The sequence below is a fragment of the Carassius gibelio genome, chromosome B18, assembly GCF_023724105.1.
Source record: "Carassius gibelio isolate Cgi1373 ecotype wild population from Czech Republic chromosome B18, carGib1.2-hapl.c, whole genome shotgun sequence".
Taxonomy (NCBI): domain Eukaryota; kingdom Metazoa; phylum Chordata; class Actinopteri; order Cypriniformes; family Cyprinidae; genus Carassius; species Carassius gibelio.
Window position 1 is genome coordinate 11,247,706 of NC_068413.1, and position 72,089 is coordinate 11,319,794.

The 72,089-nt window shown below is 38.4% G+C and overlaps 1 long non-coding RNA gene across 2 annotated transcripts in view; it reads left to right on the forward strand.

Annotated features, from left to right (window-relative positions):
- Positions 1–70,977: 70,977 nt before the first annotated feature.
- The window catches only part of LOC127977877 (uncharacterized), a 15,986-nt gene continuing 14,874 nt past the window's right edge, over positions 70,978–72,089 (forward strand). For both annotated transcript variants that reach the window (XR_008158378.1, XR_008158377.1), the window contains exon 1: positions 70,978–71,264. This is a non-coding gene — a long non-coding RNA (uncharacterized LOC127977877). The remainder of the gene's footprint in view (positions 71,265–72,089) is intronic.

Sequence of the window (72,089 nt, forward strand, 5' to 3'; positions counted from 1 at the left end):
AGCCTACTGCAAAAGATATGAATTGTTCTAATTAGTGTTGGGCCTGCAGGGTTCAGGTTCCACCTAGAGAGGTATAAGCATGCAAAAGACAGAAGGTTAATGGGGTTAATGTGAAGCCCCGAGTCAGATGGACAGAGTACAAGCAGACTAAAAATAAAATCCAGAACATCTTTAAGTTTCTCTCAATACAGAGGCATTACTGATACTATACTTGCATTACTTTTTCATTTAGGTCCTTCTAGCTGATGTTTCATGACTCATTCATACATTCATCTGATCCATTCAAAATGCTGATTCATTCAGGAAAAACTCTAGAGTCTCTAGAGACTTTAGAGTTATTGAATCATTCACAGAATTGTAAAAAAAAAAAAAAAAATATTTATTTTTAATTTTTTTGTCCATAATATGTTGTTTTACATTGCAGTCTAAATAATCATAAAGTGACATATACAAAGCAAAATGCATTTCATAAATAAATACAATTTCATTGTCAAGGTAATAAATACAGGGCCAGTGTTAGTCAAAAAATAATTAAAAATGTTTTCACTCGTCTTCAAAAGTATCATATCCCTAGACACAGCGGCTCCATTTCTGACTGGAACAACTCTCTGTTCACTTTGTGAAAGCTTGGAAAAACCCATATCCTGCCCATTGTGCCGCTGGATGCGCTTACTTGTGGCATGCTTTAAGTGCATTACATTTGTGCTGAATGTACAGCTTTTTATATTGTGGCTTGAAGAGCTCAGTGAGAAGGCCTAGTGTGGTTAGCGGTCCATGGGAAGAGGATAATCTCTGAGACTGAGGTGGTACAGAGTGATAACTCACCAAAGCCGTATAAGCCCTATCTTATCACTAATGTCATAAAACATGACTTAAAAAATGTCCACATGGCCACAAAAACTACAACTTTTGCTGATGTGCCTTACTTTACCATGTCCATTTCAGATGTGCAAACCCTTTGATATCTACATCAGTTAATGTATTTTGAGTAGTGTATAGTAAGCTTCTGAAATGAGGAGACAAAGTCCCTTTTTTTGTCCACTATTCATATCTCACATGTTTACATAATTTTTTTGGATATATGATGCATATTTTTAATTACACTTGAGTCTACAAGCAACTAATGCTATTTGTCTGTGTATATTAAAATGCTATTTATTAAAGACAATTCACAAAATCAAATCAGTGTTAAGTAAATTGATCTCATCAATAAAATTTGATTCGAAAATGTTGCATTGAACTGTTGCTGTCGCATAGTGAAAATCTAGAGGAAAAAGTTATTATTAACTATTTGATACTATGCCATAATATATGCTTTAATTAATTTCTGTACTGTCAATGCTCTCAACACTATCATCCACATTTTTGAGTGGAGGCGCTACCTCCCTTGCCTCCCTGGAGAAAACCGCTCCTGCAAGGGTAATGTTTCTTTTACAACTGTGACAATTCCAATCTTATATCTTAATCCCAGCCTAACTTAATGCATCTGTCAACATCTTAATGAACTGTAAGTTTTCACACTATAAATGTGACACGAGGCTTGTATTGAGTCATTTGAGTGCGAGTAGACAGCTAGAGGACAACATCTGTGTGTGTTCACTTAACGTTCGTGTCTTTGGGGGTTCCTCGTTCCCAAGAGTCATCAGGCGAGGCTGCTGCCAGGCCGCGAGAGGCAGCCAGCAAGAGTTAACATTTACAACCCCCCGTCACACTTCACAAACCCCAGTGTCACTCAAGCACAGCCTGTGTGGCAGGCCCAACATTAATGGAGACATTGACATCTTCCGGCAGCGTGTTTATCTGATGCTAACGCTAAGCAACCGCAGCCAATAGCCTCCACATGGAGCCATCACATTCAAACAAGGGCGGTTGGCAACAAGTGAAAGCTTCACTTTTCTTCGGTTTTATTTACGATTTGCTGCTCTGGTTGCTAGCAGACCTCAGAAATCAGAAGGGTTGCGAGATTTATCTTTTGGACACAATCGCTATTACATGCTAGGTTGCATAACCGCTTTCCTGTAAAGAAAACAGGAATTGAGAAGTGTTATCAAACATTTCTGAAGAGACAATCTCCGTGGTTAAAGATGCAGGCGTATTTCACAGATGTTTAAATCAAAGTGGAGCATGATATTGACATACAGCGGGAAGCTTGAACACTCTGCTGGCAGTAGTCTTCTGCGGAGGGCCTCCGACAAAGGTTGTTTACATATTTCCTCCACAGTGTTTTGCTCAATAAACTGTCTGACATTTTTTCCCAGGATTCCAGAAACAGCACAAAGCCACGGGTTCCCTACTGTGATGAGAGGCACAAGCTTGTGCAGCATGAATAGAGAGCTGATTCTGACCACCGTTTGCCAATATTTTACTCATACTGTTATGTTTCACATGAATTGATATACTGTGTTATTTTATCAGACTACTTCACCAAATCTCCAAGCTATGAAGTAAACAAGATCTGGATTACAAGCATTGCTAAACCATTGCTACAGGCTTCTAAAAATTTGTGATTAATTCAGCTGTCAGTGTACAAAATACCTAATTTTACTGGAAACATGCCTTAAAGATTCACAATGTGGAGTTTTGTTACTGTCAGTTTTATTGCTGGGTAAACTGAAATAACTGAATCATTTTAGTGAATCACTTTGTTTGGGTAGCTCATGTACATAACCAGATTCGATACAATGATTCACCATCCATTTAATGTGTGGTATTTTAATTTGAATTTCCATTACTGCATATTTAAATGAATGCTGCTGTTCATTATTTCATTTAGCAACGTTTTGTCATATTTAGTGTAAATTTAAATGTTCATGTTGGATTAATTAAAATCTAATTGTTAATTTATTTAAAAAAAAAGAAAACTAAAAAAAGTAAGCTAAAATTTGGCTGATTAAATTATAAATGAAAGCATCATGTAGTTATTTTTTTTTTTATGTATTGCCACATTTGTGCAGCTAATTACATGTACAATTATAGAAGCTTGTAATTGCCTTTTCAGAATAATAGCTTGACTGTAGTAGACATTTTTGTTTTTATTTAGGAGGAGCTTTTAGTTTAATAAAAGCTACAGTCTCAAAAAACTTTTCCCAACATAGTTAAAACTACTTGTATATTCACACAAAGACCAACATATCACTGAAATCATGTTTGATAGTTTAAAACATGAACCCTTTTCAAAAATTCTCCTGTCTATTGAATGTGCATTGATTCCCTGCCGGATCCAGACACAATGTTTGTAGTATGAGAAGAGCTCACACAGGAGGGTAGTTAGAAATGGACAAACATGACCTTTCTACAATATCTGTAATCTTACGCACATTTGCTTTCGTGAATGCAAGTGTTCCTGCAGGATCCTCTATAGTGCACATGATGGAGCATGATGATGGGTTCATGAAGCAGATGAAGCTATCTTTAGAGGATTGATTTCCCATACTTCCATGCTGCTAGCTGCATTTATATTCCATGCCGGTGGCTTTGTGACCCTTGATTCTCCTTTGATGTGGCAAGCACAAGCCCAGAGCAGGCAGCAAGTCTTGGGGAAAAGGCAGAGCGGTAGCAAGAGGTCTACAAAAAGGGGAGGGAGCCAGTTTATGAAATGATAGAATGATGAAAACAGAGAAAAAAGAGAGACTGTGAGAGACTAGTGAGAGTTTGCGGAGAGAGATCAAGCCATCATCTGACAGATCTGTAGGTGTGTATATGTGTGTGTGGGGTAGGGAATGATGGGAGAAGGGCATGGCGGTGTCACGGGATGATAGAGACGTCAGCCTCGCTCTAGTAATCTCAGGATGCCTGGGCACAGCAAGGGGCCAATGTGAGAGCAGCGGTGTGACAGGGCAGACCACCCTACCCGCTCTAGAGGAGGGGGGTCTGGCGGGATGGACAAGAAGAAGTAAAAAAAAAAAAAATCCCCATGGAAATTAGCATGGCACAGTTTCTAATCTCCTGTTTTCACCGTAGACGATAAGGGTCAATGCATCAAATTGTCTATTTTTGCTTTGCTCATTTCTCATTCTCTCTTCCCTCCATATCTAATTTTATTATCCTCGATCTCTTTTCATGTACTTTATTTTGCATCCAGACCCTTTTCTTGAAAAGCCCCTCCCACTTAAACCTCTTTTTATCCATTACAATTAACCATTTAGCTTTCAAAGACAAAAGGAGAGTCCTGTACCCTCGGAGTGACACAAGATCAAGCTGTTGGTGCTTGGGATGATCTTTCAGAGATGTGTCCTCTGCAACCCTTCCCGCAGCAGCGCTAAGTCAATGGCGGTTGTTGTTGTGCTGCCTGTCTGTCAGCGGCGGGGGTGCTGCTGGTATGAAAAGCGTCAGCTTGGACCCCCAGGTGACAACAAGCTGCTCCTCACCAACAAGAGAATTAACACCGGCAGAATGGAAGATTAAGCCACTCCTGGTTTACGATTATACATCTTCATCGCTCATTTTGAGATGAATCCGTTTGCTTGGTTTTTGGACAATGAGTGGGAACACAGAGGCCTTTTATTATGACACATCTGCAATAACAGGACATTGACAAAACACTTGCAAACATTTTGATAAAAATCACATTGAATCATTATTTTGTTGTGGGTCATTTAAAGCTAGAATTCAAAAGAGTTAGCATTCTCCTCAACAGAGAGATTTCAGACATGTCAATGCCTAAAACTGCACAATTTATTCAGCGTCTTTGGTTTTAGAACATGAGATAATTGGGTCATTCTTCATAACTTATGAGTCTCAAGAAGCCATTTCACACTAAAGCATCGATGGCTGATGAGTAATCAGAGGCCAGGCATGTGAGCATTTTACTAGAGTACTTGATTGGAGCTTGACTGATGGGAGAAGTTTAAGTAACAGCTACAGTGAGATGAAGTGGGTCATCAGTTTCTTATGGGCAACTTGATGTCAACACGCGGGCATACAGCACCGTTTGGCATGGGGTTCGAGTTCAATCATGCAGTCAGGTCAATGGTGCCATTTTCTTTAACTGTTTTTAGTCTGGAACGAAGAGTCACTTATTGTCTTTGATTTAGGATTTTATTTCACCCCTATTGGACAGTTTGAGAGATCAAACTATTTTGTTTCCACTTTAAGCCAATCAGCTGATTAATGCAAATCTATAGTATTTACATGCAATTTAAATAGCAAATTTACTGGGATATTTACAGACCCTCAGTGAATTTAGAGGAAAAAAAGAAAGAAAAGGAAACCATCTCACTGAGAGCAGGTAGGATGATATTTACATTTCTTTGTCTTTTTTCTTTCTGTGTTTATGGCAAAACAATAAAGCGTTCTGTGTTCGAAGTTGTGCTGGAAGAACATTTTAGTAACAAGAAGTTGAAGTACAGTGCAACTTGGCCAAGGCTCGAGAGAGCCTTCAACTCCTGGGACTCTGTTCACTTGTCACATCAGAATGCTCTATTCCTTCAAGACACAAGCCGAGTGTGTCTGAACGCTGAAGCTACCCAGGTAGCGGTGCTTTGTAATGATGCCAAATTGCTCTGCCGTTTGTACTTCCCCTTTGGGTATAGGCTGATGGTTCCGTGCGGAGCAGACAGGCAAAACAAAGAATGCAATTTAAGAGCTACCTTGAAATGAATGGAAATAATGAACTACTTTTTTATCAGCCTCTTTTATTACTGCAGTTTTTAAAATCACACATGTTTAGTACGAACTAAAGCTTCTTGAAATGTAGTAAAAATTGATTGAGCTTTTTTATTTTTAACTGTTGATTTCCTAATTGACTTTGTTTTTGCAAAAAATTATTTGAAACAATATCTAAAACCACACTCACATGCGAGAATGCATGGCACTGCTACCAAAGTACATAAAAAATGTGTGTGTGTGTGTGTGTGTGTGTGTGTGTGTGTGTGTGTGTGTGTGTGTGTGTGTGTGTGTGTATATATATATATATATATATATATATATATATATATATATATATATATATATATATATATATATAAATTGTTTTGTCCATTTTCTTGAACTTGGTTCAAGGGGTTTTAAATAAATTATTAGAGAGGTAAGTGTTTTATAACCTGCTTTGGAAATATGGGTCTTGATCACAAAGCTGACAGCTTTTACAGCACAGCAAAAGAGCCAAAGGGTTCAGCATAGTGAACTTAGAACTTGAGTTTCCCAGCCAACGGATACGCTGTTGGGAGATGGGCAGAGGCATCTACGAGCCAGCAAATTCAATTCAGAAGAACCCAGAAGGGATCGTGGTCTTGGGAGCTGTACAACAGGCAAGCTCCAGAGAAATACACTAATTGGGTCAAAATAGGTTGCCTTTTAAGGACTGTTCACTGCACCCAAGCCCAGCTCGTTTTGATATACAATCAAATCCCTGTATATACTGTATCTATCTATCTATCTATCTATCTATCTATCTATCTATCTATCTATCTATCTATCTATCTATCTATCTATCTATCTATCTATATATATATATATATATATATATATATATATATACATACATTTTTACGACTTTTGCCTTTGTGCACAACTAGGGTATATTTTAAGGAGGGATTTTTAGGCTGAAATGCATGACCTAATTTAATGTGAAAAATATTTAGCCAACCAGAAAACAAAGTAAATATTTAAATAAACAAATATTTTACTCGAAATATCACTGGGTATGTTGTCCGTTGCGACAAAAGGACAAAAAAATAAATAAATACAAATAAAATAAAATACGTAATAAACAATACATAGATCCCCGTAAACATGTTTGTGTGGAGAGAAAAAAAAAAAAAACAGACAGAGAAAGGCCTGGAATTATTTCTACACAGATAGACGTATAGGGACGACAATAATACTATATCATTATGATAATGTTGCATGCTGATTCATATAAAGCCAAGGAGAGAGGAGAGTTAATTAGGGAAGCTTGCCGACTCTGCACATTGTACTGACAAGCGGCAGAAATATGTGTCAGATTCAGAAACCTCTCTAACCTTTCCTGAAACATTCTCCCACCTAGTCGAAGAGTTTGTAGCTGCTAATTAAGGCTGATACAGGTTTCATGACTAGTTTGCCAACTGCATCCTAAATAGTTCAAAACCATGTGACAGTCTTTTTTTTTACTCATTGAAAATATAATTTCCAATAATTTTCACAGTACAAACATCAACACTTGACTCAAAAATACTATTAGGCTACTTCTACTAATATTCTATCCTACAATTTATAATCAAACACACACACACACACACACACAAATAATTCGTTAAAAGCACCAACATTTTCTGTAGGTAAATCCATGTTCACAATAACTTGTGAAATATTAGGATTTTGTAAATGCATGCATAAATATTATGGTGTCCAAAAACAAAATTAAGAGAAAAGAAAAAATGAAAATATTTTGTTTCCCCTTCCAGTAGGCTATTGAACTGCGTCTTTATGCCGTGTGTACTGATAAAGCGTTTAGAAAAATCATGACACAATTATAAAATGGTACTCTAACACGTTTGAAAAATAATATACAAAAAAAGGAACTATATAAAACATACAAAGAAAGTAAAAGAAAAAACAAACAAACAAACAAATGGAGAACAGTGTTCAGAAAATGTTATATGAGGGATTTTACTCGCTTAAACTTCAGAATATAGCTATATATCACGGTGAATATAAATAAAAAAATGTTTAACTGTAAACACCAACCGATTTGCCAAAAATGTTTTTGCTCATTTTGTTTGGGATTTGTTTATATTACTGTAACTCGTCAGTTTATTTTAAGTAGCCTATTGACTTTAGATTTGATCGATCTGTATTAACCATAAATAAATGAGAAATGATATTTTAAATTATATACATAGTTCAACATCAAACAAATAACTAATAGCCCGAATTTACATGACACTCAGATTATTAATAGAATATAATATGTCTCAGTAAAAAAAATAAAAATAAAATAAAAATAAAAAATATTGTGAATCATTATTAAACATTACTAAAATTGGATAAAATACTGGACGTTATCGAAATGTTGGTGAACATATCCTACATATGTGCTTGACTGAAGACGGCAACTTCTGCTGCACTAAAAGCTACAGATAGATGGCGCTGCACCCCAGCTGTAGAGACAGACTCGTGCGCTTTCGTTTCGTTTCCCGTGTGATCTTACTCTTATTATCGGCTCCAAAATTAACCTGTCAATTTCTCAGTCACCACCATCTTGAATCTCTCCCTCCTGCTCCGCGCCCTGCGTCCAACCGACTTAACTTTATAGATAACTGTGGGCGCGTGTTTGTTAGTATTGTGAATGAGTGTATTATCGCTTAAATGACCGCTATGAATCACTATAACGCTGTCTGGATTGCGATAAGACTCTCTCTCGCGCCCCCCTCTCTCTCTCAGACAGAGCATGTTGTCTGTTTATTCTTTTATAGGCTGGGGAAAAGAACATCTCTGTAACATCGCCAGGATCCAGTGTTTGCTGTCTGGTCTACAATACAGTGTAATGACACTGTCACGGGTTTTTGTCATGTTAAGGCTGGAATTCTGCAATAGACAGTGAGCTATTATTTATGAATATAAAGTAACACGGCTTTTGTGTTTTACTGGTTTTAGTGGTACGTCATTGCGTTAAAAGTATTATAATATTACGATAAATTGTTGTTATTATTATAGGCTAATTATAATTATTAATTCAGCATTAAATTAAATCATTATTGTTGTTATTAATGTCGGTAACAAGCCATAACAAACGATTATCAAATATGCATTAAACGGAAGACTATAGGCAAAAAGTAATCAGTGTTTTTCTTTTTATTAATTCTTATCATAATTATTTCTTGTTTTCTTTGGCGATTAAGACCTGTATAAATTACTGTACTGTGATCACATTCATTTTAACACTTTTTTTTTAAAATTGGTGTTGATATTTTATAGTTTTAATTATTTTACACATGCCACTTCAGAAATGTTTAAATAGCACATCATGTAGATAGTCGTCAATTTTACTGTATCGTTTTACATAATACTTACTGTTTCAAAGCAGCCCTCAGTATAATATAAATGTGCTGCCATAATTCAATTAATTTGACCTTTTCCCCCCTTCTGATAATAATTAATATCACTTCCTAACAGAAAGAAGTTGAAACCCAATTATACATTTTATTAGGACCTATTACAAAACAAAGAACTTAGGCTTTATAAAATAAAAATGAAATCTAATATAATTCTATAATAATAATAAAATAATAATAATAATGAGAAGAATCTAACAATTATAGTATATGCCTGTTCAGATTTTGAATGAAGTTTCTTCTAAGGCTGTTCAGAAAAGTATAAAAGGATCGTGAATTTGTGATTGGGAAGACTAAAGTCAAAGGAACATCAGTGTTCCAAATAGTTGAGAAGAAATAAAAGAGGTGTTTGTAAGCTCAGTGGGCCTCTGTGGTGTAATAAGCACAGAGAGCTTTTTATGTCTCTTAATGGCTAATAATGTGATAAGCTAGACTAGGCCCTTAAAAATCCCTACCAAGTGTAAATGCGACAGGGGGACCCCAATTGCCCTGGTCCATTCTGTTTTCTTTTTTCCCCAGGTATTTTCCTTTTTCTCAGTTCAGGTTATTAGCCCCCACATGACTGCACCATATAAAAAAAAAAAAAAAAAAAAAAAAAGGGGGGGGGGGGGGGGGGGGGTGAAAAGCACAAGATAGGTCTCCTGAAATGTGGGACCTCTTTTCCTTTCTGACTCTCTAATTTCCTTTTTTTAAATTTTTTTTTTATTGTTGTTATTTGCAAATGGTTTTATTGTATAGAAGTGCAAGAGAAGGAGGGGGCGCTACCAAGGAAAGAATAGTGGCAGGTCTTTAAATGCACACACACATGCAAAAAAGGAGGAAAAAAAGGAACACAACATCTGGTAATTAGTTTCAGCAAGCTTAGCCTAATGATGTAAGCAGATTATTTTCCAGCAGAAAGAAGTGTGTGGGGAAACCATACACATATTCTTCATTTAAAGAAGTCTTTAACATTTACGGACGGAGGAGACTATTGCTTCAGGCCAAGAAGAACCGAATGCAGTTTGTTATTGGGTGAGAGGTGGTGCCCCGTCCTGTGTCTCCTAATCACAAAGAGCAATGCATGACAGAACACTAGTCAATAAACCAAAGTAGTCCAACTTTGCACCAGGCTACCACTCTGACATTTCTATTTATTGCAAGCTAGGCCGAAAAAGAGAGGCAATGACATTTGTGTACCCACCTAGGCTGTCGGTGGTAGGGGGCCGTGGCCCTTCAGAGATCCCTCCTCTTTGGTGCAGCTCGGAGCACCGGGGCAGGCCACCAGCACTCACAGAGTGTAAGGGGGCATGGATAAAACACTATATTAAGTGCAGTTTACTTACTGGCTCTTAATTTCAGCAGGACTGATCGATTCTGACAGGGAGGGCATCATACTGCCTGCCAGATCACTTAAGCCAGTGCCGCCCCCAACCTTGTTTTTTTCTTCTTTTCACCCTGATTAAAGTCATGTCATCGACTATTCAGGGGGCCACTGATTTCAGTATCAGGTACGTTTATTAAGCATTTTCACTCTCCGCTAATCAATCAGGATTTTGATTATGATGCTGTAATTCAGTAGGGTCATTATGTGTGTTTCCCCCCCTCTTTATTTGGCCAGTATCTAATCTGAAGTGAAAGCTATTGAGACTGGCCATCTTGCTGCTTTATTGATTTTTTGATTCCTGCTTTGAACCAGGAACAGAGAGAGGAGAGCTGGGGTGGCATGTGCAGGGCAGACACAGCTGAACACCTCACCCTGAAGCACTTGCTCTTCTGCAGTATTTCTCCAAAATTATTCTTTCTTTTTTAATTTTAGATAAATAAATATATACAGTTATATATAATGCATTTATTCATTTTCAATAAACAAATGTATTATTTATAAATTAATCATTTATACATAAATAATGCATTTAATCATTAATAATACATTGATGCAATTTATTACCAAATACATATTTTATTCAAATACAATTTATTTTATTATTATCATTTTAATAAATAATAATAATACATTTGTTCTAGTCCACCCCCTCCCCAAACATACAACTCTCTATAATACTCTCAAATAGCATATGCAATTTTCTTTCAACTTTAAGTCCATTTAATGTGTTTAAACCACAGAATGTGCCTGCAGTAACGGGAAAAAAACACATCATCCACCACAATCAATTTGAACTAACCCAGATAACTCTATAGGGTGACACTTTCCCCTTCCCTGGTCATCTTTACAGTTTCCCCACACATGCACTGACATTCTACAGCTCATGTATTGATTCAGTAGCATGTTTATTGAAGTCTGCCAGGTTAAGCGTCTCGTTGAAACATCTCACTCGGGAGTTTGAACCTGCCACCTTCTCGTCACCATTCCACCTCCCTGACCGCAACTCTAGTCTGCCCCTTTGGAAAGATGAGGACTCAGGAAGTGCACTGCCACTCGAATACACAGTTACACACACTCTGTTCTGATATCGTGTTACTCCGTGGCAGTGACTGATTCAACAGGCGCAGCAATTCAACCCGAATGCGGTGCCACGATATTAGATCTCTCTCTTGTAAGATCTGATTTTGATTAAGAAGGATCGCCCAAATCCTCTGACCTCCAGAAAACGCCAACCACATGGGAAACTGAATGAATTATTTGTACTTCACATGTGCACGTGTGATCTTGTGTATACTGTGAAAGCTTGGCTTATTTTGTCTATTAAAATTGAAAACTATTCAGTGAAAACTATCTGAATTATCTGATCTATGTCTCAGCTTACAGTCTGACAATTGTAAATGACAAGAAAAAATTACAGACAAGCATGAATCCTTTTTATCCAATTTTATGATCATATTTGTAGCCAAATATTTTCCTTTTTTTTTCTTCTTCTTTTTATGTCCCCCAGTTAAGATCAGGCCATTTACCATAAAAAAGGGGACGAACGTGCCTACCCAGCATGGCAATGCCTCTAATGGATTGCTTTCCATCAGGGGCCGTCTGTGCAACCAGCTGAGGTGTTAATGTAAATACAACAGATCATTTGTGAGCTAACGTGTTTTAAGCTTTAGTTCCCAAAAAGTGTGACTGGCAGGTGGGGAAATATGGACAGAATAATTAGATGGTGTTGTCACATGTTCTTGATTTCTACAGCACGGGAGAGCGAGGGAATTTCTTTTTTTTTTTTAGCCGAATGGTCTCTATTTCTCTCTCAGTTAAGTGTTTTTAGACTTATCACTTTGCTTAATGTCTGTTCTTTGCCTTTGCTAAAAGGAAAATACAGCACATGGACTTCGAGAAATCACATTTAATATTACTCAAAAGTGACTTTGAAAATTACTTTTGTGATATGAACCGTCACACTCAGAAAGGTCTGATTTAATGTAATCATTTGTACAGGGGATTTTTCATGGAAGAATCTCCTTAAAATATCAAACAATTATAATTACATTTGGTTCCTGCATTCCCTTTTTGGCACAGATAAACAGAGAAAGAGGGAGAAAAAAATCATATTAATCAAACTAAAAAAACAAATAAAAAAACAGTTTGTGATAACACATATTGGCTTCGATTCAGAATCAGTTGTGAGACAGATTTCCCATGAGCCTTTGCAAAGCTTAACCAGCAGCCCCTCCTTCATAAAACAGAGTTAGCACCTAGTTTCGCTGGTCTGCCTCAAGGCTGTCCAGAGAGTCAGCATGCCCCTCCGCTTCCCCCCTCTCCTAGCCCAAAAGCAAGGTCATTGGAGGGACCTGCTGCCGCAGGCAAATCCGAAAGCAAATGAACGAGGCAGATGGCTCAGGAACAGAAAAGACATATCTGAGAGGTACTGTATTGCACGTAGCTTCCATTACATTTCCCATTTCCTGCATATAAGAAACAGACATAATTATGTTTCAGGGGTGAGATGGATACACCTTTCATCAAAGCAATGCACTTTTCACTTCTACCCTCTGAATGAATTACACAACTTAGCGACAAAGAATTATTCGCATCTCACTGCTGGTATACAAGCCCCTTTTTTCGCAAGCGAGCCACATGGGTATTGTAGCGCAGCTCACCCCAATCACTCTCCCTGTATCGCTGCAATAAATAGCGAGCGTGTGATCAAGTTCACGGTCGTTTTTAAACGGGCGCGTATGCATGTCAAAACAAATCCTTTTTTCTGCGAACCGCTCCTCGAACACAACGCCGCACCTTTACGCAACCCTTGTCGCCTTCGTCTTCTGTTCAGGTGAGGTTTTGTTGTGTCTACACGTGAACTGTGCCTTCTCTCTGTCAGTCAACAGCAAGAAGTGATCTGGCGATTTTTAATGCCCCCGGCCCATCTGGGAGAAGGACCCTTTTCATTCCACATACTTGGCTGCCTGTCGCCTCACCATAATGGCCCCCGTTCAACAAGCTCAGAGGCAATAGCCAATTAAATACCTTGAAGGGGGACACTCAGAGGCCCCCGCGTGAAAGGCTTCAGGTGTGAAACGCTTGTTTTTGAGAGTGCTGCAAATGTATGGCAGCTTTCAAGTTTGCCTGTGCCCCCCTGGCTAGCCCTCACAGCCTGAGCCCACAGCCCCTCTCGTGGGGAGCCAGAGGAGCAGTGCTGGGTGATGGGCTTACGAAGGCCACTTAAGTGCAATTTTCTATTCACTGGTCCAACCTGTGTTCTCTGCATTTTTGTCCTTCTTTTTTTTTTTCTCTCTGCTGATGCCTGGTGAGCACACATAGAGCCTCAGATGATGCAGACAATAGCTTTTTAGCACACAACAGAGTGATAAGGAGAAAGAGAGAGGCAGACCGAGGACAGATACGGATGGGGCCGTGAGTGCCGAGGAGAGGCAAGGCGGCATGGAGGCAAGGCTAGCTGGGTGGGGTTAGGTTAGTCGGGGTTGGTCAGGCTACAAAAGGAGGGTTGGATTGTTTGCTAATGATGGCCATTTCTGACCAGAGCATGACAAGTTCAAGGACTACTCCAAAAAACATTCCCAAGCCCTGTGAAGCACCGAATGCACTCGCCGCCATGGAATCCTGAGAGAGCTTTTACATGAGAAAATGAGCTGGAAATGTGTGCATCTAAAAAGGCCATGCAAAAGAGATGTTGATTGAGTTTATTTTTAGGGGCACTTTTGAGAAAAATGGTTCCAAACAGTACTAAATCCTCTGCTTCTAACAATATTAAAACCATTTTTGATGCTAAACCTTTTTTTTCTTTATAAAAGTTTCCATAAAGAATCATGCTTGGAACGTTAATGGAACCTTAATGGTATAATGCACCTTATATTGGACCTTAAAGGTATGAATAAACTTTTTAATAATAATTCATTTTAATTATTAGTAATAGGTTATATGTATATGATTAATATTAGTATTACTAACATAAATCATAATACTAATAGTATTTTTATATATTATTTATTTATATATTTTTACCTCTCTGTCTGCCTGGTCTATAAAATATCTTGAATCCTATATTAGTATATATATATATATTTTTTTTTTAAACAGTGTGTTAGATACTTTTATGTAATTTTTTATTTTTTTTGACATGGAATTGTATACTAGAAATTAGTTATTAACCAAATACAAATGACAATTGGACAATTATAAATAAATAAACAGCTGAAACAGAAAATAGTCCCAGAAATGAAGATAATAACATTATGGATCATAGATTCAATATCTGTGTTACCTACGTAATGGAGAAGAGGAGTAAACTAGCCTATCCTTGACTGAACAGAGCTGGTCAAACTTACATATAAAATCCAGTTATATTTTGTTAAAGTTAAAATGTATAAACATAAGAAAGACAAACACGGTTGAGCTCCAGAAAATCAGAGGGCTAGCGAGGTTGCTTTCCCTTACAAAAATTAATCACGGTTTTATTGTTGTAAAAGTATAATAAAGAACCCTGAACTATACCACAGAACCATTTTAGCATTAAATTGTTTATCAGACCTTTATGGTTTAAAATACAACTGTTTGTACATGTAAAGAACTATCTTCTTTTTTTATATATTGTGTGATAAAGATATAAACTGCTATCGACTAGCTGTGCATTACTTAAAAGCATAGAAATACATTAAGACTACTTTTCTCTACATATTTAGCGCTGTGATCGTCGAGGTGGAACATTAGAGGCACTCTATTGAAAAAGGGAGGGGAAGAAGATGAGGGGATATTAATCTTATTAGGATTGTGTATCTGCGCTGTGTCAGGTGAAAAGGCAAACGAATGGCCCGCTGTTTATCTGAGTTTAGCTGTGTGGTTTACTCACCACTTGCCCGGGGAACATATTGCCTCTAATAAATTGGTTAAGTCAGTGTGCAGTGATGGTAATGAAGTTAAGGAGACCGAGCTCCGGTGTAGTCACTCCTGTACAGCGCCGCACCCCCACCGGTGCCCCTCCCTTTATCAGCCCCAGATTGGGAGAGTGTCCTGATAAGACAAAGGGGAGAGAAATCAAAATAAATGGAGTCTATTAAAAGCAGCAATGCATCAACTGCTTGATAAAGTGATTAATAAACAGGCAGAGATAGTGATTGATTAAAGTATTTAATCAAACTGTTAAACAGCCACTATTTGCAATGGTGCATACACTCAACAAAAAGTATATATATATATATATATATTGGGTGGTGGTGGGGTGGCGGTTCTTTTGTCTCTTTTGTGATTACTCTCTGTCTCTCAATTTCTTTTCTTTTTTGACAAAATTGAACCTTTATGTAACTGGAGTTATTAGTAAAGGTTAAACCACTTCACTTATATATATATTTTGTATTAGTAATTCAAACCAAAAGCCGCATCTATACCAATTATTTGAATTCCCCCATCCGTTTCTTTAGGAATATTTCTAGTCTGCTCTTTGAATCCATTCTTTTCTTATCTTCTACACTTTACCATAATTTGTCCTCATTAATATGCACATGAAATGCATTGTGGGAGACCACCTGCAATTATAGACCATTTTCCTCCTCCTGTACAGTGGCAATTGACAATCTTAGCATTCGTACGCCAAACACTTTCCAGTCATTGACAGAATCATATACAGTTAAAAGAGCGTAAGTAGCCTGTGAAAGGGCAGCAGCAACACTTGTAAGATTTAAATGTCATTCATGCTCACTAATGCAATGACAAACACAATCTGAGGGATGATTGATGTGTTCAGCTGTTCAGAGTTCACATTTGATGTACATGGCATTAAAAGCTAAGCACTTGTAGATAAGACGCAAATCTCTTCAAGTTTAAAATGTTCCATTCCATTTAAGATTATTGTTGTTTGAATGAACACCAATAATGAAAAGCAGAATCTTAAATGAAATTAAACATTCTAAACATATGTTTAGGACCATATATTACTTATTATAATTAATTTTAATGTTGTAGTAGTAGCTGTTGTTGTCATCATCGTGATGAAAAATCAAATAAAACATTCAAAACTTTATGTGACTGCAAATATTAGCTTCTAATACTAATATCTTAGCTTCTAATATATTTTTTTATTGTTTAATATTATTATTAATATAACACTGTATATTATAATGAATAATTATTAACACTATTTTATTATTTTTAATATAATCTAATAAAACATTCAAAACTTTAAGTGACTGCAAATATTAGCTTCTAATACTAATATCTTAGCTTCTAATATAATTTTTATTGTTTAATATTATTATTAAAATAACACTGTATATTATAATGAATTATTATTAACACTATTTTATTATTTTTAATATAATCTTATAATATTCTGACTAATAAGAATAACATGTCTTATGAAAAATTAAAGTTATAAAATGTATTTTCAATAAAACTAAACTTGTTTCAGTACATACAGTATATTAAAGTTTAATACAGATTCCTCGCCAAACTGTCTATTTATGATACTACTCAAATCTGTCTTCTGGGTAAGTTTAAGGATGAAGTATTGATTCTATCATCTCTCTGACTCACAGAAATGACTATTCCATGCCCTTTAAATCACCTTTAAATTTGATAAAGTTGATATTTTCAGTGTAGGACAATGTTCAGCTCTTCAATACTTTCAACAAAATAGAAGTTCCAAGTCTGAAACAGAACATGCTCTTAATAGTCTAATGTAGTTCCCCTGTGGGCCTACAGATTAGATTATCCTGTGTGAAGTTTCCAACAAATGCAATATTCCTATCCACATTATGGATTTGAGCTGAAAGCATCCATCTCATTTTCAGAAGATTGAGACAGTGCTGAGAGAGGCCGTTCTGCCTTGTTATTATCCCTCTGGACACCCTAGAGCACGCAGGGTAAAAGGAAAATACAAAGGATAGAGAAATGGACGCCAATGACTATTCTCAGCTGTGCAGGTGCTCACGACTAAAATACTGTTTTGAACTATTGTTCAAAAGTTTGCAATGATTACTTTGCACTTACAGTATGCATGTGCATGAATGCATTGTTTCTCTCCCTGAGCGGCTTGCATTTTTGAAGGAAAAGTAAAAAAAAAAAATAGATGTCAACCACCTACATGCTGTCTTCAGAGGTACTCGTCACAATCCATTGGCTTCTTATGGACCCCACACCTGTGAGAACCCTATTAAAGTCCTGTTCTCTGGCTGTGATGTTGCAGGGAGATGAGGTGAGGTGTGCAGCGAACAGGTAACGGCAGGCCTGGTGTCAATTCTCACATACGCCCTCACAGGAGCGACACAAGGCTTCGGCTTTAACTACGAACACTGACAGGCCCTCACCCTACAACCGCAGCACTGCCAGGAAAGTGCCAGGCACTGCACAAATGCCATGGTGGCTTTGTGATGTGGGCTAATTTCAGCGTCATCCATGCCAAGGTCGCCATCTGCAAACCTGCATTCCCATTTGAGCAAGGGTGCCAGATAATAACTCTTGGCTGCCAGAGGTGAAATGGTGCTTGGTAAGTCGAGCTAGACAGTTTCAAAGAGAGGTGGTAGACATAACACAGCATGTATATATACACACACATACGGTGAAAATGATATCTAGATATCTGTTTTTCTATTTTTATGAACTCATGCTACAAGTGCTGGATTTATCAAAAGCAGGCAACTATGTTCTTTGTAAAGGAATTAGTTTTCGGACCTATTGTGACATATATTCAAATAAAATTATTTGGATCATTGTCGGTTGCTAATTTCGAATAATCTTGTGATCAGAGATGAGATGTTTATGCAGGAGCGAGAGGAAGGTAAAGTTTTGATGAGATATCACTAGGGCACATGAACTTAAAATGCTACTAATAATTAAAGGTAATACTTTACAAAACACTCCCTTTAACAAAAGTGAATGCATTAATAACATTAGTATTTATGTATATTTGTTAATGTTACTATAAATATTCTAAATAACAGATACACATTTTGATTTAAAAAATGTATTATCACATGTGGAAATTAACATCAACTATGATTAATCAATGATTTAGAATTGTTATTGTTAGTTCATGTTAACTAATGTAGTCAACTAAGGTTAACTTAGGAAGCTTTTAAGATGATATGCACAAGTATGTCATTTAGTAATAAAAACTGCATTTAAGAAAAAAAAGAAAGAAATGTCAATTTTGATTTCGCGGTGACTTCATGGTGAATCTGTCAAAATGCTTTTATCACCAAATTAATTTTGATAAGTCTCTAAAAAAAAAAAAAAAAAAAAAAAAAAAAAAAAAAAAAAAAAAACAAGATGTTATGGCACTCACATTGGAGGGCTAAGGGCTAAAAACAGAAATATTATGTTTACAATATGTTACATTTATATTATATAAGTTGTTCTCATTTTTTATGGTAACTTAAGTTATGTTGACATGGGAAGCATTTTAAAAATGGGATTAATTTACACATAAAAGGTTAGTACAGTAGGTGCTATTTTTAAGATATAAATATGCATATTGCATGTTAACATGATTTTTGAAGATGCATGTTGTTCACATCTTGTCGCTATACTTCTGACTTTTTTATTTTTACATTCATAGATTATTTAGACCCACTCACTTCCATTGTAAGTGACTCACTGTGACCCAGAATTTTTTCAGCTATGCTGTCGATTGAGCTTGAATTAAAGCAGGAATATTCATTTAATGGTTTATTAAAAAACAAACAGACAAACAAAAATCACGTCATTATAGCAAGTGCCAGCTCATTTGATTACTGCAAGAAATTAATGCAAGTCAACTGAAGGAGGAGAACGGACTTGTTAATTATGTAAATAGAGCAAAGTGAGGAGCCCGGTAGGTTACTGGAGCTCTGTCATTTTGAACGGGTATGGCAGAGCGCGATAGTGCCGCAGTCTTGCAAGAAACCCTTGATATAATGACAGGTCAATTTGACTGGCTTTGTGATCTGGACCCTAGCAGGTCTGTTCTTACTCCCCCCTGGACTTTGATTTCTCCTTTGTTCTAGCGGTCTCCTTTCTGACATCTCCAAAGAATGAGAGATGCCACACAACTGTGACCCCTTTCGCACCCCAGTGATGACCTTTGGCTCCTGCGAAGCTGACCCATGACCCTGGACCTGACAGCTTGATTAATTGCAGAATGTTTATGATTTATGAGTATCTTCTCTGCATGATTAATGGGGCAACAGGTGGCACTGCCATGCAGCAAAAGGGGAAATATTGCAAAAGAGGGGCCAGACAATGTAAGGGATTGTGCATAGGAAAAGCGTTTTGTCTGAAAATGGCTCCCACCTTGGTGGAACCATACATCATCTTGACTTTTCTGAATGTGGCTGGTCTGTGGTTATCAGTGGCATTGCTTCTTGAAAGGCTTCTCTTAAAGGTCCTTTGCAGATTGATGCATACTAAAGAGTCACATGCATTAATCTTTGTAAACTCTTTGTGGAGTTCAAAAGGAAACATAAAAACAGTTGGCTGGGGAAACAGAGGGGAAGTAACCCATGCCAAAATTTGTGCCTGAGTCAGGATACTTCTTTCAGTGAAGGAATCCTCAGATAAGGGGTGAATTATTTAACCGGTCATTGTCCCAGATGCCTATGTAGCTGTGAATAGAGCCCCGTAAGCAGCCCCAAAGACCCAGCGTTGTCAGCCAAGTCACAGGGCCACATCAAAGTGTCCATTCAAAGCTAGAGGCCTGCTTGTTCAATGACCTGACAGGTTAGCAAGATAAGTCTGGTTTTGGGCAAGACACTTAGTGCACAACAGGACCAAAGGTCTCGCACAGGTGACAAACTGACACAGCCGCTGAGGAGGTCATACGTGACACTGGTTACTTCCGCACGGGGCAGGTTGATTGGAGAGAATAACTGGGTATCTGGTGGCAGTCCCTCTGCGGTGAGCCCGTGTCAGTCTCACTGTCCGAAGTGAAAGCGCATGGGGAGAGGTGGCTTTCATCTTGACATGTACCAGCCTTGACCCCACACTTCAGCACTGACAGCTGATGAGAGATTGATGCTGCCATTTGGCCAGCATCAGTGTTCAGACCGGTCACCTTAAAGAAAATGAAATATTGACCCGTACACACAAGAGAACCGGTGGCTATGTACAAAAAATAATGGGAAAAAAACAAGCTACATTGCCAAGTTTGCACATCCTTTCTTTTTATTCGTACTAAAGTGTTCAGATTTTACAAAAGAATCCAATTTTTGGTATCCTCCTTAATTTAAACAATTTCATCTTAACTAATTTAATCGCTTCATAACATGTACAGTGACTCAAAAGTTTTTGAAGTTTCAGATTTTTTTTTTTTTTAAGAAATTAATAGTTTTATTCAGCAAGGATGCAATAAATAGATCTGAAGTGACAGTAAAGAGATTTATAATACTACAAAAATATTCTTTCAAATAAATGCTGTTCTTTTGAACTCTGTTCCTCTGACAATCCTGAAAAACCTAAGACAAATAATGGGTTCGGAAAATTCAGCTTCGCCATTACATGAGCAATCTGCATTTTTAAATATATAAAAATAGAAATAAGTTGTTTGTGACATTTCACAATATCAAAGTTTTTTACTGTAGCTTTGAGCAAATAAATGCATCCTCTAAGAGATCCCTTTAAAAATAAATACTGACCCCAAACTTTTGAACGGTAGTGCAAGTCACTATTAAAAATGTCTAAATGTCTTTTAATGGAACCCTGTTAAATTAACGTCACTTTTCAGATTTTTGCAATTCTCATAATTTTTTATGTATGTTTTTTACGTTTGACTTCAATGTCCAAATACTTTTCAGGGCCCCAGCAGTAGCTTCATGTCATGATCCTTTCCCAAACGATTACAGATAAATGCAATTCCAGATTTTTGCTGTTGTTCTCCATGAGTGAAAATTAATTATCTGGGTGTCACAGAGGTTAATTTTGGTCCGGGACCTTTCGATTGAGAGGACACAACAGTGCTTACACCTCCACGGGCCCCTGATGACCCAGGCGGTGAACTGTGACATAAACAGTGACAGTACTGTGGAACGTGGTCTTCGCCTTCACCGCTCTGCTTCAAGTGTGCCTGGACATTGTCCAGCTGGGGAACCCAGTCAAACACAGCACCTGGTCTGAACCCGCCATATAAGCTGCCCACCTCTATTTTCCAGACCCACTGAGAGGGTGTGGATGGCCCTCTATTCCTCCATTCCCCCACCCCCGGTGCCACAGACACCCAGCTCTACCCACCGCTGGCTGGCCCATATGTTTGGGCTGCACACAAGGTGGTTTCTCGGATACTGTGGTTGCTAATTATAAATTTAATTTGCATTTTAATTAGAATGGTGGAAAATTAAAGCCTGCCAGCTGGAGAATTTCAAAAAGCTTGCTCTCCCTCGCTCTCTGTCTTTCCTACTCTCTCAATAGCTTCAATTTGAGAAAGTGTGTTCTGCTCTGTGTGATATATTTTTTTTTTTTCAGGGCTTCCACTATTCTCGCTATATCTCTTTCGCACAAACAGTCTCATAAGTATTCGTATTCTTATTTTGTTCATTAAAACGGGTTAACCAGGTTTCCATGCAGGCCCTCTCATTAATCAAAAGGTATTCCTTTCATACTGAAATACGTGAGCCCTCTGTTTAAATCACTTAACCTACTATCAGCGCTAGTTCAAAAGAAACACTGGCATCACTGTAGTTACTAACACGGTATATTTGATATGATTGTGGCGCACAATGTTCACTAAATTAATCACTCTTTGATTTGAGTGTTTCACACTATTGTCATTGCTGTTTGTGTAAAATCAGACAATATAAATCAATCAAATGATGTAAATCGATTCATGAAATTAAAATTAAAACTCTAATGAGTAATATCTACATGTGTGGCCTGTTCATCCTTGGGGTTTCTGTCATTATTTTCCAATCTTCTTAATTTATCCTGCTCTCTGTTCTTTCCTGCCACTATCATTCTCATTCTCCCTCTCACCTCCCCTGGGTGCCCTTGCTCAATAATTGTCATTAATTGATTGACAGTCCTGATAGACCCAACTAACCCCAGCCCTGCTAAAATGTCTATTTTTTTTTTCTTCTTCTTTTTTTTTAAATGAGAGCTTGTTCATCCAATGACCTTGTCAGGTTGTCAACCGTCAACCAATCAGACGACTCAGATGAATGAATCCTATCCAGAATACATCTCTCTCCCTCTCCAAGATCCCGTGCATAGCAGTTCTGTACTGAATGACATTGACAACAATGGATTGGACAGAAGGTGCTCATGACAAACTTTGAAAAACGCTGATGGATTTTAGAGGTCGAAAACAGGCACTGACCTCTCAAATCTGCTGAAATTCACCAACCACAGTTGGGTTACTTGGCAACTGAATTAAAATCTTCTTTTTTTATATAGTATCTGTAGAAAAACATCAGGCAAAGCACACAAACTCTTCTATTCCACGCACTGTTTTGAGAGCAAATTATATCAACTGATGAGGTGTGTTAGAAGGTGACAGCGAAATTTGGCCTCTTTCAGTTCACTTAACTTTACAGGAACAAAAGGACATTTTTTTCCAAGGCCAATCTTCAGCCAAAGCTAAAATAAAAACAAAACAGTGTGCAGCATTTGGTGGATCGTGCAAACCTTGGCATGTTTCAGTATATCCAATCATGTGAAAAAGAGCAGCCACTACTAGCTTCGCAGTTTATGATGCAGATGAACATAAAATTCTAAAAAAGCCATTATGCGTTGATGGTTATTGTGGCTGACACACTTTCCACTGCTACATGTGTTAAGTAAATGTAATGCATTGACGTGCTTCCAGGGTGTTTTGGTTTGGTAGTCTGCCAGCCTCGCTTTTGCACCTCTTTGTAGGCTTAGTTTGATCCGGTGTGAATAACATTTAGACACACACACACACATGCTCTCATTAGCATTCATTGGGCGGGCGGCAAAACAGCTCACCCTCTCTGCTCTGAAGGTGGCATTTGGCAAGGCCCAAATACACCTGGCGAAACTCGAAACCTTCCCCCTCCCACCTCATGACATTCATCACTGTTACCTTTTTATTCGCAGTCAAGCGTGTTAGTTTTCAGCACCGCTGTCACATTATTTCAACCGCTGGACAGCCATTGTATCTGTTGACCATTACTTAAAACAATCAGTTTAGATTATTATTATATGTATATATATTTTTTTTACTTTAAATCTTTTCAACTCAAGTAACTAAATAAATGAATATAGAGTAGTATTAAATGATACATTATTTTTAATGCATTTATTTAATGTGACATTTTAAAAAAAAAGCTCATGCTTGACAAAAACCAAAAATAATGAGATAAAATGACATTGTCAAAGTGAAAGCCAATTGCTCTCTTTTACCTAACAACTCCCAGTCAAACTGGCAGGAGGAAGCCCCTCCTCCACAGGGTGGGCATCCATCCACACGGACCTAGAGCAACAGTGGCTATGTGTAAAGGCTTGGCAGAAGCTGTGCACACAATCTCCAGATCCTTGTGCGGACTGCTGTGTCTGTCACCCTCTATCACAATCTCTCAGTCTCAGGAGTTAAGACACATCCATTCTGTTACTCCATCACAACCACCTCTGATCAGTTCCCTCCTATCTGTTTCCAGCACGCTGCTCTCATCAGAACTGGTGTTGCTTCGCATCGGCCCTGGTGTCAACACCGGCTATGGGAGATTACAGACAGGTGTTATTCTGTGAGCAGGAAATAAACAACGGAAACTTCAACTTAAAGTTATCGCAGCGGTTTTGTGATGTTTTAGTGCGTATGATGCACAAAGGAACGGTGTTAATGGATATGTCTAGCCGTAGATGCAGTTCAGTCCATTATGACAGAGAAAGAGGACATGGGAGAAAAAAGGGAAGAGTGTTTAACATGCTTTTTGAAGCCCTTACAAATCTACTGAAAACGGCCTTCTGGAAGAGAATGTCTGTCTTAGTGGTTGGCAACTAATGGAGATTCGTATTTCAGTTGATCTTCTTCCATTGTCAAATATTTGAGTCTATGAAGTAGTGAGATGAGGTGCAAAGAAGATATTTGAAAGGATTTTAACTAATTTAAGCAATTACATGCTTAACTGGACCAAGATAATCTGCCGTCCTTAGCTTACTGTGTGCCTTTTCTTTCACTACCTGCTTCACACTCCCTCTTTCTTTCTCTCTCTCTCCCCCCACCTCACTTTCTCTCATCTCTCACTCACTTTTCTTTTTTCCTTTTAACAAGAGGGGAGGCTTAGAGACGCAGGATTTAAAGCACAAAAGCTTCTCGCTGAATAGAGCAAAAGCAGCAGAGAAATTAATTGCAGCTAACAAACAGCATGACTGCTTACAGCCAGTCTGTGGCACTCTGTTACCTACCCAAAATGGAAGGGTGGGAGAGGTCTGGCGGGCCGAGTAGGGGGTCAAGGCAATATGTTTTAGGGCATACTTGATCTAAGGTGATTTATGTTATCAAAACATATGCCGGGAGGCGCAGGTTTACACGCCTCATCTGGAGAAAGGAAGCTCATTACCATTTTTATTGTGTTGGAGGACACTGGCCGGCTAAACAATTTGCAGTGATGCGGCAAAATTATGTTATTTCATTGTATTTTTCAGGTGTTTAACACCACGCGGGTTGATTAAAAAGTTGGTCAAGCTATAAATATTTACGCGCCCTGTGCTTTCTAGCAAAACCTTCTGCCATAACATTACTTTGCATAATCTTAAAGCACATTAAGCTTCTAATATTCCCATTATTCTGCTTAGAAAGCTTGAAAATTGAACACAGATTGAGGTTTACAGTCATAGGCCTACTTATAATCTGACTCAAAAGTTTTCTTCAAACACTATTGGTATTCCCTCCGCTCTGTGTTCTTCTGGACCCCGTCCCGTACAAGTCTGCCTCATACGCCAATTAGTGTGACCAGGGCATCTGACCACTGCACTGTGCTTAGCATACAGCCGCCCACATCCTACTGTCTGACCCCACCGGTGACCTGATGTCATATAGAAGCCAGGAGGAACTTCTTCCCTCTGCATAATTCTGCGTTCTGCTTACTACAGGATCTCAGGTGCTGTTGTGTTGTTTGCACATGAGGTCACTGTGTATAGTCCATATACAGCAGCTGTATGCATAATCAAGATACTTCCTTCCTCGTCTTGTATGGGAAGGATCGAAGGGTATCTCTGGTATATTTTCTCTCTCTCTATGACTCACATTGCCACAGCTTGCCACACTCACAATTTCGCATTTTCACAAATCATAAATTGACTCCCAAGGCTTCTCTGCCTGTAACAATTAGTCATCTGTAAAGTGGCGCATTGGGGAGCGTTCACACAGACATTAGCCATTGCAGTGGTGAATTTGTCGTGTTTGTGCATGTGCGATCATGTTTTTTGTTTTGTTTTGTTTTTTTAGGAGGAGTGTGGTGCATTTGCCCTAATTCTGTTCCCTGCTTGCTTCCACTCCCACATGTCACGATGCAGTCTGCCACCGCCGGCGTGGTATCTATCATCCAGCACAACCGCCATCGTGCCGGACAAAAGGCGGGCTGGAGCGGGCTCAAAGCCATTTGCATTTTTGCATCTCATTTTACTCATAATTACGTGGCAGTGTAAGCAGCTCTCCCCCATTATCTCGCCTAACATTATCAGTGACGTCTGAAACGCACGTTTAAATGTCAATTATTGACTACAAAGAAGGACTGACCTTTGAGAGAGCACGTTCTCTCTCGCTCTCCTTCCATCTCTCCTTCTCGCTCCAGGTCTGTGTCTCCTTTTCTTTATTGCTAGTGCTAATGATACCGTGCTCTCTTTTTTCTCTTTCATTTAAACCCCACTTGTTATTGCCATACAAGTTTTTAATCACATGATTAGTGAACCCACACACTGTGATCCATCCTTGTCTTAAATTAACGCTGATTTGTGTATATCTCCACAAAAGTGTACTAAAGGCAGCAACGTGTAACCATCCCATTCTACTAAGACAGCCTATTCCTCATGTTACTATATAACAGTTTACAATCTTGTGTCTTAGAATGTACTTGAATACTAATAAATAATATAAATATATTATATAAAGATATGTGTATAAATGACACATACTGTCTGAAAAATAAAATGTGTAAAAATATCAGAAAATTACAAATAATACATTAACAACAATCCACAAATCACTGACAAAAAATCATAGAGCTCCTCATTTCGTAATATCTGATCCAGTAATGAAATTTTATATAGACCGAAGAATAATACTTTGCATTCATTTCTAGAGTGACAAATCAAGAAGTATTCACCGCAAGTTCTCAAATGGGTCTCTACTGTAGATAACGTCCAGCAGTCTGTCTATTCTGGTTCTGCTTGGTTTTCCATTGCATATCATGTTAATATGAGAGAAATTCAATGAGTTTCCAGTATCTCCATCTTCATTAAATATTTAGTATTTTTGCTATGTTTATGTTAGCGTTACAGCCCAACAAGGTATGTTTCATTGGCAGTTTCCTGCTGAAACTACAATATGTCTATCATGTAGTTGAAAGATTTGTCACACTTTATTTTAAGGTCTGGATTTCGCCATTAACAAAGCAGCAACTATGATGTTTGCCTCAATAAACTCCTAATTTGGTGCTTATTAATAGTTAGTAAGGTGTTTGTTTTAAAGGATTAAAGATATAGAATATGGCCATGCAAAATTTTTACTTTATAAGTACTAATACATTTACAATATGTTAATAATATGCATGCTAATAAGCAACTTATTAGCGAGAATTGGTCCCTATATTAAAGTCTTTTATAACCTATTCTGCCTTTTATAACCTAATGCACTTTTGTATCACATGAGACTCAAGATTATAATAATAAGTGAAAGAAAAATAAGTAAAAAAAAGTGCTATAGTTATAAATCAGTTGCTTTATAAAAAGTGCTTATGCTTTAGTTTTGCTCCTTATAAATAAATGAAGGAGAAAAAAATATATATAGTAGTCTAAATGACATGATAATTTCTGATCAATTTAATGAAGAGTGTAATGATTTTCATTCACGCTGTCGACTGCAGAGCAGGCACATCTCAGAAACGTGCCCCTTAGCAATGCTAACACGTGTTTATTATACCATTTTATCTCTATTACAGAGGTGCTTTCGCCTAGGTTTGCTATTAACAAGCTAAAATGTTACAAAATGGACACCACTGCGCCAAAATCAAGAGTAAATTAGCTAAGAAGTGACAGCCAGTGGTGCTAAAAAAGAGTTTAACAAACAACTAGCTCATTCTAATTAATGGAGACACAACCTGACAGAATACATTTAGATTTGATTGGACCTGTTGCAAAATGAGAGGCTCCTTATTAGTCTTCCTCTTACTGAGGATGACATTAATTGCAGTTTTATTCCAGGGCTGTTAGCTTCTGTCATTTGACCACATTCTTCACACTTTCCCTGTGCATTATTACTGCACTATCCAGACACGGAAAATCAAATAAATCACTTAAGCGATCTTATTAATTAAGTCAAAATAAGAATGCAGGAGTTAATGTATTCCCTAGAAATACCTTGGGACTTCAACTGATGTTTTACTGGGTAAAGACACATACGCTTAGTCCAGTAATTTTAATTGCACCATCACACCCATGTTTTCCTCAATAAAGAATTATATTTCTTTCCTTCAACTATCAGAGTGGCATAACAACTCATTATTTTTGTAGCCGTTTGCAGGTATGTTTCGACTTGTCTTATAGCAATGTCTGATTTAAAAACACAAGATCATAAAAATAGTGATGCAGCTACTAATGCACCTCTTAATCTTCATCTTAAAATGTTAATAAGCACAGAAAGTCAAATACATGGTACCTCATAGCATTACAATGAAAACATGGGATGCAAATGTCTTTTGAAACGGCGATCTGCTGCAAAAGATGCAAGGATAAACTAAACACATTAAAAATCAGTACAAAAAGTATTTGCAAATAGCTAACAAAACACAAGAAGAAAACAAGCTACACATTTTCGAATTAGCATCCTGTGTCTTTAAACCCTGACCCTGAGAATTGCTACTCTGAAGCTTCACAGATGACAGCAAATGCCCCCAGCCAGTCTCCCAGGACCAACACTTGATCCACAGTTCCTGCAATCTTTCCCTCCCCTTTTTGGCCTTTGGGCATGTGAAGACCCCAAGCCAGCCGTGCTTATCTGACCCTAACCTTGGCGTATGGCAACCTTGACCTGCACCTCACCCCTTTCCCATCCTTAGAGCTACATCTGTTCCTGCCTCCCTGGGACACCCAAGTGGTTAGCTAGATTGAAACATCACCTTGAGGTTCCATTTGTTTTCTCTGGAGAGGTCAGCTCTGGGTCGTCATTAGGACTGAACTTGATCCTCCTCAACATGAAGAGAGATCAGTGGGTCGGTACAGAGCGGACACAAGGAGTCATGGGGGTAACGAGTGGTTATAGAGTACAGTTGTGCTGAATTTGTGATAGCAAAGTGAGCTAGCTAATTGCTAAATGTGCATATTAACATACAAAAATAGCAGAGTAAATATTACTTGCTGTTGTGCAGTTCAAAAGAAGCATGATTGTGTTTCCTGCTATAGGATTTGGTTACCTAAACCAAAGCCATTTGAATCATAATTGTCAAGATGCAAATCTTTTCCAATTATCCTCATTGTTGCCATTTTTATCCACCTATTAAAATGTCATAGAGTACCTACACCCTGCAGCAACAACAATACTTTTCAAGGGAAATAATGCATACATTATCCCGGGCTTTTCAATGCAGTTGAGCTGGCTGTCATTTTGCCACCGGTGGCTTGTCCCGATACGATAGCTTGATTGTGATGCCCTTTATTATTTTGTCGAGTGTTGCAGCAGTTCTGTGATTCCTCTGACCTTTTCATGAGTTTCATCCCCCTTTTTTTTTTCCAGAGGAACAGAAACCTAAGTCCATGCCACATGGTAATACCCCAGAGTTAATATTAATGAGCAACACAAGGAATGTCAGCCTGTAATGGATATTAAATTAGAGAGAACGGCCATTGATTGTTAACTGTGCATGTTCAGAGACCCCTGCCTCAGGCGGGATGCCATCCATTTTGGTGACTGGTATTTTGATAAATCATAAAAGACTGAGTACAGGTCATCCCCCACAACCCTCTGCTCCCAACCCCTGCCAAGCAGATCAAATTCAAGCAAAAGCATCACTAAAGAAAGATGGCTTTCACACACAGTGTGCTTGCATGGGAAATGAATAAATACACAGAAAGGCCTAAAGCGGTATCATGTTCACTAAGTACTTTCAAATGTACTTTCGTTCTCTATTTCAATCCCATGGTAGCATGTAGCCTCCAAGGGAAGGGACAGGGTAAAGGTTAGAACTACAGAGCATCAGAACTTGACACAGGGCATCGCTCTCTCTCTGTCTTTCTCTTTTTCATTGTCTCATCTCCTTTTCCATCTTCGCTTTCTCACTTTAAAGGTAAAGTTCACCCAGTAATTAAAATTCTGTCAGTTTTTACTCACCCCCATGTCTTTCAAACCAGAACACAGAAGATATTATTTTGGACACCATTGTCTTTCATCGTATTGAAAACCACTGAAGCACTTTAGAAAATGCCTTTTTTTGGGACTATAACTGTAACACATTTTGGCAACACCAAACTGCTGTAATCTTTGTCTTTGTGTTGTAATTTACACACTTGTCAAGTCATCCAAATGCTTGAAATGTATTGCTTTTATCCACTAGTGCTATATTTTGGTATTTAGATGCTTTTTAGAATATTGCTTCCTTTGTATACAATAATACCAGAAAGGACAAAGAAAAATAATAATAATAATAATAAAAAGGCATCAGATAATGGCTATCCCCATCAGATTAGCTTACATAGACATCAAGCACATGTATTTCTTGTAATAATAATCTTTATCAATAGTGACATGGGCTCCTTCAATGCGCATCTACCTCAAAGCCATACATGAAACTCTGATGCTTTATGCATTCTATAATCCTGCACCTTAAAAGGTCCACTGATATTTTTTTTCTGAAGGATTGAATATGCTCTCCCCCTCTCCATAGAGGGGCCTTGGTATTTGTATGGCCGATGCGACCTTTCTCTCTGGCCTCTTAGATTAGGTGCACAACATGGAAAATTGTGCTTCTGCTGCAGTCCATAAATCATACTGGCCATCTTTTCCTTTCCCTTTAAAGAGGTATGTAAATACCAGTGTACTGGCTAGGTAAACAAGACTAACCCCTGCACAAATGGCTCGAAAATTGAAGAAAAGCACCTTATTTTTCAGCTGAAATTGCTTTTGAAGCCCCGCTCTGGCGCATGGGATATAGCAGGCCGGGAATGATTTGTGCTTGCTGTTTTGTGTGTGTGTTTGTGTGTGAGTGAGTGTGTGTGTTTGTGGAGAAGGGGGGATAGAAAATGGGCCGATGATAACCACACTCAACACAGCTCCTGGGCTGCCGGAGTTCTTACAATGATCAAAGATATCATTGTTGTATATTATTTCCCCCATGAGGACCCCAAATGTGGGTTCCAGTATGACACAAAAACAGCACATGCTTAAATCCATACACAGTGCAAAGATTTTGCTCACAAAGGACCTAAAAGACAAACCAGATTCGAATTTGGCTTTATCACAGGGCAACATATGAAAGGATTTACCTCTGAAAATAGTCTTTAAAACATTTCTATTCACTATTGAAACCGATTTTCGTAATATATACGGCAACAAAGCTGAAATTTAAAGGAATATATTTCGGATTCAATATGTGTAGTTAAATCAGCCTTTGTGGTTGATTTTGGATGTTACTTTGTTATGGTAATTAAGTTGTAAAACTGTTGTAAAACTTTAAAAATATATATTTTTTTCTTTTACATCTACAGATCAGCTCAAATTGTAAGCCAATTTTGTACAATTTTGCAACAAAATTACATTTAACTTTATGCCACAATTGCTGTCAGTTGAACCTAACAAGCCCTACAACAAAATTTTAATGTATTCACCGCATGTGTTTTTGAGCAGGGGTGAAAAGTTCTTCCTTTGAGTTCATGAACTTCTCAGATTTGTAAAGGTTTCTCTAATTAAAACCCTAAATCCTTTTCTTGTAAAATCAACAATTAACTAATGCATTCAAATGTAACCCCGGCATACTCATTGACTGGAGTTAAACATAAAAACAATGGCAAAACCTAGAACATGAAAATAAAGAAGAAAAGAAGAAGGGGAAATGTCTATGTCTAAGTGAAGGGAAGCATGACTGTAGCTCCTAGCGATTAGACAAACAAATCAAGCCTTCTTACATTTTACCCTATTGTTTGTACAGCTGCATGGTTTGAATGTTGTGGCCGGAGCAACCTTGTTTCTAGCCAGAAGCATGGGTCACATACCAATTTTAATGCACACAGCCCGCTCTACAAAAATCATTGTACTCCACCAACATTGCCTTATTCAGTGCCTGATACTAATTTGATCGGTTTCACTAGATTTATCAAGACGATTCTCCTCTCCTTTCCAATAATGCCTCTCTATGGATTCGAATCAGTGTCGATATTCTTTATTGTCTTCTACTAGTGAATGGACTTCTTCTGGCAACAAAAGGACACAGAGGGGGTCTTGATCTGGTCAACATGTTAACCGAGTATAATGAGCAAGCCAGGCGGCGTGCTTTGGGCCACTCAGCATTATCGAAGCCAATAATAGCTTTGACAGAGCCACAGTTTCAAACGTGAAACAGACAGAGGCAAAAGTCAGACGGGAAGAAAGAATCGGTCTGAATAAAGCATGCTGGCTTGCCCAGCAACGCCGCACAATCTGTCCCAAGAAGAGAGAGGTGCTCACAAGCTCTGATTGTCACAGGGACCGACTAATTCCCAGCATCTGGTGCAAGCTGCTGCCTTTGCATGGAATCGGCAGAGCCACGCCAGCTTGGCAGCGCAGTGTGTCAGACGGGCAAGTGGCTCCCCCCGTCATACTATAGGCTGACTGGACGGCGACCGCTGGGTGAACCATTTCATTTCGGCATAGAGGACCATTGATGCCGTCAGAAGTAGGTCCTGTTATCTAATCAAACAGCACTGGTCAGCAAGGATGCCAACTCCCTAAATCCACGACCGTCTGCAGAACTGTGGGGGGAGATTAACCGTCACAAGCTGCAGTGTCCTACATTCAAAGACTTGGTTGGTTTTAAGAACCACTTCTTTTTTTCCCTATACCCATATACTTGCATCAAATGGGCATCAGAGATCCCTTCTTATGGAATCGGAAGGTATCAAAAGCGACCTCACCAGGCTGGCTTTGAAAGATAGCCGTTTTACTTTGATATGCACTTTGCTTGCTGGGAAGGGCAGCGTATCTGACACTGGCGGCAGAGTGCGAGATAGAGGCACGGAGGAAGCCACTTGCCCATGATCAAGGTGTGAGAGGCTAGAGATGGCCCTTTGTCTGGACTCTCTGAGAAGCACAAAGGAGGATCTGTGAGAGTCTAGCAAACAAAGCCAGTCCGAGACATCTCCCTCTCTGCCTGTCTCTCTCCCTCGCTCCCTCTCGCTCTTGCTCTTTCCTCCCCTCCCTCTCCCATTGAACAGAACCTAATAAGAGCATGGCGTCTAGAATTACACCGCTGTGTATGTGCACCTCATTACGCCGTGAGAAGCAGAGGCCTTCCCGGAGCCCAAGAAAGAGCTCTGGGCACTTTTTTAATATTAATATCCCACTCTGCCGCCATAGTAATGATATTAGGGAGCTGGCGGAATTCTCCACCCAGCTGGACATGTTAATTGAGAAGGCAGGATTTAAAGGCAAAGTTCACGTCGGTGCAGATGGTGGGACAATACAGGATAGCAGACCTAGGTCAGTGTCATTCCCAAGCCATACCTTAATGGCCCGGGCTGGGTTTTCTTTGTTCGCCTGAAGTTTGACACAGGCCTTTCCCTGAGATACCGAGAGGTCTTTAGGGTCTGTGCTGCTAGCTTTGTGTCCTTGATAGAGGACTAGATCCTTAACTGGATGTACAATGACACCAATTATTAACTCCCCCTTCATATGCCAGCTACATGTCACTAACAATTGCAAAGTTCCCGACTTTTATAACAGGGTGAGGTTGTAAGGGTAAACTGTAAATGAGGGACGCAGACTCTTAATATACTCCGCAGTCATCAACACATAGGCTGTGAAATGTGATAATGACACTATAACTTTTATTGCTTTCAGTACATCCTTCAATGGGATTCTGGGAGATTTTAATCCAAATGTACAGAGAGAGGTCACAACTGCTTATTTATACAGTACATGAACACAAAGTGTCCTCTAATATTAACTCCCTGGACACAAAAGTGACAAATTGCTCCAACAAACAGCGGTAAATCCTGTCTGAATTGTTTTACCCACTGCAGTCAGAAGCCACTAGGAGATGCTTTAATACATAGTGGATCTTTGCCCTGCAGACACACACCTGGGCGTCCTCTCCTGCCACTGCATTTACTTCTCACTGCACATTAGATAGGGCAGGAAGTAATGCCCTTGGAGCCCACAGCTAAGAGGACACAGTTTATCTCATATAACTACCTGTCCCCGACACAGAAGAGCTGTCCAAATAAATAAAATGTCACAGTACAGGTGTTTGAGTGAACGTTTGTGTGTGTCTCCCTGTGTGTAATGGATATAGTCTGTTGATGTTGGTAGTTCATACACCCCCCCCCACTCCACACACACACACGTTGATATCTGTGGTTTCTGGGGACTCTCCATGGGCATAACATAATTTAATACTGTCTTTTTGGTTTGGTTTTTATTTCTGCCCACATACCATAACCTACCCATAAACGTACCCATCACAGAAAATGTTCAGAATGTTTATAATACTACTACTACTACTACTACTAATAATAATAATAATGATAATAATAATAATAAAACCTTATTGGTATGTTTTTTGCACCATTTGTTCTGTGAGGTCCATAAACCAAGTTCATGTTGTAATACCTGTTATTATACAGATTATATATTTTTGTCCTCATAAACCATATACATTTATATAAGATATAACTGAATTCTTACTATATTATCATCTTTATCATTTAATAAAAGATAATTAGTAATAAAAACAGATAATAACTATAATTAACCTCAGTATCATTCAAAATGAGAAAGAAAACAAACATTTCCTCATCCTAATCACAAGCTCCACGTTTCACAAAACATTAAACTCTATAAAACCTTCATCTTACAAACACAACACTAAATTTCAACCTTTTGGCTCCCTATCGAGTCTCACGTAAACTTCCTGGAAACCTAGTTACAGAAATGTGGTTGCACTTTATTTTACAGTACGTGTACTAACATGTACTTATAGTGTACTTACAGTGTATTTATCTAAGAAAGTTCTGGTAACACAAGGTAACTACATGGGGTAGGGTTAGGTTTAGGGGTAGGTTCAGGGTCAGTACCTAGTTATTACATAGTTATTGTAATTACTATAATAAGTACATAGTATGTACATGAGGAACAGGACTGTAAAATAAAGTGCATTTTGTTCTACCAAAAATGCATTAACTAATCTTTACAAATTAACAACTTTAAGTGGATTGCACACACATTAAGAATTGTGTTGCATTTGCTAATTTTAAGTAAACAGAGTAATCTGGCAAAATTATATCTTAGCGTAAATCCAAACTAAAGCTAATCAACACACTCTGCTTTTTAAATATCATTTTTTTTCCCAATTATGTTTTTACCTCATCGAGCACTATTGTTGTCAAAGCAGTACCAGGCCCTCAGATCAGAGTTCACTGACTTCAGGGCATATGAGGAGAGAAGAGCAGTTCTCTGCTGTATAGACAGTAAATAATCTATACTGTTGCACAGATGGAATCCCTCCAGTCGGAAGGATATTGTCACACCAAACATTTACATCAAATTAAAGCCATTCTCCTCTCTTTACAGCCACACCGGAAAGCAGGTGTCTGCTTAATAAGTTGGTCAAAGATCAGAAAGTTAAAGGTTGAGGCCGGGGCCGGTGAGGGAAGGAGGTCATCCTGCTGGTTGGGAGCTGGTGAGATCTGATCTCCCTGTATCTGGAGCAGCCTAGCCACAAGGTCATCCATTAGTGCTCCTGCCCCAATGCTGCTGTAGCATCCACTATAAATTTATGGCCCACCCTTAACCTTTTCAATAATGTCGGTGACCCGCATAGTGAAGATGCACCCCCTTGAGGAAGGGAGAGCATATTGTATTATTAACATGCCATTGACAGCTTGTCAACTTTATCGAGTTCACTTGTTCTGCATGGCTGGTCTGCAGCCTGAGCTTTTAATTCAAAATATAGAAACCCCCCCCCCCTTCATTGGATTAAAAAAGTCATCAACTACATCTTCTTATTTCCTCTGATGCAATCTATTCCAAACATTTGTTGCAGTTTGACAGTCTCTCTAATCAAGAGTCAAGAAGCCACGGTTCACTTCTGAGAGCAGAGTTAAATTGTATTCTAGGCTTAAGTGTATTTGGCTGGAAAATTTAAAAAATCTAATTGCACTAAATAGTATAACTGAAAGAAAATATGATGTCTGGACATTATTGATGCACAAGAACTGTATCAATCGTTTTTTGATGTGTGTGCTTCACAAGAATTGTCACTAAACAGCATGTCAACGTTGCATTGATAATTAAAAATATATATATTAATTTTAATCACAATGCAAATTTCCTTAGAATGCAAAGTTGAAACTAGCATAAACATTACTTCACTACAAAAATGACCAGTTAGTCTGCTTCTACTTGGTATTTTCATTGAAACAAATTAACCAGACCTACTCACATCTGCTGCATTAAAATGACTTAGATTTTACACCTAACAAGCAGTCTAGATGATATATGAAATATGGCGAAGGGTTAAAAATGATCATTAAAAAGAAAGATAGAGTCTAAGCAAAAACGATGCATTGCTTTACTGTCAGTAAGGCAGTGTCTGAAAAATCATGCCTTAAACTGTGACACATTCCTCTCCTTAATAAGGAAAGGATAAAGAAGCTGAGACGAAAGAGGAGGAAATGTCATTTGTGTCAAGCACTGCCTTTAAATAGGACCTTCCCATGATCCTGGTCTACTCCTCTTGTCTCATAGCATTCCCAGGTGTCAAAGCCAAGCGTCAGAAAAGAAATTAAAGTGACAAGGTGCTGGCAGGAGTGAAAGAGATTCTGCTTCTCACCCCTCTCAGGACAAGTGAAGAGCCATCACCTCGGCTGAAAACAGGGCTCTAATGAAGCCAGTCACATCAGAACTTCTCCCGCGCTGCTGACTTCTGACCGCACCCAGGTCTGCCTGTGTCATTAATAATGGGATCTGCTATTGCACTAAGTCTTGATTCGATGGCTCTCTCAACGTTTCCACAGGCTTATCAAGTTGACACAGGTTAATTTAGCTATGTGCTTGTAAAAACATTGACTACTAGGTGTTGTGGCAATGTAAGGCCACTGTATTTTTTTTGTTCCTTCTTTTTTTTTTTTTTGGTCTTTTGTCTCTTATTTAAAAAGAGCTCTAAGCCAAGATGAAAAAGTGTCATATCAGAGACAGCTCAATTTATTTTATTGTAAGGGTCAGGGTAAGTATAATTGGTGAACACAAGAATGTGTGTGTGTGTGTCTGTGTGTGTGTGCGTGTGTGCGTGTGTGTGTGTGTGTGCTACTATAAACTAAGTGTCAGAGTATGATGTTTTTATATATAATATCATTAGATAGATAGATAGATAGATAGATAGATAGATAGATAGATAGATAGATGGATAGAATGATCAGTAATTGTGTGTATGATGCTGTGCGCCTTCTACATATTAGTATTTACTTTAGCTTATGAAAAAGCTATTTATAAGGAACTCTGATTCATAAAGTGGCTTTATTTGGCTTTATCCGTACAACTTGTGTTTTTATGGATGTCAGCATTAGAGGTACAGACAGACAGACAGACAGCAGACAGATATATAGATAGATAGATAGATAGATAATGTAGATATTGTAGATAGATAGATACACTATCATACTATCATACTATCATCTCATTTATAAACACACACATACACACACATACACACTCTATCACATTGCACTTTCTTTATGAAGTCTGTGGGGAGGATAAATTCCCACACACTTGTAGTCCCCTCTCCTCTGTAGAGCTAGACCTTTTGGGCAGTCTTTCTTCAGGACCCACCCCCTGTGAGCATGGCTGGTGCTCCCTTTGTGCAAGCTGCTCTCTCCCCGCTTCAGCCCTATATCACACCGCCAGCCATTCACTGCAACAATCCCTCCTCATGCCTCAAAGAGGACTCCCTCTCTGCCTTTGCCAACCAATTAAGGGCCATCTGGGCCAGGACAAATTGGCATAAATATAGCAGAATTATTGTACTCATGACAACAAAGTCATGATAATTATTGCCAGTCAATGGCTAGGTAGAGGGTGAATCGTTTTTTTTTTTGGGGGGCTGTAAAATTCTTCGGACTGTAAAGATTTAAACATCACCCCGTACAGGAGAATATGTACATGACAGCATGGCAGCGTTGGCTTGATGGGGCCCTGTTACTGATGCTCTAGAGGGTCAGGCAATCCCAGCACTGACGTTGAACAGGGAGTTGAGAACAGCAGGGTTCAGTCCTCGGGTCACTGCAGCTTCAGAAGTGGCCGGCCAACTTTGTCCTTCAGGGGAGGGGAGATGGTGACAGATTCTGCTGGTGTTTTCTCAAGGTCCACTGAACCCTGCAGCAAAGATTGCGAGCCGAGGCACACAAAAGGGAGATGGCAGCGAGAAAGGGAATGCTCGCTCAGCTCCACTTCACAGAACTCCAAAAGAGTGGAAAAAGAAGGGAGGAGAGAAGGGCTGGAAGGGCTCCAGGTTGCCTCAAGACAAATAAAATCCAGCCCCAACCTCATGGTGGCACTGCCAAACCTCATTTTCCTCCACTGGATACAATATGTGCTAGGCGCTGTGGGTGAAGAGAGGGACAATACACTATCTATTTTATTCTTTCAAAAATCCAATAGCGCAAAGCACAATCTTCTCATTTTGTTCTCAATTAAAAAAAGAAGATTAAACTCAGTATTAATCAAGATGGCCGCACCAAGGCACAACCCAGCTGTGTTCTTCGAGTGACTAGACAGTGGCCCTTCACGTATCACACATAATCAAAGAAACGTACACAAATTCAGCTCTACTCAATAAAATGTAGACACATATATGATATAAGTTGCTACTAAGCTGATGACTCCATACGGGTGTTTTGTTTTGTTCCTTTACAACTGAACATCAAAAAGTAGCAAGCAACTGACCACCTGCACGCGGAGCTAGAAATACGCTTTGTTGACAATGACAATTACCGCTGGACATGAACAAGTCAGCAGAACATTTATTTTCTTGTGTGATCTATAACTAAATCACAATTTTAGCTAAAGGTCCTGCCCTTTTATTTTTAAACTGAACTATTTAAATAACAAAATAAATTTAACTAAATTTACATAGAAAAGAAAAATATTCTAAACATTTTAAAGTATTAATTATTATGATTATTATTATTAAAAGTAATATTTTGTTACAAAACAAAAAAAAAACAAAAAAAAAAAATGGCATAAAATGAGACTGAGCATGATGGTCTATTGTTGTTGTTGAATTGTTTCCTCCATTGTCTATTTTATTTCATATGCAGCTGTGGTCTTTTTAATAAATCAGCTTAAATATCTTTCAGGGTGTTGTATTTCAAATTCTGGTAATACTTCCTTGGCCATGTCAACCACATGGTGCTTTCTTTTACGGTATTCTTTGGAATATACAACATTTCTGAAAAGACGTCATCTTTCTTCCCCCCTCAAAAAATCCCTTACACACATTCAATCCAAATACACCCCCCCCCCCCCCCCAACTACCACCTTTTAAAACTGGCTCTCTCCTCCGTTAGTAATTTTTGTCAAAAGTTGAAAATGTCTTGATTTAGTTGTCTGGCTGTTCCGGACGCTTTGCTTCCCTGCTGGGCTAATGTGAACAGGACGTCCTGCTGGGAACCAAAGAATACCACTTCACGGCAAGCCGCATAGCTGGCTGCTTTTATTTATGGGGCTCCCTGAAATGAATGGGTATTAGTGTCCAAACATTTCACCATGCTCCTGCAGCCGCACACAAAAGCCTCTGATTTCCAGCAAATCTGCACTTATTTCATTCAAGCAGACTAAGCCAAAAATGAAAAAAAGGAGAAAAAATTCATAATGACTTAAAAGACCTTAGAGAAGGGGAAAAAAAGAATAGACTTCTCTCATTCAAAATGATTGAGTTGAGAGAAATCGAACACAAAAACACCACAATTTCACTACTACGTGGTCAAAGTTAAGATGGGGAGCTCTGGCAGACTGTTGAGCTTATGGTCTGACGAAAAGCAAAGAATCTGTGCCCTGTGGACCTCAGCCAAGTAAAAGTATTTAGTAAGACAGGCTGGGTATATTATGACAGCGGGTCATTAATTTCTGTGGTAACTTAACACTACTTGATCACCAAATCACAGTTTTTCAAAAGACACACATGAAAAATACTGCTATAGATACTGTAAACAAGGGTGTTATGATTCTAAATTTACTTAACATGTATTTAATGGCTTCACAAATATCACGTTTGGGTGAATCCCTCAAGCCTCCACCGTTCCCAATCTGGACACAAGGACCAGCACCTCATCAGGCTCAAATAGTCTGCTCGGTTTACACACCTCATCTGTCATCTCTGCCCTTCTGCAAACATACCGCTGACATTTGGAAAAACTATGGCATTCACCCATGTCATGGATTTTTGTTGATTATAGCTTTCTGTCCCCCCAGATTGCAAGAATTATTGACTGCGTGAGCCAGTGACTATTTACACAGCTTTGCTGCCTCTCTGCACAACATGATGGCTTGTAATGTCCACTGGGGTATCATTTTTGTTTTTCTTCCTTTTTACAGCATTTCCAGCCTGCTCATATCTTGCAGACACTGTTTATTCCCCTAGTTTTTTTTTTTCTTCTGTCTCGTTCGCTGCCACCAGAGATCAGTGTTGGAGCGAGGAGGTGGTCAGCGATGTCACTTAGATTGTGATGTGATACTCTCACAGCCCGTTGGGTAAATGCCCTCAGCCTGAACCTCCTCATTGTCCCTTAATTTCAAACGGCAGCTCGCTTTCAATCGCCCGCGTAATAGCCCATAGGTTAAGGTTCTGCTCCTTTTCCTTTCAATTTACATCTTTTGCGGGCCGTGCTCTCCCTGCTACATGGCGGCCTGGTTGGTGCGCAACTGTGGGCATGAGAGGGGCTGCTTCTGTGGGGGAGACTGGAGCTTGTCGGCCGCCCACTTCCCATCTTTTTGGAGGGTCAGTGGAGAGCACCTCGACTTAATGGGTCAACGCGAGCAGGCCCCTCCCTTCTCTGGAGGGGAAGCCATGGAGCCCTCCATTACAGACTGACCTCTTATCCACACCGCACAGCCGCAGCTGGGCTCCACTGAGCTGGAGACAGAGCTCTGCCTGATGCCTCATTAGATCACCAGAGCCTAATAGAGGATTAGTACTCCTTACTACTTCCTCCCACACTGCTGTCTTCTCTCTCATTTGTTTGATTCTCCCAATCCCCGACTTACTCACATCTTCACTCATCAGTCCCCTTCTCTTCTTCTGAATGTTTGCAGGTTTGTTTTCACCAATGGTGCACTATTCCTCAAACCCAAACAAAAACATAATGTATTTTCTTATAATCATAGAATAGAATGGAATAGAATAGAATAAATGAGCATACTACCAGAAAAAGAAATCAGAACAGAATACATACAGAATACAATAATAATAAAGTCCAATAAAATGCACAGATTGACCTACATACTATTGTTAAGGGTTTGAGATGATTTAATTTAAGTTCTGCTTTGAGAGAGTAATAGAATAGAATAGAATGGATTAAAACAGAATGCAGTGCAGCACAATCAACCAAATGTGTGCTAATTCTTTGAGTTGATTTAAACTAAAACTATATAAAAAAATATGAATTGAGTAAAGATAATTGAGTAAAGAATAAATAAAAGAGAAATATTAGAAGACAAAAAAATGGATACAAATTTGAAACATATTCAACAAAAATGAAACCAAAATAGTAATATTAAAGTAATATTAAATTCAGTGGGGCCTGTGAACATTAAAAATACTCACTCAGTGGCCAAAAATTTTATAATTTGCATGACTTAAGTGTATAAAAAAGAACATTTGCTTAGTTATGTCTAATTGTATCACTTTGCCATGACAACATAATGGCAAAAAAAAGAGAAAAAACTTAAAATAAGCCTACAATTATGAGAACTACTTTCCAGCTAAAATAAATAAAAGTGATTTTAAAATGATGAGGTTAACATTTCTGCTTATAAATTATCCACAAGAAATGTATTTTTTTTTCCAATAATACACCACAAATACTGTTTATTGAGCTTAACATTGAACCCAGAATATTAATTACACTGCCATTAATGTATACAGAGAGTAACATAATAGAATATCTCTACTGCATATACAGTAGGAACATCTTTAGCACACAGATCTCCACCGAGGTTCTACCCTCAGTCCTTTGAGTGTCCCTGTGTTTCCTTACATTTACCCAAGCTTTGACTGTGGTTAATACACAGTGGCATGACCCATTTACTTGTGTCCCAATGTTTTGAAAGTGCAACCCCATTTACCAGCGTGACCCCAGCCACCTTCAGTCCAGTCATGGCTGAGCAGAGGTGTGGAAGTTGGTGAGCTCTGAAAAGAGAGAGAACCGCAGCCACACACAGGTACACACACAAAACACACATGCTCCACACTGATTCCCCCGTCACGCTGCTATTTGTGCGTCACCGTGGGGATTTAATTCATATTTTATGTGCTATCATGGCTTGAAAGAGGAAGTTGTGTCCCAAGGCTGTTGATGGAATAGCGGTTTCTTAATAGAGTTGCCCTTGTGTCATTGGGGTTTGCTGCTTTAGAGCATGTTGGTGATTTACTTTCTCTCATTTTTCTTAAAAGCGAGAACACACTAAACAACACAGAATGCAAACCCTCACAGTCAACTGATTTTTTTTCTCAGCATTCATTTCTACTTTTGAATAGCTATTCTCTGAGCGAAACGTGGAGATAATCATTCTTAGAAAGGTAATTGAATGGGAACATTTCAACACCTTGACGTTTCTGTTGTTAGTATCATAATGAATGTCAAGAAATCACATCTAATTATAAGTGTGAAAAACACCAAGGGTTTTTGCATTACTAAGTTAGATCTACTAAGTCAGGTATTATTAGGCTTAAGAAGCAATAAGGTGTTAATACGCCAATGAAATTGTGCTGTGATTTACAGATTACATTATCCCAGATCACATGACCCACCAACAGGTGTGGCTGCCCATGAGCTGATCATTAATCTGGTGTTTTGTCACTTGACAGAAATGCAGAAAGACAAAGTAAGCAACTATAATGACTAATCAGTCAGATACAACAACAAATTCTGACTGCAGAAACGACTTTTTACTAACCTTTCAGATCCTTATGACTTTCTTTTTTTCCTTGAAATACATGATAAGAAATTCTGAAGACTGTTCTTTAGCAGTTTCCCCTATACTTATGGATTATTATGCTTTCGGTTTGTTTTATTCAAGTTCTTAATGTTGGACTTTTATGTTGTATATTTTGAAAAGCTTAGTGTTTCCTGTCATTGGCTTCCTGTCTTCTTCCTATTGTGTTTAAGTGAGTTTTCCTTGCTAATTTGTTTCAGAGTATATATGAATGGATTATGAATACTGTAGCAAAAAAAGATGTTCTCTAAGTGTTTGTTTAGATTGTACCATTTCAATCAAGTCTTCTGACCATGTCATATATTGATTATGTGTTCTCTTTGATGATACTGTACATTGTCATTTTTGGAATTAAAAATGTACTGGGCTTCAACATTGTCTTTTTATGTTCAGTGGTAAAAACTACCACGATTTACTGCATGTTACTCAGGTATTCAAACACCTCTAAAATAATTGACCCAATTTACATTTATTGTCTCTCATCAAAATAAGTGGGTGCATGGAGCAGGTCCATGAAAAATTTCAAGCAGCAAGCAAGAAAGAAAGAAAAAAAGAATGAAAGCAAGCAAATAAAGAAAGAAATTTATATTGTGAAATGTGCTATGCCAAATCAGCTTGAATTATTAATATATATTTTACATTTTTAAATAATAGTTTTGATAATAGTTTTTCTTTATTTATTATTATTATTATTATTATTTAAACCTATGTATGTATTAAAAAAGAGGTTTATATTAAAATGTGATATTTTAAAATTTAATTATATACCTGTTGCTCTCATAATTTTAGTAAATAGTTTATGTAACTTGTAGCTGCATCTTAAATTTATGTGAATAATATCTGTGATACAAGCCTCCGTTGTACCCAAAATGCTTCCAAATGTGTACAAATTACGGATTGTTTTTCCTAGATTATTTCCTGCTTCCTATGCACATAAAACAGGAATTAAATGACCACACAAACCGTGTTTTTTTTATTATTATTATTTTTTTTTAAGGTAACTTTTTTTTCATAGTTGGTGACCAATTCGGATGCCAATAAAATCACTCTCTAAACTATGAAAATAGTAGAACTGCCTTACCTCACCAAATAAAACTTAAGATTAAACTAAAACTAAAGATTAAAAGAAAAAGACTAAAACAATATTTAATAGGAATTTAAATACAATTTTTAGATACAGTTTTTGATAATAATTATACAGTATATATATATATATATATATATATATATATATATATATATATATAAATAATGTATTTTTTATTAAATTTTTTGTTCCTGATAGTCTGGCCGGCACTATTTCTGGTGTATATCTATTAAAGTAAGTTTTTTTATTTGTTTTTCTGTATGTTGTACGTGCCTTTCACAAGTTATATAAATATTAGTGGCTTTCAAAAAGTGGTATGGACAAACTCAGCATATCCCACATGTAAATGACACATTATACATTTTTATGTCTGAAGTACCAGAAACAAGTGAGAAGGAATCGCGACATTGATTAAAAGTCACTCAATCCTCCGATATAATCATGGTATGTTAGCCACTGTATTGTCTTAACTACGTTAAAAAACAAGGATTGGAGAAATAATTAATTTGCTTTCAAAACAAGTATGGAATGCTTTTAGAGAGCTGTCAGATGCAGGGTGAGACAGAAACAGGGAGGAAGAAAGAAAGCAATTGGAAGAGGCAAGAGAGAAAGAAAAAGTGAAACTGTGTAACAATCCAATTAAACTCTGGTAATGAGGTCAGACATCATCTCCAGTGCAAGCGATATCATTACATGGGCTGAGCGAACTGCTCCAGCTGCCATGCCCGCACCGAGGGATTATGAAGCTTCCACCCCGGAACCTCCCTCCATGACTTTTACCCCCATCCGAAGAGGGGACGTTCCCCTGGCCTGACCCTGACAGGCTCCTAGGGGCCTTATCTCAACCCCCAGCCACCCCCCACCCACCTCCGCAACCATGGTGCCAGTGGCACCCACAGGCCTGGCAGTGAGAACCAGGAGGGGGGCAGGGAGTTAGGCAGGGGCCACCACGTGGGAAGAGCCTGGGCTCCGCTCTCACAGAGACAGGCCGGCACCACAACTCAGTCGCCCAGCCAGGCCATCTCCGAGAAGCACTATACTGCTTCAGACAGCTCGCCTCTGGAGAACAATGACAAACTGTGAAGGCTTATGAAAGAAAAGAAAAAAATCAGCCTGTAAAAGAGGAGTACAGTATTGTTATTTGAGCAAGAATATAATTGGTGCTTCATTTTGATAAAGAGAACTGCTTGAGAGCAACCGCACTAATTTATCAGTTCTATGAATGCGAAATGGCCAGTCAGATGTTTGTTTAATGTTGTTTCCTTTTGTGTCAAACCAAGTTTGTAGGGTCACTGGCAGGAGTCAGCCTAATTTGTCCTTTTTAGGGTTCTGCATGTGGGTTTCGTGCCGTTCACCTTCTTGTCCTGTAATTACTTTGAGGATATCATTTTGACATCTGCCAGCAACAAGAATTCTTCTGTTCTAATTTATATCAATTAGTCAGGGGACAGTAATTCAAGCTGACAGTTCACTGTATCTTGAAAGGCTCGCAACCATGTACTGGTAGCAGTGCTGCAATGCAGCCAAAAGGCATCCGTTCCCCCTCCAACTCTGTTTGTCATTCCACTACGAGGGGTTCCAGGCTAAAGCGGACAATGGCAGCTACAGCCAGTACTTTGATAATTAGTTATTGATTGAGAACAATGCCACAGCGCACTCTAGCATATTAGCCAGACGCCAGCAGGTCGCGACATCAGGGGCACCCATCAAGAAATAAAGGCTAAACCATATCTGACTCTCCGATATTTTCTTTTCCCTTCCTTTTCCCCAAGCACGTCAGTGTTCGGCCAGTATAAGGTCAAGAGTATTAATGCTAAAGCATTAACAAGTATCCAGTGAAGGGTGACTGAGTGAAAAACAAGTCACTTTCTGGTTTTGCTATGGGCATTTGGGACACAGTTGAGATGATTTTAGAAAAGCACCAAAAAACCCATGCCTTAAATGGTCTTAAGTACTATTTGGATGGTAATTGTTTCTCAGTGTGACATCTATAAAAGTTTTGCATGGCTCCTTTGCGATAAAACTTTCAGTTGACAATTAATTCACAGTGTATAAATAAGTTCTGTCAATCTATATAAACCCAGGAATACGTTCACATGTAACTGATATAATGGGATGATAGTGGGATGGACATACAGTTCTATGAATAATACAAATTATATTAAATGTCCCTAAAGTAAATGTCCCTTGTATCCTAAATTCGAAGTCAGAAGTCAGAAGTCAGAAATAGCTTTATTATTATTTTAGCTTTAAAGTATGTTTCCACACACAAGGAATTTGTCTTGACGACAGGAGCTTCCGGTGCAGAAGAAAGTACACAGTGGAAGGACACAGTGCAAACATACATGAAAGTGCAGACATACAGTACATAGGAATAACACAGCAGTGACAGAATACAACACTAATATAAGAAAAACAGAAAATTAAATGTGACCCTGGGCCACAAAACCAGTCATGAGGGTCAATTTTCTTAAATTGAGATTTTAGCCATCATTCAAAATATAATTCAAATAAATAAGCTTTCCATTGATGTATGGTTTCTTTATTTTCATGACTATGAAAATTGTAGATTCACACTGAAGGCATCAACACTATGAATTAACACATGTGGAATTATATATCGAATTATACACATAACAAAAAAAGTGTTTAACAACTGAAAATATGTCATATTCTAGGTTCTTCAAAGTAGCCACCTTTTGCTTTGATTACTGCTTTGCACACTCCTGGCATTCTCTTAATGAGCTTCAAGAGGTAGTCACCTGAAATGGTCTTGCAACAGTCTTGAAGGAGTTCCCCGAGAGATGCTTAGCACTTGTTGGCCCTTTTGCCTTCTGTCTGCGGTCCAGCTTACCCCTAAACCATCTCGATTGGGTTCAGGTCCGGTGACTGTGGAGGCCAGGTCATCTGACGCAGCACCCCATCACTCTCCTTCTTGGTCAAATAGCCCTTGATGCCTTCAGTGTGACTCTACAATTTTCATAGTCATGAAAATAAAGAAAACTCTTTGAATGAGAAGGTGTGTCCAAACTTTTGGTCTGTACTGTATATATATATATATATATATATATATATATATATATATATATATATATATATATATATATATATATATATATATATATGTATATATATATATATATATATATATATATATATATATATATATATATATATATAGCTACTTATGACTGGTTTGTGGTCCAGGGTCACAATTAATGCACTACTTACAAAAGTAGAAGTATAGGAAAAAAATAAATACAATTAAAATAAAAACTATGTATGTATAACAAAATATATTTATATTAAAATGTGATATATTTCAGTGTCATTATATAACTGTTGCTTCCATAATTTTAGTCCATGTCAATAGTTTGTAAAATTTGGAGCTGCATCTTATTTATTTTAATACTTTTTTTTATACAAGCCTACATCGCACCAAAAATGCTTTCAACTGAGCAACATTTGACAGTGGTCAAAAATTATGGATTGGGTTTTCTAGATTATTTCCTGCTTCCCATGCACATTGCACAGAAATTAAATTACCACACGACCTTGTTTTTGTCAGAAACGGTATGCAATTTTTTTTGCAGGTCTTGACAGAAAAACACAGGCATGCCCAGTGTTTAGGTAGAATTACCTTACCTAAAACTGAATAGAGCCTTAGAATATTTAACTGGAAAGATTAAGAGTAAAAGGCTGAAATAATATTGGAATTTAAATGTTGTGAAATGTTTTCTCTATCCTTGCACACAAAAAAATGTAAAAAAAAAAAAAGCAATGGTATTTTGCATTTATTTCAGTGTCAATGTAAAAATAAACAAATGACGGTTTAAGCTTTATCAATTGTGTGTCTATTGGAGTCTAATAGGAGAGGGGCCCTGGTGTCCACCCCACCCACGCCCTGTACAGACGCACCTGGCATTAAACTAGTGGGGCGGTGGTGCTGGCTGAACAATGCAAGACTGTCAGCTTCGACAGCAGGGCACGGCTTGAGCCTCACCGCTCTGACAGCCCAGGCCTCAGAGGCTAAACTGCTTTGCTGGAACTAATTAAACAGATGAAATTACGACATGAATATGCAGATGTTGTTTACATTTTGCCATATGGCATTATCTCAGGTAATAGCGAATGGGATAGAGAGGTGTCTTCTTCGTCAAGGAGAGAGGGGACAGACTGAGAGAGCCCGGTCCATCAAGGCATTCTGTGAAGGGATGAGACAGAAAAATGCTAATTAGTAAGCTGAGGTACAAAAGCGATTGCATCGAGATATACTTTGCAGTTGTGCAGAGGGTAACACGTTGTGCATGACCTACACTCACTGTATATAAGGCGTGTGTTGACCTGAGTTAGAGTCTGACCCAAAACGAAATTTTTTCATTCTCCATATGCTTTAGAAAGCCTCTGTATATCCTCAATATTATAATGTAAAATATGATCTATAATAGATCATATTTTATTGCTATTTCTATTTTATAACTTATATTTTTTTAATACTGCATTGTTATAGACTATTGCTTTTGATAGTCTGAATTCCATTTTCATTTTAATTATAAAGTTATTTGTAATTATAGGTTTGTAATTATGTTGTTTGTTTCTGTCTTTTGTGTTAGTTTCTGTTATTATTTTTTTTTATAGGTTTTTTTATTTATTTTTATTTCAGTTTTAGTTGTAGTTATTTTAGTACACCAAGTGAAAGTAAACGAAAATGTTTTCTTGGCAACTATTGAAATTTAAATAAGTTTAATTTGTTAATGTTTTATTTAAATTAAGTTAAAGTTTATTTTATTCAGAGTAACAATCATTTTAGTTAACTACTGTATAATACCAATGCTTCACCGAGGACTAATTTTAACTTGCTGCCATCACTAATAATTAGATGTTTAGGATTAGTATATCCCATTGTTTTATTGGCTTTTTATTTATTAATTTTTTGAATAGCTACATTTTTGAGTTAGAAGGTGCACCAAAAGGCGCAGCACTCATGCACTCATCTCTATGGAGATGATCTTCGATTTTTAAATGCAGAGCTCATAAACATCTCACCCTTTTGACCTGCATACCTGGCAACACAAAACCCACAGCAAAAAGTATTCTGAATAATGCAAAACACAGCACTAGTATGAAAATATTTGACCCTTTGTTCACAGAACTCGTATTTGGAACTAAACTCGTTCGCTCACTCTCTCAGTGTTTCCTAGTGTTTGTTGAGCCTAATGCTGGCTCCCTGGGAGAGACTGCCAGGAGGTTAAGAGGGAGAGGGCCAGAGGAGGTGAGCAGGCTGAGGAGAGCGGGATCATGGGGGCCAGCTGGAGAGGTGATAGGGAGCGTAATTGTGCCCGCTGTGTGGCTGGGGCGGGGGCGAGGGACTGGGTTGAGGAGCTCAGTAGAAAACGAAAGGGAGGGGACTACTCAATTACCTGTGCTCCCACTGACCTCCCTATCTCTCTGTCTCTCTTTTGTTCTCTCTCTTTCTCCCCCGATGGGCTGTGTGCAATTTATGAATTTTATTGGCAAATTATACTTTTAATTGCACATATCATTAGTGTTCTCATTGTAAAACTATTAATCGTAACCATATATTATTATTTAATTAGTATATTATTGTTTAAAAAATATATATTTTATGTAAAACTTTTTTTCTTTTATTAAATGTTAAACTATAATAGTGAAATAGGAAAAGCACTGTAAACAGCAATTTCTCAAAGTTGTAAATAAAACATTATTGGAGTATATTTCGCAAGAAAAGGCTATTTCAGTCTTTCTACTTTAAGATTTTGTGTTTAATTCACCGTGTTACTTTTCATTTCTTTTTAATTATCAGTGCAATCTACTGGCAATTTCTGAGTGAATTATTATTATTATTATCATTATTATTTTTATTAAATCCTAATCCAAAATTTTCATGTTTACCATTGGATCTTCACTGAAGACCTACAGTCAAAAAGCATTTTTCTGAAAAAATATATATTTTTTTTTATAAACACAATCTTCTAACTATAATATGGTCTATAATGCAATGTCTTGATAGCTTTAATGTGTTACTTTCTATTTATTTGTGAAATTTAATAGCAAATCTTAAATTGTACATTCTTCACCAAGCATATTATATTTTCATTTGGATCATGATTTGGATCATGATTTTTTTATGTAAATAATATTTTTGTAAGAACAATCACATTGTTAAGTTAATCTATTTTTAGAAAATGGTTTCATAGTAGATTATAAAACATTTTTTTTTAATGTATTATTGAATTTTGATTGGCTGCCCTGCAGTCACTTTCAAATTGCTTATATTTTTTCTGAAAATAATATTTTTGCAGTCACAGTCTTCTAACTATCAAGTAATGTCATGGTTTTCTATCCTTAATTCAGTGTGTTACTATTTGTAATTTAATAATTGTAATTAGTAAATCCTACACCAAATGATATTACATTGGCAACTCACCCTGAAACATCAACTAGTCACTCTCAAATTGCTTCAAATTTTTCTGAAAATAATATTTTTGTAAGCGCAATCCTTTCACTATCACATGGTAACATGACGTCTTGATTTTCTAGCTTTTAAATCATTTTAAATAGGATTTAGAAAGGACTCCTGCCGTTGGGGTCGGACTTGGGTGTTAAGTCAATACTTCACGGCCGTGTGATGTCTTAATACACTGCCTGTGTTGTTCAGACAGGAAGGCCATGCGTGTTGGAGGAAGGCTACAGCACCAGCTATTGTGAAGCTGTCATGCCTGCCCCTCAAAAGCAGATGAAGCCGTCAGATTATTAATATATGTATAGTGACAGGGCCCCCCTCGTCCACTCTCTCCCAAACATCCCACCCTGAGTCGCTCAACCCAAACCCAATCAAAAAAAATATGCTCGCATTCAAAGCGAAGGGGTGAGCTGGGTGGACTCGGAGGGTCGTAGGCCAAATAAATTTTGAAAGCAAATTCTTTTCTCTTTGCAACCTGTTTTTGCTGCTGTCCACTCCCCTTCTCCTCCGTGTCCATTCAGCCACGACTTAAAGCTGAATTGGCAGCCGCTTTCAAAGTGGCTGGCAGTGGGGTGATCCCAGGGAGCTGTGGGGCTGACATCTCTCCGAGCGTGTGTATATGGCAGGGTCAGCCATCGGCGTGACTCCTAGGCCTTCGCTCACTCAGCCGCTACCACCAGTCAGTCCTGGAGAACTGAAATTACAATGTGAAAAGCTGGCGGACTGCAGGAATTCTTCACCCCCCATGGCATTTCTCCATTCTCATGACAGTTCCTCTGAGACTGCTTTTTTCTTTCATGTTTCATTTTCTTTCTCTTTCTCTCGCTCTGATTATTTAACAACACAGAAACAGGGCTGCCAGGGAGCGAGATGCTTGATTGACAGCCGGAGGGAGTACCGCAGCCAGCACAGGGTTAAATTCGATTTTCTGCATGTTCACTACTGTTGTCTGGAGGCATTTAATGCTTGTTGTGAGACTTTTTTCTTTTTTCCTTCCTTCTTTTTTTTTTTTTTTTTTTTGATGGATCAATTATCCATTTTAACATGAAGTGTAGCTAGAAACCAAACAGATGAATTGCAAGACACCTGTCAACATTTGCTATTAGCAGGAGGAAATTGAACTAATCCAATGACAGCTAATTAATTCTCTGTTCCAGTCTGTAATAGAAGAATTAGCGGGTTTGAACATAAAAAAAAAATATATATATATGCAATAGATTGGAATTTAAAAACAGAACTTGTATAATGACCCAAGATAAAAATCTTGTTCATCTGGAAATGGAATGAAACAAACAAAGGAAAAAAAAAAATCATAATTGTTTTTTAAAGCAAGAAATGAACATTTACACTAAAACACTGTATTAATAATTAAATATAATAAATCATTCATTTTTTCAATGCCTTGCTTTGTTAAACAATATATATATATATATATATATATATATATATATATATATATATATATATATATATATATATATATATGTTACATATAAATATATATATATATATATATATATATATATATATATATATATATATATATATATATATATGTTACATATAAAACAAAATATTCTTATCTTTAAAGTTCATTAAATGAAAGTTTCCTTTACAAACTGAAATACAAATCAGAATATGAATGTATTTAAAAAACAATAACAATATGTTTTAACATAATTAAAATGACACAAACCACACAATCCAGCTCTGTTTACCAGCATTAAAAGTTGTAAGTGCAAACTCTAGATTTAAGTGCATGCCATGTGTTTGTGTATAAGCCATGTGGGAGAATCTTAGCAGGATAAGTGTCTATGAGCTTCCATATGACGAGAGAGCGCTTCATTGTGATTAAGGATGGCATACATTTACTTTCTATCATAAGGAGAATAGGAGGGAGGAGATGCTTCTTAATTTCGTCTCAGGAATACACAGAGCTGTCCCTTAGAGCCTTTGAAACAGATCCGCCTGCATCAGGGCCCCTCGTTGTACGCAACAATCTCAGACTTAATTTAAAGATCAGTTCAGGGTCTAGAATGTGTGTGTATGGAACGTGCGTAATAGATAGAGCCGTCATCCCTCAGATGTTTGGAGGTAATCTTCAGCGAGGCTTGGACTAGCAGGCCTCTACCCTAAAGGGATTGATGCAATGTCAGCACCTTTGGCTCAGGGGTCACCTTCTCCTCTAGCCTCCTCACTCTGACAAAAGCGCATTTCTCTCGTACCCTGTCTCCCCCCGTTCGCTCCTCTCGCCGCTTTTTATTCCTCTCTATTGAATTCATCGGCTGTGGAGGCAGCAGGCACCTTCATTTGAGATGTGAATGAAACATTTTCATTAAAAGAGGCTGGAGAAATCCGAGCCCGGAGACAAGGCCGAAGCCCGAAACCAAGACAATGACGATTCCGAAGATTATTTCTCTCTCGCTCTCTCCCGTCTCGCGTGCTTCTCAATTTTGCCCGCCGTCACTCCGTCTGCCGAGTGGCAGGCTGATTGAAATCAGCACCGTGTCACGGCCGTCATATCTCGTGCAGACATAAAACATGCAGGACCATAAATAAGCAACAGGCTACTGTCAGATCTTCCACCTCGGTGTCTGAGCAGTGGGGAGAGAGACGGGAAGGTTAGGGCTCTGGGGGGTTTGCAGAAATGCCTAACCACCGAAGAGCATTGCACAGGCTTCCCAGAGACCGGGAGAAGACAAGATAACGTCTATCGGGTTATCGCCCGGTTCAAGTTGCTCCTCGGACAGCGAGGCCACTGGGACGGGTTGTCAGAGATTTTGCGTCCTTGTTCTCGCGCTCGTTGTGTGGCATTTGAGCTTCATGCAGACAATAAGAAAAATATTAAAAACACTTAGTGCAAGATGTTGATCTCTTTAGCAGATAACCACTTTCAAATACAGCACATTTTGAGCTAATTAGTGCGAGAGAAAAAAAAAAAAACATAATGAATTTCACCTCCGAAGCGAAATGTCGCCACACACACACACACTCAAAAAAGTGTTCTTTTCAGCCAATGAATGCTCTTCACTTGTTAATGTAATAGAATACCACTGCTTTGAAGGGTGTGAAAGAATAAAATTACCCGCCCACACAACCTCTCACAAATTCTACCTCGCACCCGTACTCGCGGGCACAAGAAAGCAGTAAGTGGGATTTTCTCACTTCAGCAATGTGATATAATTGCTGAGCAAAACATCCAGTTCACTCAGGTAGCTAATGGTCAAGAGACGGCAGCGATAACGCGATGAAGTGCAAAGTCATAATCATGTCCGCTGCCTGTCTCAGACGCTGGCTTTAAGACACTAATAGGACTCAAGAGGGACTGAACGTTCCTTCACAACCTGACTCAAACCTGTTAGCACAGTTAATGAGCAAAGTTAGCAAAGCTCGGACAGGGGGCCGAGTCGCACTTCCTCTAGCCTAATAAAGCGCTTCCTCTTTAGCGTGACTGACAGGAAAAGTAATCAGTTGGGGCAGAACATTTTTCTACAATGTCTAACAGTGACAGCACTGGGCTTAATGCAATTTAAGAACGATTACAGACAAATTGCGATGGTACACAGAGATTTGGGCATTTAACATAGCTTAGCCACAGATGGCGGAAAGTTTCCTCTGCGGCAGCCCATTGTTTACTTGCGGCGGTGAGAGTAAACTTTTCTTTGTGGATGTGAGCCCATCTGCCTGTCACGGAGGACTCGCGCACGGAGCGCTTCTCGCTGCACTCCCTCTCCCTTCCTTTTTGCTCACAGGCCCGTTCTCCTCCATCTGCTTGCTGTCCATTGATCTGCCTACTCAGGCATCAGTCTGTTTAACATCTGCTACAAGTAGCTCGAGCTCAGGTAACTAGCTCTCCGCTCGGCACCGCTTATTGATCTGTGTGTCCACCTGCGTTAACATCTGTTCCTCCATGTCTTTTGTCAAGCAAACATCCACTTTTTACTTTCTCTCCCTCCTGCGCTGACAACTCTTCCGCCACCTCGCCGAAGTTTCGTTCCTTAGATTGCGCGAGACAATGGATTGAGAAGGTCAAGCACCTGCTTGAACGAGAAAAAGCGGCGTTTTTGATTTTAAAAAGCAGTGGATTTGGGTGAAGTGCTAGATGGCTTTGTTTGGGAAGGAAGAGTAACTGTTGCTGACTGCTTCAAAGGCCGCTAGCACGGTTGAATATCTATTCACCTAGCTAAATTATTAAAGATCGGCATGGTTTGTTAAATTAATTAGTCAAATTAATGTATTCAGAAATAGCCTCTTGACTATAAATGTGTACATCTTGAAATTAAGCCCCTCCCAGTAAAAATACATTTGAATACGTGTGTCGAAAAGTCGCCGGAGCCGTTTTTTGAATTTGTTTTTATTTCGAGATCAAAGACATCAGGCATATTTCACTCACTGAATTAATTTCAGTGTCATGTCAATTGTGGGATTTCTGTTGCGGTGTAGCATTACAATATCAAGCATAATCTATTGCCAGTGATCTGCAGCTTTCAATGAAAAGATCCTCTCAGCGTAGCGCAGGTGTGCGTGTGTGTGGTGTATGTTGTTTGCGTGTAAAGTGATTTTGTGTGTGTGTGTGTGAGGGAGTAAGCCGGGCGTGCAAGCAGAGCATCTTAAAATCTATTTAGAAATTTACCTTGGCAGGCGTACACTGCCAATAGGAAACACTGTTGCAATTTTAATTTGCTCTTTTGTAATGACGGGGCGTAGGTTAGTTAATTTCAATTTCTGATTTCAAAAGCTATCAAATAGCGCTCAGATGAGAAATCAATTTTCTCAGCTGCTCAGGCTTTGTGGCAAAAAAGCCTCCTGCCATTGGAGGACAGACTATCACATGACCCAGCCAGGGATTAGTTCAGTAGGCCCATGTTGCAGCCACCTCAATTACAGCCTGCCTCTTGTAATTTACCTTTATAACATCTAATTCCCAGACCGAACTCATATTTAATTCATGAAAGCCTCCGCAAGAGTAATTGTAAAATAAATTGCCATAGAAAATATCAATTTGTGACTACAATTTTTATTAGGTATGCTAGCAGCATTCAGCACTGTGTCGTACCCCTTCATTTTGCGGTAAACAAAGAGAGGAGAAAATGCAACCCTTGTGCCAGTACCAGGCAAAAATTGTTTTTTTGTTGAGCCGAAAATGATTTCAAACAATGTACTTGAGTCACAATCATGCTCTCGTTCTACTTGTTCGAGAGCGGATTGGTCATTTGTGCTGTGCGAGAATTGATTTATTGTCACATAAATTGCAGCGTTCTTGATGGATCGATGATAAGATGTTAATGCAATGACAATGATGACAATTTATTCACAGTGCAATCAGAATAACTACTCTTTCTCAATTGTTTTTCTTTTTTTATCAGTGGCAGAATGAATGCAAAGTAGCTATACAAGTTACCATGGCCGAAGCCGTTAACTGTAATTAAGTAAATGGTTTCATCCATGCTCACATAAAGTATTTCTGGACATACGTTATTTGTGCCTGAATGGTTTTATGACATGCTACTGTAAAAGAGAGTACAAAAACGTTCAGTCATTAACAGAAGCGCACAAATTACAGCAAGTTTTATTATTGTAAAAAAAAAAAAATGCATCTTTACATAAAGAGCTTGTTAAATTCATTCTATGTGGCAGATGTCTTTATGCATGTGCATTACCAAACCTCCACTATCCTTAGGTTTTATCAGCTTGCCTCCCCCATGTATAATTATTTGACTGTAAGGTTACTCCATATTGTTACCATGACAACTGTTTGGGTGAGGCCTCTTCCTCTTTCAACCTCAGCTGTCATCTCTTTACCTAAAAGCTTTGTAATTGCTCTCATTTGCATACTGCAATTAAGTGTGTTAGCTCACAGCAAGACAAATCAACCTCTCCTCTTAGATGTGTGGATAGTATAATTATATTATCATATGACATCAAAAAAACACATAATGTGAAGATTCCCGACCATTCATTCCTTCATTCCTTTATTCATTCATGCCTTCATTTGTCCGGTCATCATTTACCCAATCATACAGTTCTCTTTCTGGATGTCCATCATGCTAAATAATGTCAAGTCTAAACAAGCAATGCAGTAGCGGATAATTATACAACTTAATTGTCAAATGTCATTTTAATAATTTTATAATGGTATTATTTAACAACAATTGTAGTTTCATATTATTTATTAATAATACATTTATATTTTTTCACCAGTTATCATATTTATTATGATATAAGTTTATTCTTGATATATATTTAATATACATTACATACATCAGTAAGTATAGATACACATCAGTGACCCATCAAGCATGTGGTGGTGGTTGTTGTGATCGTAAGGCAGCAATAATTGAGTTGACCCACAAAAGACTCTCTGAACTCATAAAACAGCAAAGCTGCTCACTAGACCCTCTGACATGCCTGTCAGTTAGAACATGCGGTCATTATGAAGGTTCTCTGCAACTAATATGAAGATTTTTTTTTTTCGCTGATTTCATGTATATGGCAGCCTATTATAGACAAAACGTACATGTAGTAATTTATTATCTACACAGATTACATCCACCACTGAAGAAAAAAAGAAAAGAAAATGCCTCCATATAATTATGAGCCTTCAAATAAAACACACAAGTGTTGAATTAATTCTTAAGCACATACAGTGCCTTTAAATAGCAATGTATTCTTTTTTAATTACAATTGGAAAATGAAGGAATTTACATTCACAATTTATCTCATTAAACCTACATTTGATATTTTATTTTTTTGTTCTGAGATATAACATATATTACGATCTGCTCTAATTTCATTTTTCGTTACAGTCAAAATTGATCGCATGAGATAAATTGAGAAATAGAGTGTTTAAATTCTTTTGAATGAATTGCATTAAAAGGAGAATGGGGAGGGAGAAAAAAAATCTAGGCAGGAAACATGCCATAGCTTGATATCCATTTATAATTGTCCCCAGTGCTATTGAGGTAAATAACTCCAGGCAATTGCTGATATGTGTTATTATTTTTTAATAATAGTGCAAAAAACCCACAATGCCAGTCAGAGGTGAGGTGAGCTGGAATCCCCGGGTGCCTGCCTCATTTGCAGTATGCAGCACGGCTGCCGAGGGAAGAGGTCAACGGTGCAGCTCTGGAACTCAGACTGCAGGATTCATTTGCCTTTTGTTCAGGTCTCAGTGGTTGATTAAAACGGTACTGTATTTTCTCTTTATATACTTGACAGAGACAGAGTGAATGATATGAGTCGTAATGTCTCAGGGAAAAAAGAGCTTTCCTTTTTAGGAGATGTCCTAGATGTTATCTTTGTGATCATGTGGGGGCTTCTCGCTGTCATTCTATCTGTCTCCGTGTCTCCCTCTCTCTCTCTTTCTCAACAGCTCACGTTTTTGTCTTACATTTTTCAAAGCAGCCGAAGTGCATTGGCATGTTAATTTCTGATTAATGCACCATTTATTGGAACAGAATTTGGAAACAGATCTAAGTGAGGGTATCTTGTAAATCGAGGCGAATAGACTGTTGGTATTAAAGCTAAAATTCATCGAAAAAAAATGTAATACAATAATAGCACAATTATGCATTCTGCAAAAAAAATTAAGAAACTGAATTAGTATCTGAATTACACACAGCGCTTTAATTAATGGTATGAAAAATGCACAACGTGATGTATTTGTGAAAACACGATGCATAAAACATAAACCTCTAGTTTAACATCAAACCAAGGAAAACGCTGTACGAATCTACAAACATAAAATTGCAGTAAATAATATATGAGCTGTTTGCCTCTTCTGTAAAGTTCCATTTGTTTGTTAAAAGCATCTGTTTGTGTTAATGCATAGCATATTAATTTGACGCCTGATACTTCCTTAAACAAGCAATGCTATATATGTTATGGCATGTGTTGCTAATAAAATGTGTGTTAATCGAGCGGTAAAAGAGTCCTAAAGCTCCTTGTGTACCAATGTGACACAGAGAGAGATGTGTTAGCCCGGTCAGAGAGGAGGTTGTTTGCCTAGGAGGCCTGGAAACCAGCTCCCACGGTGGGGAGAGACAATGCAGTTTGAAGCGGTGATTAAATGGGAAGGTTACAGGTCCTGGGCCAACCACATTGTTTTTCTTTGCCGTAGACCCAGCGGGATTCTAATGAAGAGCTCTTGAACTGCCAGTCAGGCGAGCTGTGACAGTGTTTCAGGCGGGATGGTCTTCTTCGGGCCTTTTTAGAGAACACACACACCTATGAGTAAGGGCAACGCACACAGACTCGCATATCTTCATCTATGTATGCACACGCACACACACACTCGCAAAACACACAGGCTTCTATTCAGCGATGTTTCTCTTCAAAATGAAGATGTCACTCATGTGACCTCACACAAATCAGCAGCTGTTCATTTCTGGCCTTGTCTTACTGGAGCAAGATGAAGCCACATAACGGCAACATAAAAAAAAAATAGAAGCAGCTGGATGAAAAATATCTAATATGTGTTTTGACTTTTCCAAAACTGGTGCATCACAAAGGTCATATTCTTCTTCCGGAATTTTTGTTTTGTTCTTAGAGCTAAAATATTGTACAATATATCTAACTTACACAACATAAAGCTCCATTAGAAAAGAATAAAGGCAAAAGAATAAAAATAAAAGTCAGCCCATGAAAGTTCAAAGGGATACTTCATTCAAAAATGAAAATTTTGTAATTATCCCAAATCTGTATGACTTTCATTCTTCTATGAAAATGTGACTTTTCGTAATCCCCCAATTGCTTGTGAAACGGGAAAAAAAAATTTCAAGACATTTCAAAATGTTTAATTTTGAAAGAAAACACACACACACACACACACACACACACACACACACAAAACATCTAACAAAACAAAAAATCGTACAGGTGTGGGAGAACATGAGCATGAATAAATGATGACAAAATGTAAATTTTTGGTTGAAATATCCCTTTAAACACTGCTGAGTAAATGCCATCAGATGCCAAAGATTCTTCTGCTACACTTTCACTGGCTCTTTTTCTTCAGATATCAGAGGATGTGTAAAAGGGCTATGTGACAGCCACACCAAGATGTCCTCTCTCAGGTTCCCGAGATAGGCTGGTCAAGCAGAAATGAGCCCCACATCAATTTCCATTTGTATTTATCCAGCCCATGACCCTGGTCTTTTCACAATGCTGCAGGAGCCACAAATTACACCCATCATAACTCGCAGTCTGACTGCCCGGCGCTCCCGCTATCAGAAAATTAACATGCTTATGTATCAGCCAGGGGTTCAGAGTGTCACGGCACAATTATGCAGTCATGCTACCTGCCTGGCTGACTGACTAGGGCCTGGGGCTTGGCACATGACACACACACACATTCCTCACTAGAGGAATCCTGGAGGGCTGTAGTGTCTATCACAGAGCTAGTTAAGATAACTTTGGTTCAGATGGCTGTGCAACACTATCAAACATCACAGGAAGCTGCAGAGTGCTTGCAGCAATGCTCATGTAACAGCAAACATTCGCGCGTGCTTATCGCATTATTGCATTGGGAGGGGTTGTGGGCATCAAAGAGAGAGAGAGAGAGAGAGAGAGACAGGAAGAAAAAAAAAGTGATACTAAACAATCAATCTGTGATAACTGACAGTATGTTATACCGGCTTTCAAATATTCACCAATAAAGCTGGATTGAGATGCAAAAAGATTCAAATTCTGTGATCAGCTTACTTTCCGCCCCCCCATCATCCCCCACCCGAAAGAGGAGAAAAAAAACACACACAGAGAAAGCTTCCATGCTTGGTACCCCGGTGTGCTCCGAATGTCATGCCATTAGAGGCTGTGAAATGAGGTGCCACTCATGAGTGATTATGCTGCTGGGAGAGGAGAACATATAGACCCTCACTGGAGCAACTACTGCCTAAGCCTCACATAAAGCCCCTCTGATAAAGGGACACACACTCGCTCGCACTCACACATCTTCATCTCATGCTGATAATGTAGGAAGAACGCTTTCTCTCTGAAAACTTCCCTCTAATCCCTTTCAGGGCAGCTTTAAGTTTAATGGAAAAGTTAAAGCGTGTGTGTATGTGCATATGTGGGGAAAACTGAGGTGAGAGTGATAAAATGTATAGGGAAAAAAACCGCAGTGAAGAAATTTTGGGAAATTGTTTGAGGTCACGGTTTGTAACAAACAGATATGTGTGAGTTCTAAAGCGTTCGATAAAAAAAATGTGGTGCTAAAATAAAATGCAATATCTAGAAGTCCCGTTTTCAAAGAAATAATTCTCGGGTTTGTAGTCTACATTTATTATTCAAATAACAATTGAAATTGTAAATAAAATGAGCAGTATGAATTTCTGAAAAGCTATTCATTCGAATAATTAAATAGAATATCATATCTCAAACTTAAAAACAATATATCGTTTAATATATTAGATTATAATGTAATAATAAAAAAGTAGCTTTCTAAGATTTATTTCAGCTTAAAAATTAAAAACAGGAAAACTGAAAATATGTTTTATTAAAACTAAATAATAATATTAATAGTTATTATTGTTGTTGTATAGTAATAATTGTTGTAGTATGTTAATGTTATTATTAAAATAAGATTTTTTTTCCAACTAGGCATCTATTATTTTATTTTTTATTTAATTTTTTTTAGGTTTATTTACTTTTTTAAACTTCTTACAGTAATCAGCATGACGACAAATAATGTGTTTTCGTGTGTGTGTGTGTGTGTAAACATATTGCTTTTTACTCCATCAGACTGAAATCACTGGCAGACACTGTACATTAAGCATTGATGATAATAAAAAGCCGGAGTTTTTCACAGATCTGTGGACTGAGAGGAGTGAGTTTATTTATTTTAATGTCTTTTCAGAAAAGATAATTAAGCATTAGATGTAGAGAGACATGACTGTGTTCATTTATACTTCTGTAAAAACGTCTGTTTCATACCGAATATATGTATTTTTTTATTCTGTAATATGTGACATTTATTTTTAAACCTGTCACTTGAAAAGAAAATGTGATAATGAGAATCTAGAATCTAAAATCACATTTAAAGTAAAATTACACTAACATGTATATAGTTCTGAACTTAATAACTGATTTGAACAGATCACTTGCTTTGCAAAATTTTGCCTGGCTAGTTAAACAAAAAAAGTTGAACAGCCACACTGCAGTCAAAATGTCATCAAGCCACGCTGTTTAGCGGGTTGTGATGAAAAGAGCGTCTCCGGGCTCATCTCATTCCGGTCTTATCTTTCACTCACCACTCGCACTGGAAACACTGAGTCTGCTGCCCGGCACAAACGGAGCGTTTTGTCTCCTTTTATCCCCGCAGAGGGAATACGCACAACCCTCACACTCTATTGGGTATTGCAGTGTTGTGCAAAACATTGTAATGTTTCAGCACAATAACATATTGCAAGCTGCCATTGTCCATACAATCTGCGAGATCCGCTTGCCCGCATTGTGCTTATTACTCGGATCGTGAGGTATGAACTTGGCATGACTTACAACGTAATTTGCAGTCTACGCCGTACCATGCACATCTCCTCACTCCCCTCTGCTCTGGCTCCCCTGACAGAGTCAATAGGGGGCATCCCTCATCTGTCCAAAAGACAAACAGTAGAATACTAATTAGATCTATATTTGTCACCACTGCTAGCACTTGCCCACACACTCACAGAGCTTTCTTTGTCCTCTGAGGTTGTAACTAGTTGTGGTCTAGTCTGCTCACCCAAACTGCAGACCCCCTTGAAGTCCACATACCCTTTACGTCGGCTTGTGTGTGTGCGGGGACATTCTCCACCAGCTCCAGAGAGAAGGAGCAGACCCTCTGCTGACTGCCTAACCCAGAGGGGAGGCAGCGGCGCTTGCTGAGTGCAGCTCTGCTCAATCTGGGGGCCAGATGGCTGCAGGCTTTGGGCAGGTAGTGGAGGCAGCGAGTCTGTGAGTCGAGTAGTCAGGCAGAGCAGATTCCCCCAGCACATCTTAATACCCTCTTGTGCCACGGCCATGGGCAAAGGCCACAGACAGGCCAGCGGCCCCCTAACTGAGTCTCCAATCACTATGTTTGTCTCTCAGTGTAAGTCCGGCCCACTGTTTCTGTTACTTTTTCTTCTTTTTCCCTCTCCTGAAAAAAAAGGCAGACAAAACTCACTAACTCACATTCGTCTATATTCAGCCAAATCGTTTATTTTTGCATTAAAATCTACTGTAAAATATAAAAATGTAATGTTTAGTTCAGGATGTTGCTTGGGTTTCTTTGCAATTAACTGAAATTTACTAGCAATTTTTGAGTGAAAAAGGTTTATACACTACAGTTTTTTTTTTTCAGTATGACCACATTATTCACATTATTCATAGAAATACAGAATCAGTGAATGAACAAAATAAATAAAATATTCGAACCCTGGAAAACAGCTGATATTCAATACAGGGCAACAGTTTATGATAACTTTTATTAATTGCATTAATAGTCATTAAACATTTAATGTTTAGTTATTAATAAGGTAAATGCATTCACATAGTCAGAAAGTAAAAATAATTTATTATGTTTGTTAATAACTTCAAAATGATTAATGACTGATATATTATATTATATTATATTATATTATATTATATTATATTATATTATATTATATTATATTATATTATATTATATTATATTATATTATATTATAAATGAATGCAATACTAGGCATGTTATATCATATGAGAGTGCTTATCACGTTTGACTTATTCTGAATAAAATATATTTTTAATCAACTTTCTTAAACATAAATAAGAGTAAATCAAATGAACCAATACAATAAATGAAAACCAATTTTATCCAAAAGAAATGTAAAAATACTAAATTAAATACAAATAAGAGTAAGACTGTAAGACCAAATTAAATACAAATAAGTGTTAGACTATAAGCAAAACAACTGAAAGCTAAACTTAGTTGAATGCTGTAAAAGCAAATGTGGTACAAGCATTATTGCTCCCAAAGGCACGATTTACATGAAAGCAAATGGATGTGTCATGGGTCCTAATAGAATATTTTGCCTTTGGCTGGGCTTGTGTATCCATGTGCATGTGCATGTTTATATGCGGGTGCTTCCCTGTACCACCTGGGCTTTAATCGGTATGACTGGCAGGGAGACTCCGGCAGGATGTGCTCAGCGAGGTGAGACTGGCGCCACCCTTCCGTGCGCTCCACGCTCTCTTGCCTCCTTCTCCCTGCTCTCCCTCCTCGTATTATATAAAGAGTGGCAGCAGGCAGAGTGACAGACTGCCCCCAGAGATGACACCTGTCACAGAGGGGAGCGCTGCTAATCTACAAGCCTCATTTTGTTTGAACTCTCTGTCACCTCACTGTCAAATCCTCATCTTCTCAGTCACTGCCAGCGTCCCTCCCCTCTGCCTCTCTATATTGCTCCAGCAAGCATTCCTCCCCCACAGACGACACCCCCAAGCTTCATCGCCCATGCTACCAGCACTCTGACCAACATCGCCCTGTGTAGACGCACCCGCCCGCCTGCCCGCCCGTCCACCACACACACACACACCAATCAATCCTCCCCGAATCATAAATGCACACACACTTGTGTATTACATGCATCAGGATGGATTTCTATTTTAGTTGACGTTTTTCTGCACATGCCTGGTTCGTGTTGATGGGGTCAGGATTGTCTTGTCATTCACAATAAGCAAGCATCAATGCACAGAATACTAATTTACCAGCCATATCCATTTTAAATACCAACAGATTTACTACTAGTATTTTTCTATCCCATAACGGATCGCTTTCAGCATGACCTAAAAATATTAATGATTAGAAACCAGAACTAGCAACAATCATCCCAATGCACTCACATTAAAAAAGCTGAAGTGCTGTGCATACTGCAAGATAAAGCCTATTCATGGTGGGCAAAGCTAGTGTGCAATCGTGTTAAATAGTGTGAATGACCGTGCTCTGAGGCCGAAGTCTCAGTGGAACAACCCTCTCCACCCCCTGCTCAAATATCTGTTTTGTCCCTTTTGCGTCCAGCCTGTATTATAATTATAATGTAATTCATTATGTCTCCGCAGCACATGGCACAAAGGGGGGAGTGCTCCCCCAAAGTCCCTCCTTGCTGTTCAGGCTGACCCAACACGTCCTACCTCACCCTACAGCTCCTACTTCCCAGGCATAAATGCAGCCTCACACCCCCAACTGAATCATGGGTCCCTCCTCGTGTTGATTAAGATATCAACACCCTGGATGACAGCTGTGTGCAGATCCATCTCGCAAGGCACACTTTGAGGTCCAGGCGACTGGTAGATGCACCGTGGATTGCCTCGGATCTGCTAATAAATAAATATCAGAGTCAAAGCAACTGCAAACCACTGGAGAACAAATAGGAATAATCAAATAAAGAAAGAATTGTAAACAAACAAACAAAAAACATTTTGGGAAGGTGCTACTTTTGGAATTAGCGCAAAGAAAAATTACTAAATGTGATTCTGTATTGGCAGGATTTAATCACCGCGAACATTGTCTGTAGCACACACACACACACACATGAAAAAATAAGAAAAAAAACACACATATCATACTAAGGTCCAGTTTGGGCTCCAGTCAACGTATTCAAAAGCCCTCCATTAAGAGGAATTATCTTTTCGAGACACATGATTGTGTCCCAAAATTACTTTCTTTTGGAATGTGTCGGGCTTAATTAAATCCTTTAGCTGAACAGGATGCTGCATTCTCGACAATGGTGAGGCCGTTCCCTATTGAACATAATGGTTCTGAGGTTAAATTGAAGGTTGTGTGAATTCTGAAGAGAACGGCTTTTGCTGTACCCGGGAGGGTGCATTCATATTCAGATGGTTGAAGATGGACATGGACCCTGCCTAAAGAACATGTATGTTGTGACATTAAAAATCATTCGACGAATGAAATAATATTCGTCATGGAGTCAAGCACACTGCGTTTATTTAAGTTATTTGTTTACTTACAAACATATAATGAAAAATTTACTGGCACATGTAATGTTCAGATGAGCAACAAATCAAGTCATGATCAGGCTCGTGCATCTCTCACATACGCAGAAATTGAAATATGCCATTATATAGCAGCAAAACCTGCAGTAGCACTATTAAAGCAAAAATCAGTATGGGGCGTATAACACGTAACAACATGTCTTAGCAGCATAATAAGTCTGTTTAAGATGGTAGCAGTGACTTATGGGAGAGTCAGAGACCATGCACGCTCTCTCCTGCAATGGGACGCCCAACATCAATCCACCATTGCACCTTCCCAATTAACACCTCGCCTGGCAATCGCTGGTAGGGCATGAGGCTGACTCCCCTGGCACCCGCTACCTGTCTCAGCTCCTCTCAACACGTGCCCACCTTCAATATGGAATTAACAGTGCAACTCACCCCTCTCGGACCCAGCGTGCCTCAGATTAAGCCTGTGTGGGTCTGAGATATGCCAGCCCTTCTGAATGAAGGTTCCTGGGGGTTAAGATTCCGAGTGCAACGGGGGCCAGTGCCAGCTATTGTGCCGCCATTCTTTTAATAATAATTAAACTCCTGTATGAATAAGTTCTTAACTAGAACCCCCCCATCCTAATTCCACTTCCAATGAACACCTGATAAGAGAATCATTTTTATGGCCACCTGGGTCCTTGAGCATATCACACTTGATAAGACCTTAATAAATCTAATAAATTGTTGGGGCTTAGCAAGGGGCCTTTGTGCGACAGAAGAAGTGCTTTTGCCTTTCGCTTCAATTGAAAAAAGTGCATTTCCATAAACACAAAGATGGGGCACTTTATCAACAAGGATCCATAATGGAATCCATATTTGTATCAAAAGCTGTTAAGATGTTATTAATTATTACTAAACAGGCCATTGTGTTAATGTCACCGGCAGATAGACTTTTTTTTTTTTTTTTTGTAGACTTCTTCCCTTTATCAGGCGAATGAGATTTAGGTGAGAATTCACAACAGCACCTCAGAGAATATATCTGTAAACTGTAATTATTTATTATGTTCAATAATGTTTACAGAAAGAAATAAGATCTATTTATTTTTATGAACATTGTGTAATTTGCTTAGCAATTTCACCTAAATAAAATATATCTGTCCATCAACTATGTGAAATGTCTAAGGTTAAAAGAAAGTGATCCTTTCAGTTATTTCCTGTTTTATGGTTGTCATATATTTTACATGGTTTTGACAATATACTTTAATTATTTGATTTGATTTTTTAAACAAAACTGATTCGTTGTTTATTTTATTTTTAAGATAATGACAAATTACTTAATAATAATAATAATAATAATAATAATAAATGAAGAAAAAAACATACAACCAACATTTTTTTCATTTTCTTTTTTAATTTAAGGCCCACAAAAAAATGGCAAATGTATTTAATTTTAGAAATGATCAGAGTGGCATACAGGTCTATTTTTGATGAATTGCATTTTAATGTAAATTTAAATAATTGAATAGGTCTATACAAATAATAATAATGATGATAATAGCATAATATGACCCAAATATCAACTGCTTTTTGATATCAACCTAATTCTTGTAAATTGAATCAAATGCTCACTGCACCAGACAGTGCTCCCTGTAACCTTTATGAGTGCACTGTATGACGTCTATTAAGCATCTCAGTGATCATTTGACACCAAAAATCCTCCAGTATTTAATAAATCACAACTTAAAACATTTTATTATAGAAAAAATAAAACTCTCTTTATCCTGCAGGAAATTAATTCACTTACGTGTTGTATACTTGCATTAAAACATGTAATTATTTCCCCATGCTCATAAAATGGAGACTCATTCCTGATATAGTGTTTAATAAAATCGCACTTATTAAAATGGTAATTTTTAATCTAATGTTTAACTGCAAAACCTGCACATATTGTGGATGGTATTATGATTGTATTATCTTTTACTTTGGGTTTGACATCATTAATCTATCTACTTTTCAGAGATATTATGAAGTGAGGATCTGACACACGCGGTTCCCTGCTGGAAGACACCATCACTAAATTCAATTTCTAACCACACTAAATAGGCAGGTGAACAGCGGTCAATTACAATCTGTGATCATCTGCATTCATAATTCATTTCAGCCACGTTATAACAGTTTTTCAATTCAGTGCTTTTATGAGTTGCAGCAGCAATTAGACAAAGCCACTGATACAAACTCAATCACTGCAGCTTGACAACTGACGGCTTCAATTAGATTAATATCTGCGCGTCAGTCATACAAGTTGCATCGGCTTACTATTTGTAATTATTTGATCAGCTAGTATCAATGGAAATAATTGAAATGTATGTTAAGAGAAATAAATAAATAAACAGCAGTGATATGAACTAGAAATACTCATGTATTTTAATCTAACAGTCAAATAAACAAAGAGAAAAAGAAAAAGAAACGCAAGACTAAATTGATAATAAAATTATCAAATTATACAGTCAAATGAATCAAGGAGAAATTTAATTATAGCAACTTTTCCAGCCAAGCTGGTGAGAGAACATTAGAAAACTGTAACAGAATAGGTGAATTTTCTGAAAACAAAATAACAAAACTAAATAAATCCGAAGAGAACAGCATGCAAAATCCTTTGACACGGTCCGTAAGGCTCTTGAAGCACAGGTCATATGGCATGAGAACTAAGTGTCCCTTTACCCTTGTGGAATAACAATAAAGTGTACAGTGGCCATGTTTCTGCTGGTTAAATCTGCTGCACCCACACTGCGCACTGTTCAGGCTTGACTGACAGGAACACATAGTGAGCTATTAGCTGATTAGAAGTACACGCTAATCCCACATTTGTCAGTTTCCAGCTGATGTCTGTTTATGGAACAATGAGGCCCAACTCTCCCCTTCTTTGCTAAAAACAAGTGGACTGCAGTCCCACACACCTGTAACACGAGCGAACACAAGCCACACGCTGGCATACGCTCTCACACACCACATGACACACATATCCAATAAAGCCATCATGTACTTGTTAGAGGATGGGTTTGGCACAGCGTGACAGCCTTTATACATGACTGTCTATTAAATACTCCCACAAACGGTAACGGACGATCTTTGAGGGCTGCGCTAAAGACCTCCCATGCATCTCTGCCTATAAGATGTTTTTGTTGTCCTATTCATATAAGAAATGTTTATATATATATATATATATATATATATATATATATATATATATATATATATATATATATATATATATATATGTATGTATGTATGAGGTAAAATGCCCTTGACCTAGCAGTTGTTGGTTATGAGGAAATTTTTTAGATATGTGTTTAGGTTCCACTTAGTCCCTTCTTATTTATGAATATGACAAACGTGATAGATGACCCTGTCATCTATGTTGACACTTTGTTTATTCTTGTACTGAGATGAGCACTGGCCTTGAATGCTTTCACCCCTGTATATTCTTTTTAAAGATGAATAGCAAGGAAGGAAATTATCGTGTTGCTTTTCTTTGTGAGGAGATGCTTTTTGCACGAAACCACAAAGCGTTCGGATTGAATCTCGCCTTAATTCTGTATCTTTGATTCTGGACCTCTAAGTTATAAATAATGCATTAAAGGATTTACAATGTGCATTAGGAGGCCCATCACTGAACTGCCAGAAACAAAAAAATCCTGATCTACTTTGTAGTTAAAGTTCTAATATATTCCAACATATAATAAGGTTTAAGTTTACTTAAGATTATTTGCTGTAGTATTTTCCCCCCCTTTCTTTCTTTTTCAGTCTACGATGGCTTATTATTTTTGCAGAGAGGTGTTTCAGGCCTACTGGGACCACTTAAAAGTTTATGCAGAGCACTAGCCAAGTAACACAGAAAAAGCCTTGAAGTATACACGCATAGTGCCTTTTCTCTGAGCCTCTCAGGCCTGGCCAGGGGGAGTGTTGTTGGTTTATGAGAGGGAAAATAGCCCAAGCTTCTGCAAAAGTGAAACAGGATTAAGGCCTTTGTGACACACACAATGGTTAGGGGAATTAGCAATAGTTGTAGGCACTTAGAGGGGCTCTCACACTGAAGCTTATCCCAGATTTTGCACAATAATCATTTGAATATCAACAGTGTTTTGCAACTACAGCGCTAATGTATAAACTTCTCTCTTTTGCGTTAGTCCAAATCCCCCAGCTGATGAAGCCGTTGCAAACTCTAGGCCGAGTACTTACAACATCTGCAAAATCAATGTTTTTGTAACTTTATTTAATTTTATGCACATCTGAAGGCATAAAGGAGCTGTTGCATGCATCTTTGTTCTATTTTACAGCTCACAGTTTATTTTTTTTCTCCTTCGCATTTTTTACGTGCACATTTAAAACTAATTATAAACTTTGTGCAGGTTCTTCGTACTGTTCCAAATATTTTTTTCTTTTTGTTTTGTTTAGTTTTTTTGGCTTACAGATAATAAATCATTAGGTTGGTGTGTGGAAAGTAGCAGTGGGACATAGTGTGGAGTCTGTTGGCATCTGCTTATCTGCCTCATTAGACTGTCTTTTACGGGGGCTGGGAGGGAGGCAGCCACTGCTGTTAGCAGGGAGCTCACAGAGGGGAGTAATCCTGCACTGCTACCTCACTACAATCACACTGCCATGCCTGGAGGAGTGTGATGGTTTCAGATTTTTTTTTTCTGAGAAAGAGAGAGAGAAGTTGGAGAGACAGATAGAGAGTGAGAAAGGGAGCGCGCGCGAGAGAGAGAAAAAAGTATTGTCTATATCACAAAACATTGAGTGAGATCAGCGGACTTGTCAAGAGGCCTTGGCTTGAATATGAATGATGAGAGAAGAGCAGGGTGGTCTGGGTGGCTTGGGCGGAGGCGGGCGAGAGAATAAGCCCAACTGTCCCTGCCAGCCTCACAGCAGGCAAATCAAACACAGTTGAGACACCTCCGCTCAAACTCTCTGATGACAAAATAAGAGAGGAATGCAGCCGAATTTCACACAGACGGAGGGAAAGCCGGCGTTCACAGCTATCCGTATCGTCCTCTGCAGTGATAATGGCAAGTGAGTGTTCGATATTTCATAAAAAGGAACAGTTTACAACATGGTATTTTCTCAGAAACAGTCGAGTGTTACTCAAGCAGTCAGCAAAATGTAGTTGTTGTCTTTTTCCCCCCTCTCTCTTTCTGTCACGCAAAACAGCTGGGTCAGCCACAAGTGAGACGTGACGTTTTTCGGCTCACTCTAAATTAAGACAACATGAAATACCCCTAACCCCCCACTCACACAACACCCCCGGCCTTCCCCGATCCCCACAGACTTGTTCAATTCACTAGAGTGTCTGCATAGTTCCCTCATTCAACTGGATACAATGATCCGCGAGATGAATAAAGTTATCTCTGGGGTGAATGGGATGTTGCTGAAGGGAGGAGACGGGGAGGACCCAACGGGGGGCTGAAAGAAGCCCTGTTTGAGGGGCAGATCTGAGGGGTCGGGACCCAGCTGCCTGACCGGGTGAAAGGGACACCAGCGGGCTGGACAGGCCCAAGGAAACAACAAAACAAATCCCCTTCCAATAAAGACATCCCACGCCGGACTCGCTCGGGTCCTGCTGCAAAAGTTGCTGATCACCCACATTTCACACATTGAAACTTTGCTCTTTAGGCTGAGTGCTATCCATTTTAGTCGCAGTTAAAAATCACAGTCAGCTAGTTTTTCCCTCCACTTTTCGAAGGGGGAGGTAGTGAAGCCAGACTAGTCTTAGTAAATTTGATGAAAACGACAGGGATACAAAGGTAGGAGCTGTTTTGAATTCTCAATTTTTTTTTTTTTTTTGGGGGGTGGGGGGGGGGGGGGCATTTGGATAACTTTGGCTGACTGTCAGTTGTTGTCACCATTCTGGCGATGTTTTATGCCTTTTGTACTCTGCTTAATGTTTTTTTTTTGGTCGACCTACTATGTTTTCCCGTAGGTGGAAGCAAAATAAATCAAAAAGATAAAAAGATGATGTGATGGAAAATGCATTCTGGATAAACATCTTTCGCAATCCGCACTAGCTTTGATGCCAACAGTTGTGTTAAAGTTGTTTATTTGCATTCGAAAAACTCCTAGACCTACACTATATGTCTCCTATTGGTTAAAAAGCGCATCAATTGAAGGGGTCACGTCTTTTCTGGGGTTACACCGTTTCCATGATGGCACTGAATTGCTCTAAGTTGGAATTTGCAGGGGGTAAGTAGGATGATAATCAGGCCATATTATAAGGAATTGATGGTTCATTTTCCCTGTCAGCAGTAGCACTGCCTCGCCCAAAGATGTGCCGACCTGTGCAGATGGGGTTCAAAGCCAATTTCCATGTTAAAAACTCCACACGTTCCAAAAATCCCCTCTGAGTGAGGGCTTGCTGATAGGAGCATGTGACCGCGCTATCTGTTCTAGCGTGTATCTGTGTCAGCCACTAGTGAGAAACCCGCCACCCCGAAGTCTGTGAGTTTGCATGATAAGACGTGGTAATAGTACAGATATTTTATGCATACGTCGAAACAGAGTAAATTAGCAGGTAATATTTTTTTTTTTTGTGCGCTCGCGTTGGACTGTCAGATCACAAAGACTGGCTTTGT